The sequence below is a fragment of the Schistocerca americana genome, chromosome 5, assembly GCF_021461395.2.
Source record: "Schistocerca americana isolate TAMUIC-IGC-003095 chromosome 5, iqSchAmer2.1, whole genome shotgun sequence".
NCBI classification, from domain to species: domain Eukaryota; kingdom Metazoa; phylum Arthropoda; class Insecta; order Orthoptera; family Acrididae; genus Schistocerca; species Schistocerca americana.
In genome coordinates, this window is record NC_060123.1 from 507,807,323 (window position 1) to 507,879,411 (window position 72,089).

Below are 72,089 nucleotides of genomic sequence, written 5' to 3' on the forward strand. Positions count from 1 at the left end.
TTTGAGCACCTTGGTTTGAAGGTTGCTCAGAATCAGTTTTGATGCTACAGATGGACTTGCTGTCTTTGCTCTCAGGAGATTCATAGGACAGTTAGGCACTGTACTGTTGTGAACTTATACGATTCTCGACGTCGCCTCCGGGTAGCGATTCGTCGTTGAATACGCAGCGTACAGTGATTGAGAACACTTCTGCTGATACTCATGTTGAGACGTTACCTGAACTGCGTCCTTGTGGTGGGAGTTCGCGTTTCTCGTCTTTAGAAGACAGAGAGGAGAAGACAGTATTAGATTATACTAGTCAGAGGACCGTCTTCTGCTGTCCTAGTGTTTGAATAAGGGTTTTTTTTATATTTTGTGGCTGGAGTTCCTCCGTCGTCGCTGACGTGTACGAGAACCATCACTCTGATGTACCAGACGCAGTACATACGGTGATATTGCTAATTGCTTCGGCTTATTAGGGCTATAAAGCTAAACAGCTATGATCACGTAAATTTTATTTCCACTGAGGTTGCACACCACTGTAGATCATCTTTGAAAGTAGTGTTTCTGGTGTTTGGTACGTAGATGATGTCAGCAATTTCGCGTTATTTATATTAGCTCATGTAGCCTTAAAAAGGGGCAATTGATCTCCTATATTAGCTAGGAAATCCATTTGTATCTTATTATGTCCATTGGACATTTGTATATAGTCATTTGTAATATATATGGGGTTTCAATATACAATAAATGTATCAGGAGAAACAGCACTTATCATTTCTAGTTACTAATTCCCTTAATCATTCATTTATGTTTATGTTGTAATTTATATGTTAAAGAGCAAGAAGGAGGAGATAATATCACCACTAAGAGATCCTAAGATCTGCTTCAGGGAGTAGTCAGACAAGGGCAAATCTTCATTTTAGAATTCAGTATTTTCCGTTGCGCACATTCATTTTACACCTGCCTGGAGTAAGTAGTAGTTAGAGTATAGAGAAACTTGAGAGAGACTTTCCAAACACCAAGAGCACTTAGATAGAACTGCAGTGCGTCGCTAACCCTGTTTAAAAGATGTATGCAGTGTATATTTGGAAAGAAGGTATCAGTTAAATGGGGGAATAGGAATTCCTTTGCATAATGGTACTATCTGCCAGTGATGATGTGCTGATAGCTCAAAATAGACAGAATCTTATATTTATGGTAAAGAAGTTAATGGAAACTTTTGGACAAGGCGAGCTTACAACAAATACCAGCAAGCCAGAGTATCTAATAGTTGTAGGAGATAGAAGGGGTATAGTACTGCCATAAGGAACTATTAAAGCTATAAATCAGTTTAGATACTTAGGACCGATTTTCCATCCACCGGGAAACTGTGAAGCAGATGTGGAACGCTGGTCCAGCTGCCAAAAGGAACAATTAAAATGCTAAGTGGAGTTCTGTGGAGCCGGGCTACTTTAAAAGAAACACACATGAGAATTCTGCAAACAGTACTGGAAAGTATACTAACATACGGGGCAAAAGGATGGACCCTGGTGTAGCGGCAGAGAAGCAGTGTACAGGCAGTAAAGATGGCGGGCAGCCAGGATATGCAGAACAAAGTGGAAAAGAAATAAAGAATCAGGGAGATAATGGAAATGGAATATCCAGCCGTGGAAAGAAGTGAGAATATAACTCTTCAGTGTTGATGGTGTTGAGACAGCAACCAGCCAGAAATTTATTTTCAGTTCCTTTATTCAAAAGGTACCTATACCGGTTTCGAATTATTACGATTCATCTTCAGACGGTTTTCATGCTTTCATTAGAACGTGGTGCGTTTTTTACAGATTAATTGTCTTAAAATATAAATAATACATAATTATAAGCACGCCACACAGATGGTTGCGTTGCAGATTTGCATTGGATGTGACTTAAGTGAAATGTCGGTTTGGAGTGTTTGTTTTCGAAGTTTTCGTCCAACAGATGTAAATACATTCCCACTGAATTCTTATCGTTGCACACGTAAATTTGTCACACTGAAAACTTGGCATTTGTCACAGAATAGGTTTCTAACACGCACCATATGATTTGATACAAAAAAAGTGCTTACAAACATATGGGTGTCAAAGATGCTATGATACACTCCTGGAAATGGAAAAAAGAACACATTGACACCGGTGTGTCAGACCCACCATACTTGCTCCGGACACTGCGAGAGGGCTGTACAAGCAATGATCACACGCACGGCACAGCGGACACACCAGGAACCGCGGTGTTGGCCGTCGAATGGCGCTAGCTGCGCAGCATTTGTGCACCGCCGCCGTCAGTGTCAGCCAGTTTGCCGTGGCATACGGAGCTCCATCGCAGTCTTTAACACTGATAGCATGCCGCGACAGCGTGGACGTGAACCGTATGTGCAGTTAACGGACTTTGAGCGAGGGCGTATAGTGGGCATGCGGGAGGCCGGGTGGACGTACCGCCGAATTGCTCAACACGTGGGGCGTGAGGTCTCCACAGTACATCGATGTTGTCGCCAGTGGTCGGCGGAAGGTGCACGTGCCCGTCGACCTGGGACCGGACCGCAGCGACGCACGGATGCACGCCAAGACCGTAGGATCCTACGCAGTGCCGTAGGGGACCGCATCGCCACTTCCCAGCAAATTAGGGACACTGTTGCTCCTGGGGTATCGGCGAGGACCATTCGCAACCGTCTCCATGAAGCTGGGCTACGGTCCCGCACACCGTTAGGCCGTCTTCCGCTCACGCCCCAACATCGTGCAGCCCGCCTCCAGTGGTGTCGCGACAGGCGTGAATGGAGGGACGAATGGAGACGTGTCGTCTTCAGCGATGAAATCCGCTTCTGCCTTGGTGCCAATGATGGTCGTATGCGTGTTTGGCGCCGTGCAGGTGAGCGCCACAATCAGGACTGCATACGACCGAGGCACACAGGGCCAACACCCGGCATCATGGTGTGGGGAGCGATCTCCTACACTGGCCGTACACCACTGGTGATCGTCGAGGGGACACTGAATAGTGCACGGTACATCCAAACCGTCATCGAACCCATCGTTCTACCATTCCTAGACCGGCAAGGGAACTTGCTGTTCCAACAGGACAATGCACGTCCGCATGTATCCCGTGCCACCCAACGTGCTCTAGAAGGTGTAAGTCAACTACCCTGGCCAGCAAGATCTCCGGATCTGTCCCCCATTGAGCATGTTTGGGACTGGATGAAGCGTCGTCTCACGCGGTCTGCACGTCCAGCACGAACGCTGGTCCAACTGAGGCGCCAGGTGGAAATGGCATGGCAAGCCGTTCCACAGGACTACATCCAGCATCTCTACGATCGTCTCCATGGGAGAATAGCAGCCTGCATTGCTGCGAAAGATGGATATACACTGTACTAGTGCCGACATTGTGCATGCTCTGTTGCCTGTGTCTATGTGCCTGTGGTTCTGTCAGTGTAATCATGTGATGTATCTGACCCCAGGAATGTGTCAATAAAGTTTCCCCTTCCTGGGACAATGAATTCACGGTGTTCTTATTTCAGTTTCCAGGAGTGTATATTGTAACACCTTTTTAATGCTACGATATATCATAGCATGTTTGACACTCATATGTTTGTAAGCACTTTGTTTGTATTAAAACATGTGGTGCGTGTTAGAAATCTGTTCTGTGACAAATCTAGAGTGTTCGGGGAGAAAAATATACGTGTGCAACGATAAGAATGCAGTGGGAATGTATTTTCATCTCTTGGACCATGAAAACAAACACTACAAACCGACATTTCACGTAAGTCTCATCCAATGCAAATATGTAACGCAACCATCTCTGTGGTGTGCTTTTAATTATGTATTATTTATTTTTAGGACAATTAATCCGTAAAAAATCACACCACATGTTGTAATAAAAGCATGGAAACCGTTTGAAGATGAATCGTAATGATTCGAAACCGGTAACGGTACCTTTTGAATAAAGGAACTGAAAATAATTTGTGGCTGGTTGCTGTCTCAACACCATCAACATTTTTCTTCAAATAACAGCCACGGTCTCCATCATGTCATCATATGACAAAATTGCAATAACTCTTCAATGGTTTGCCTATGTACCCAGAAAGGAGGAAGGACAATGGCCAAAAAGCAATCCTTGAATGGTCGCCGCCAAGAGGAAGGAAGCGTGGACGTCCAAGATTCACATGGAGAACGGGAGTAATAGGAATTATGAGGACGACAGATCTAAAAGAGCAAGACCACCATAATCATGAAAGCTGGAGAATGGGAATACAGAGCAATTGCTGAGAAGTAGAGAAACCTTTAAATCTATGTATGTATGTCACTGTGAAGTAACATAGCTCGATGGAATTTGGGCCATACATGCAAAGAACTGCTACAGTACAGAACAGTACAGAAATTAACTGAAAGAAATGTGTAATGAGACGAATAGAAATGGCGCTTTTATTGTAAGACAGTAGCTTTAACTAAGCGTGACATATGAAGGTTCTTTGCACACTACACCAGGTGGGACAAGGTTCTTAATAAGGTATATGGTCACCGCAGACGGCAGTGCATGCTTTACAACTTGCTCCCATGCTGGCCACAAGGCTGGTAAGGAGTTTTCGTGGTAGGGTATTCCATCCCTCCACCAGCGGGGTTCACAACTCTTGTCGTTTCAAGAGCTGCTCCACCTTGCACAGTTATATTCGATCGCGAACTGTCATCTATGAAAATTAATCCAGGGCCCTATGCACCCTTGAAAAGACGCACGTAGGGAAGGAGTACAGAGTCACAATAACTTTGACCGGTGAGTGTAACGCATTGAAAGACCTTGAGACCGCTACTTCCATGCAACATTATGTCTCCCTACACCGTAACATCTCGACCATCACAACGATCACTTTCGACAGTGCTGGACACACCTTCATATGGCAAGATATGAGAACACGTAAATCTTTGAAGAAGGTACACCGGTCAACATGGTTAAGACACTGTACTCCTTCCCGGTGTGCGACTTTTCAGGGATGCACTTCAATTTTATGAACGACATAGCACGATCGCAATGAACTCTATAGCCGGAGGAGCTCTTAGAACGAGAGAATATTCGACAAATGCACAGGCCTGTCCGTTCCCCGACTTACGCCCCACACAGCACGTAAGGGATGCATTGAGGAAACGTATTACAGCACGCCCACATGCATCAAGGACCATCCAGCAGTTGTCAACCGCGCTGGTGGAGGAATGGAAACCCCGCCTCCATGAGAGAACTCCTTACCTTGTGGCCGGCACTGGAACACTCTTATACTAAAATATAGACTTTCACGGCCGGAAATGTCATGTCCATTATAATTACCCGGGCTGTTATGCCGTGGTCGGTTGATGAATTCTGTGTCAATTCCCAACGTTTCGTCCCCGTCTGCGGAGGACCCCCTTGAAGATGTCCTCCGCAGACGGGGACGAAACGTTGGGAATTGACACAGAATTCATCAACGTTGGGAATTGACACAGAATTCATCAACCGACCACGGCATAACAGCCCGGATAATTATAATGGACATGACTGGAGTACTCTGCAGATCATGCACACTATATTAAGAGCCACGACCCGCCTTTCGTAATGTACAGTGAATCATAAATCGTGAAAAGTTCAATGTAATTACAGTCTTTGAATAAAAATGTCATTTCTGTTCGTCTCATTGCGCATTTCTTTCAGTTACCTTCTACAATGTACTATAGGAATGACTTCTATGTATGGACCAAGTTTCATCGACCTGTGTTATTTCACAGTGACACATATCATGCGAAAATTACTTTCCTCCTTACGTTTTGCACACAGAGTATTTCGTTCCCTCCTCTTCTTGAATATAAGCCCATGCATTTTCGCAGATATGTAGGTGGCGAAAACGCATTTTGGGAGTTTATGTAACAGTTATAAGAACATAGCACGTATGGGACGTCACCAATGTACAGAGAAATAAACAAGGACCAAGGACTGGAGAGACGCGAGATCACAGTTCTCCACAATGATTCTCATTTCACAGAGGACCCATTTATCTGTTTCTCAGCTGTGTAAGTATAGCCTACTGTTTCAGAAATGCAGCTGTTTCATTTGTTACTGTCAATTTCTTTGTAACATCAACGTTCATGGAGATAATATGTAAGTATGTGAGTCTGTAGAAAGCGCGCTATACGTGCGGTATTCATCTACATTTAATAATTATCTTTCCACTGCATAGCTTCGTTTAAGACAATTATCTACTCCCATGAATCTTTATCAAGTAATAAACATACAAGTGACAAATTATCGAGATGTTTTCTGCAGAAAAAGGCGTTACATGGATAACTTTTTTCAAAAAAATTTTCAAATGTGTGTGAAATCTTATGGGACTTAACTGCTAAGGTCATCAGTCCCTAAGCTTACATACCACTTAACCTAAACAAACAAACACACCCATGCCCGAGGGAGGACTCGAACCTCCGTCGGGACCATCCTCACAGTTCACGACTTCAGCGCCCAAGACCGCTCGGCTAATCCCGCGCGGCAAACATTTTCCAGATAACCCACCACAATATTACTTTTGTTATAAATTCCGGCATGTTTATTCCAGATTTTTTAGAAGAAATTTATTGTTTTCCATAAAACACTTTGTAACACAATACTTAACAAGAAACTCTACAAACGCTTCAAGAAGTTAACATTACTACAGAAGGGTGTCTGACAAATGGGTTCAGTCACATATAGTTTAAAAACTCTTCCCCGTCCGAGCAGTCTTCGGAAGTCCCAACGGTACCGACCGACCACCGTGTCATTGTCAGATGTCAGGCGTGACTGTTTGCGTATATGGAGGGGCATGTGGTCAGCACACCGCTCTCCCGGCCTTGTCACTTTTCGTGACCGGAGCTGCTACTTTTCAGTCAAGTAGCTACTCAACTGGCCTCACAAAGACTGCGTGCACCCCGCTCGCCAACAACGCACGGTACACCCGGACGGTCACCCATTCAGATGCTAGCCAAGCCCGACAGCGCTTAACTTCGGGGATCCGACAGGAACCGGTATTACCACCGCGGCAGGGCCGTTGTCATTTACAATTTAACAGTGATTTATAATCTTGCTACTGGTCGCATGTGTTACTCTTCAATGAGTGTCATGACAGAAGTGTTAAAAAGTGTTTTGATAGATATGTAGCTCATATCAAGAAATGTACATTATCAATTTGTGTGTCTTTAAATCATTCCATTGTGTTATATCTGGATGAATTCCTTGGCTTAGTTTCACACTCCAGAAATCATTTTCTGTGAGGTCTGTGCTACACGCCGACCATAATGCAACGCATAAACACGGAAATCAAGTCTTATACTCTGATGTCTCATGATGTCTCCGCTCTGCTCGATGGCACAGCGATTTGAAAGATAGTGATTTCTGCCACATTCCTCTTCCTCGGTTTCTTCTACGACTGTCGTCATCGGTCCCTGGCGAGTGATATATTTGAGATCCTTTACGTCTTGTTAGTCACACAGTACTAACAAAAACAATTTTAATAAACCTGTACTTATGATGTAAAACATAACGCAGCATTTGAAGGTGGAGCACTGTTAGATCTACATACCCATGTTTACTCCCCAAGCCGCTGTGCAGTGAATGCCGGAAGAGGGGGAGGGACTTACATACTATCAATATTATCGTTTCTCATTCTTATGCCATTTGTCTAATCACCGGGGGAAGAATGGCTGCCACTATACCTCTTACGTGCCCTAATACCTCTTCTTTTATCTTCATGTTCCCTACGCGAGATTTACGATACTGTTAGTATAACGATCCTCTTGATTAGAAGCGCTCTAAATTTACCCTATAGAGTTTCGCAACAGCTACGTCGTCTTTCTTCCAAGGATTCCAATTTGAGTTCCTCGATCATATTTGTGCCTGTATCTGCCTTTTAACGATGAAGGCAGCGCGTCCCTGGAGTCGTTCTATGTATGTCGCCACGCCTACTCGGTAAGGACTCTAAACAGTGGAGCATTACTATAGAACAGGTTGCTCTCGACACTTGTATGCGATTTGATTTACACATCCGCTGCGCTTCCCAGAACATTTCCATTCGCCTTACGTAATACTGATTGTACGCATCGAAACATTTTATTTTACTTCTTAGTTTTACATCCAAACACTGAAAGGAAGTGACGTGTTCAAGAGTCCACCAATAATCTTGTAATTAAATACCTTCAAGCTCTTTTTCTTTGCTGTTGGCATTATTTTAGACTTATCCACATTTAGAGCAGCCATACAAGTGGAAATTTGGTCCAAGTCTTTCTGAAAATTCCCTACGATCGTCCAACGACGATACTATCCTGTAGACATCAGTATTACCAGTGAACAATCCTACTGGGCCAGTGATCCTATAATATGACAGACTGCCTGTTGGTTTCTGCCCCGTGTTTTTCGGCTACCACTCGTCTGATGGTTTTTATGAGGTTTCGCCAACACAAGTGGCTGGCATTTTTAAAACGTCACCCACCATCGCTGGTGTTGGACTGCAGTCGAGATCGTGTGCGCGGATCATACGTACCTGACACCCCAACGTCCAAGGACTTTTCCTTTTTCGTTACCGCTGCGGGTCTCCCATTGTTACCTGGAACGGTCGTTCACTGCCTGACGGGAATTCAGCATAGGTTCACCATGAGGTTTTCTTCTTTCTTGTACAACCTATAGTCACGTTTGTATATTTCTCTAGCTTCTCTGGAGAAGCGGGTGTGGTAGCTCTTCTCTACGGCAAGAACTTCCGAGTTTGCGAATTTTGCCATCTGGTCGGTCTCCACCTCGCCCAACTTGCAGTTATGCCTGTTTTCGACTACTGATCGTCCAATCATTCCAACATGTGCATGGTACGCAATACATTCCCGACATTACAAGTGGGTCGCTTTTTCATTGCAGATATGAAACACTTTCTGATCTTCTTTGTCGGCTTATAAATGTTTGTGCAATATACAGCCGAATCTCTCCGTCACTCCGGGAATGTATGGCGGATAGACCGTGCCCGACGTATCTTTTTCCGATGTGTCTCTGCGCCGATTGTTTGACTCTGTTACACTTAGCATATAATTGATGAAGTACCATTGCTCCTCAGAACACTTTCCAGTTGTTGTATCTCGCATCTGAGGTGCTGCGATTCACATATTCGTCTTGCTCGCGTTACGAGCGTGTTAATCTTGCCTCTTTTCTAGCTCGGCTGGCGATTTAACAATTTGTGCAGGTATTGGACAGTGTGTGTCGGTCTTCGATAAACGCTGTTTCCTAGGTTTTCAGCATCCCTCGTGTCCAGCACACCTATAAATGGTAGCTGTCGGCCCTTTTCTATCTCCATGGTAAATGTTCTGTTGGCATGGAGACTATTCATGATCCGGTCCCCCAACCAAGCTTTAAAAATCCCAGCCACTCGTGCTGGAGAAACGTCAGAAAAATCATCAAGCGAACGTCGGCCGAAGAAGCCAACAGAAAATTTGTCAACGAGTGGCCACGAAAGCCTTAACAATTATGTATCCCATAATATGATAAATACACTCCTGGAAATTGAAATAAGAACACCGTGAATTCATTGTCCCAGGAAGGGGAAACTTTATTGACACATTCCTGGGGTCAGATACATCACATGATCACACTGACAGAACCACAGGCACATAGACACAGGCAACAGAGCATGCACAATGTCGGCACTAGTACAGAGTATATCCACCTTTCGCAGCAATGCAGGCTGCTATTCTCCCATGGAGACGATCGTAGAGATGCTGGATGTAGTCCTGTGGAATTGCTTGCCATGCCATTTCCACCTGGCGCCTCAGTTGGACCAGCGTTCGTGCTGGACGTGCAGACCGCGTGAGACGACGCTTCATCCAGTCCCAAACATGCTCAATGGGGGACAGATCCGGAGATCTTGCTGGCCAGGGTAGTTGACTTACACCTTCTAGAGCACGTTGGGTGGCACGGGATACATGCGAACGTGCATTGTCCTGTTGGAACAGCAAGTTCCCTTGCCGGTCTAGGAATGGTAGAACGATGGGTTCGATGACGGTTTGGATGTACCGTGCACTATTCAGTGTCCCCTCGACGATCACCAGTGGTGTACGGCCAGTGTAGGAGATCGCTCCCCACACCATGATGCCGGGTGTTGGCCCTGTGTGCCTCGGTCGTATGCAGTCCTGATTGTGGCGCTCACCTGCACGGCGCCAAACAAGCATACGACCATCATTGGCACCAAGGCAGAAGCGACTCTCATCGCTGAAGACGACACGTCTCCATTCGTCCCTCCATTCACGCCTGTCGCGACACCACTCGAGGCGGGCTGCACGATGTTGGGGCGTGAGCGGAAGACGGCCTAACGGTGTGCGGGACCGTAGCCCAGCTTCATGGGGACGGTTGCGAATGGTCCTCGCCGATACCCCAGGAGCAACAGTGTCCCTAATTTACTGGGAAGCGGCGGTGCGGTCCCCTACGGCACTGCGTAGGATCCTACGGTCTTGGCGTGCATCCGTGCGTCGCTGCGGTCCGGTCCCAGGCCGACGGGCACGTGCACCTTTCGCCGACCACTGGCGACAACATCGATGTACTGTGGAGACCTCACGCCCCACGTGTTGAGCAATTCGGCGGTACGTCCACCCGGCCTCCCGCATGCCCACTATACGCCCTCGCTCAAAGTCCGTCAACTGCACATACGGTTCACGTCCACGCTGTCGCGGCATGCTACCAGACTGCGATGGAGCTCCGTATGCCACGGCAAACTGGCTGACACTGACGGCGGCGGTGCACAAATGCTGCGCAGCTAGCGCCATTCGACGGCCAACACCGCGGTTCCTGGTGTGTCCGCTGTGCCGTGCGTGTGATCATTGCTTGTACAGCCCTCTCGCAGTGTCCGGAGCAAGTATGGTGGGTCTGACACACCGGTGTCAATGTGTTCTTTTTTCCATTTCCAGGAGTGTACTTTATTTACATTCAGAATATTAGAAGTCATATCACGCATCCTGGTGGCACACTAAATGCTACTTTCGTTTCTGCAGAACAATGGCCGCACGCAATAACATATTGGGTTCTATTAGTCAAATAGTCCTAGAGCCTGTCACAAATTTGCGAAGATCCTCGCTTGTAACAGAGCTGTCTGTAAAATTCGTTCGTTCCTCCAATAATCGCCACTTTCATTTTCCCAATACCGGCTGCTGCGACACGTGCTCAAATTGTGAGCACGCCGTGCTCATTTGGCAGGCCGTATCGCACACGCGCGGGGGGTTTCCATAAATGCGTCCCTGTTACGCCCCCTCCGCTGCCCCCGCCCGCGCCGCCCCCAGGGAGGCAGATTCAGAAATTTCGGTTTAATGGAAATTGCTAGTCGCGCGGCACAAAGCGAGAGTCCAAATTACTTCCGCAGAGCGAGCGCGTTCGTTAAGTTGCCGTATTGGTAGAACCCCGCCGTCCGCGACCGAGCTGCAGTTATCGGAAAAAACGGCCCTCACACCGTTACATATTTATGTTGTCAGACAGACATTAATGCGTCTGTGACATTTGCTTTGAGAATAAATGCTGCCGTAATTAAATTTGTTTTGTCGTCGAAAGCGAATACATTATGTGCTGTAAATGCACCGTTCTTTTGACTACCTCTGCGAGCTGCTGCTAAAATATTGAATTTGCTATACAGTTTCAACAATGTGAAAAACTTTTAATTAAATTTTTTTCGCTGCACAGATTGCAAGCTTTATAAAACATTGATGAACCTTTTTTTTGGACAAGTTGCGAACAAAGAGCTCATTTCACGGATATATCGATGGAGCGTCAGAACGAGCGAAATTCGCATCTCGAATTTCTGCTTCACAACACATGTAAGCCCTAACGAGTAGCTGTCTTTCAAATACAACGAATATTCCATTCTTCGAAGTTTTTGCTCTATCTCTGTCTCATATACGATGTAACAGATAAAGGTAATTTAAGTGTTTATGTTCCTTTCTCATCTACTAGGACTCTTCCCTTTATATTCAGCAATGATTTTGAACCATACTCTTTCGTATTTTTTGTGTTCGTCTTCTTTCGTCACATTGGGTGCCCTAATAATATGTCTCTCCTGGGCAGATATGGACACGTATTGTTTTTCAATTACGAACGTGATTCATTCAGTGCAAGAGGTTCGTCCATTTCTTTCTACAGTTTTCTTTCACTTTATATTTACAATTCTGTCTTTAATTATTTATTTCCCTCCTGTTCTTTCTTTGTCATAATGGCTCTGAGCACTATGGGTCTTAACTTCTGAGGTCATCAGTCCCCTAGAAATACTTTAACCTAACTAACCTAAGGATATCACACACATCCATGCCCGAGGCAGAATTCGAACCTGTGACCGTAGCGGTCGCGCGGTTCCAGACTGTAGCGCCTAGAACCGCTCGGCCACGCCGGCCGGCCTATTTTTTTGTCAGTCTTTCTCAAAAATTTTGTATTAACTCTTATTTATTCCTTTCTTTTGCGTTAGAGGGCCAATCTCACTTTCATATAGGAACTTGGAGCAGCGATGTTTTTGTAAGAATAGTAAGTCTTATTTCTCATTATGATTTTCAAATTTCTGTCTATCAATTTAATTTAATATCTACATTCTACTTCTCAAATATGACAAAGCTGGATCAAATTTGCTCTAACTCTTACAGTTTGTGTATTTTCATATCTTCTCACACCTAAAAGGCTAAGGTCCTTCAAATTCTAGAGTTTTAATCTTCATGGTCTAAACACTGAAATACTCCTGTCATGCGTGGTTCATAAGTTCATCTCAACAAGTATTTTTTACTGACTACATAAATTAACGTCATTTACGTAGAAGTGTCAAGAGACCGAAAGAATCAGTAGCAAATTCACGACTCATTACAATCGTAATGGTATTCCACGAATCCATTTATGACCTCTGGTGTAGCGGAGTTGCCATGTAGCTGCGTTTCTGTTATTTTAATCGTAGTGTACGCATGTGTTCCTTGTATCTGGTAATAACATTTCTCATATTCCTCACATAGTAGCAGGAAAAGATATCACAAATAAGCTTGGAAACCCATATCCTACCGCATATTCTGCAGTTTTTACAGACTTTATGCATAAATTAATTCTGTAGCTCGTGAGAAACTTATTTTTACCTTAGAATTGCAACATAAACTTGCAATTTTATATGATAAATACACTACGAATGACATGACAATATAGTTGATTTTAGGTCTTGGGCCTTGCTGAAGAGGAGTGGTAATAACATTTGTTGTGTAATAATTGTCTCTTACAATAACTTTTTTAATGTAGACGTGTTAATTAACGCAGCTCGATAGTCATATTTTATGGCCATCGTTCTTACTGCGTGCGTCTCATGCTGTTCTTCCTCATCTCATTGTATGTCCTGTTACGCAATGCTCCGAAGAAAAATATTCTATATCGTCTAGGATTCGCGGATTTCTCCCTGTTAGCTGGTTTCATAAACATCTGAAATGTGTAAATAATTTTTCCTACTTATTTCTATGTCAGAATAACTTGTTACTTACTCATTTGTTGTCTGCAGTTTAGGGGTACTCGTGTTGCACAACTAGTTGCATGTCGTAAGATGATACAAGATAACGATTATTGAGTACTAACAGCAGGACTCTTATTTCCTGTATGTAGTAAATCTGTATGCATTTTTTATACATAAGTTTTGCCTCTATTCTCCACGTACGTAGTATTCTGAGCCATTTTGAGAAATAAATTTCAGCTTTCACCGTTTTGGTCAGCCAGCTGCCACTGCAAAATGCCTTTCACTTTACTGTTTTGTGCATTTATCCCTCCTCTGAACTGTAGTCTGTTTTTAATGCCGCGCGGGATTAGCCGAGCGGTCTCAGGCGCTGCAGTCATGGACTGTGCGGCTGGTCCCGGCGGAGGTTCGAGTCCTCCCTCGGGCATGGGTGTGTGTGTTTGCCCTTAGGATAATTTAGGTTAAGTAGTGCGTAAGCTTGGGGACTGATGACCTTAGCAGTTAAGTCCCATAAGATTTCACACACATTTGAACATTTTTTCTGTTTTTAATAATTCATTCCATTGAGCAATTCAAGATGTTGAGAGCGTCTAAAACACGCAATTATCCCAGAATTAGTGTACTGAAATTTTCACTCGTAGTATCTCTCTTATTATGTTTCATCGAAGGATGAAAATAAATGAGTAGAATATTCCGAGAAGAGAAGAATAATGTCTTCCTTTTTCAGAAGAGAAAATAATAACATTCAGATACAAGTTCAAAAACGAAATTGACCGTGCCCTTTCAAGGGAACCGTCCCAGCATTTGCCTGAGACGATTTAGGGAAATCACGGAAAACCTAAATCTGGAACGCTGGACGCAGATTTGAACCATCGTCCTCCCGAATGTGAGTCCATTGTGCTAACATTTCTACGGTCGCAGGTTCGAATCCTGCCTCGGGCATGGATGTTTGTGATGTCCTTAGGTTAGTTAGGTTTAACTAGTTCTAAGTTCTAGGGGACTAATGACCTCAGCAGTTGAGTCCCATAGTGCTCAGAGCCATTTGAACCATTTTTTTGCTAACATTTGTGCCACCTCGCTCGGTATGTGATTCCAAACATTAAAGTTTATCACACCCACATTAGCAGCGTCTTTAGAAATGCATCAGGATAGCACACCAATTGTCAGCACGTCTAGTGAGCTACTGGTTTTAACACATGGTCAGTCCATCCACAAAAATCTCACAATCTTTTACGTTTTGAAGGCAGAAACGAGTTTCCAGGTCGCTACCAACTACCATCTGGCAAGGCAGGTCATCACCACTCCACCTCCGTCGTTTCACCAAGTGTTCGTGAGACGTCAGAGCCACCAAGTCTCTGTTAGAGGTGTACTTTATCACGTCTCTTTTGGAAGTGAGGGGGAATCCCAGGCAGCGGTTCTTACGAAGCTTCAGTCAATCAGAGGGCGGCCAACCCCCACTCTTGTACTTCTGCCATAAATTAGCTTATATCGAAATCTGGTTATCTCACCTCATTTTTGTCTGTATCTGATGCTACTACCTCTCTCCTAAACGTTAGTTTTTATTATTACTTTATTATTCCACTATCTCTATTCTGAGATTTGCTGAGGCAGTGTTTGGCACACTGGTCATTTCTAGCCACGTCCTCGGAGTACCATTAGGTCTCTTTGGTGCTAACGGAAGCACAACGTTCGTCCTTCATCGTGGTCGTTTCCGAGAACCTGCAGTGTCTTTGATCAGCAGGTGTCACCACTGGTCCGCTAGCGGCTCCCGCGCTGACCAACACAGAAAACGCCACGCACAGAATACAAGCGTTTAGCTTCTTTGATGTACTGTAACAGGTGCGCGGGAGAATTGTATCATTACAACAAAACAATTACAGCCACTGTCCATCTTATGACCACAGTGAGGCAACTATAAAAAAGATCAGTGTACAGAACTCGGGCGCTGCAGGTATACTATTAAAATTTCGTGTTAAAGAAAATGACAACAAGAAAAAAAGACGAACCCTTGTGTTTTTTTTACGGTGATGACTGTAATGACGCTTCTGCAAACAGTGAACGTTAAGTAATTTTTGGAAACGTCGTCAGAGTAATAAATATCTCTCTTTATTGACTATTGGAGAAGGAACTCTTATAAACTATATATAACTGAATGAGATACTGGCTCAAGTTAGGATTATATACATGTACCTAATAAATAATATGCAGGGGGAAACAGGTGTAAGAGCAGATATGTCTGCTGATGAACGAAGACGATGTAATCAACAACATTGCCGGGCGGAGTGGCCGAGCGGTTCTAGGCCCTACAGTCTGGATCTGCGCGACCGCTACGGTCGCAGGTTCGAATCCTGCCTCGGACATAGATGTGTGTGATGTCCTTAGTTTAGTTAGGTTTAAGTAGTTCTAAGTTCTAGGTGACTGATGACCTCAGAAGTTAAGTCGCATAGTGCTCAGAGCCATTTTAATGAACAACATTACATCAATATTTACGTCATCTGCAGACCAGTAATTGTAGCTATTACAACTCTCTTAGGCTGGTTGGTACCTCCAAGTGCCTGTGCCAAATGCGAACAATTACTGCTTATTTTTCCCGGCGCAATAGACCAGGTTGACACATATGGACGTGTGGACACGAAACGTGTAGTCTCTACCGGCACGTGTAGTCCGCTCTATGCCAACGACCTTGCCGCAATGGTAACACTGCTTCCCATCAGATCACAGAAGTTAAGCGTTGTCGGGCCTGGCTAAAACTTGGATGGGTCACCACCTGGGTCTACCAAGTACCGTCGGTAAGTGGGGTGCACTCAGTCATTGTGTGCCCAACTGAAGAGCTACTTGACATAGAAATAGCGACACCGGTCACGGAAACTGAACGACCGGGAGAGTGGTGTGTGTTGACCTCATGCCCTCCGTATCCGCTTCAGGTGAGAGTAAGGGCTGAGAACGACACGGAGGCCCATCTTTACCCTTGGACCTTCAAGGCCTGTCGAGAGGGCGTTTTTTTGTTTTTTTTTTGTTTTTGTAGTCCACTTCACGGTGCATGAAATGCATTCGCAGTTGCGAATATGGACAACCATCATCAGTATAATGGGATGACGACACTGAAAATTTGTGCCCGACCACAACTCACAGACTCGGCTTTTCCGTTTATCGCGAGTAGCCACGTTACCACTGGGCTATCCGAGAACGACTCGCTGCCAGACGCATACTTCGGTATGTCGTCAACCATGTGTCTACAACCTGTACTCGTACAACTATTATTTATATTCCCGCACAGCCCAGAAAGTAGCTTGCCCGGTATCGACGAACAAATGCGATATATGTATGCATGTGCAAATGAATATTGCGCCGTATTTCAGAACAATACATGCACTGCTTCTGTATCGTTTCCATCCGCCGACAGCCACATGGCTGACGACATGTGGAAGTTTGGGTCTGCCTGCGAGTTGTGTTCGGGTAGCCTAATGGCAAGGGGACCGCTCGCGTTAAGCAGAGAACCTGGGTTCGAGTCACGGTCGGGGACAAATTTTCACTGTCGTCATTCCATTATACGGGTGATATATGTCCATATTCGGAACTGCAGTAACATTTCGCGTATTTCACAACGACTGAAGTCATCACAGTGTCTGTTCTTTCGGACATGCATTTCGTGTATTTCTTGTTCACGTGTATAGAGGTGGGAATATATTCAGAAAACAACTGAAAACGTAAATGCAAGTGCTACTTTGAGATGATGAGGAGAGCTACTCTTGGATGGCAGGATCAAGTCAGTCAGATAAATGATGAGTGAAGAAAAGCTATACAAAACTTCTGACAATATTGATTGGAATACACTCTTCGAAATTCTGACGGGATCAGGTACAAGAAACAAGAAGAAAAAGATTCATCACAACTTGTAAAGAAACCTGATGTCAGTCGTGAGTGCGACATGAAACTGAAGCAATAGCTGGGAAACGAGTGAGACCGGGCTGTAGCTTGTTTTCGATGTTATTTTATGTGCACACAGAGCAAGCTGGTAACAATGCGAGAAGAAATATGAAAAGTAAATTGAAGTTCAGGGAAAAGAAATTTAAAATATTAAGGTTCCTAATGATACTGTAATTCTGCTGGAGAAGGCAAAGAACTTTCGATGGCCAGTTGGGGGTAATGGATAGAGTCTTGAAAATATGTTAGAATATTAATGTCAACAAAAGTAACACGAGCGTAGTGGAATTTAGATCAGTCAAATCAGGCGATTAAATTAAGAAGGTAGAGGAAAATTAGTTACTGAAATGAAACTCGTGGAAACATAGCTGAAAGAAGATCTTCCCGACAACTCATGACTTCAGGTTTAGTCTTTGAAACACCACGCTTAAAATCAGAGAGAATGAAAAAAAAAAAAAAAAAAAAAAAGACAAGGAAATCAGCAATCAGTCGCAAATCCATTCTGTATTTTATTGCACATTTAGATTTCTGCTGTTGAATGGCTATCTTCCTTGCATTTAAATCGACTCATATAGACTCGTGAATTCATTTGAGCACACATACCATTATGTGATTATAGGACGCTCATTGCGAGATTCCAACTCAGTTTCTAACTCCGTTAGAATCTGGCGATGTACGTCCTAAAGTCATATAATATCCGTGTGTGGTCAAAAGGTTTATGAGTGTATATGACTCGATTTAAACCTCCTGAAGATAGTTATTCAGTAGCTGAAATCTCGAATTGCAATAAAAATACAGAGTATTTACGACTGGTTGCTGAATTCCTTTAACTCCTTTTTTAAATTTACTTCGAGTGCCTTTATAGTGGTCTCAATCGAATCATACTTGGTTAAATGAAACGTAATTGGAAGGATACGTATTATTCTAATACCCACATGGGCTTTTACGTGAAATAGGATCAACAAGCCCAGTAGCAAGAAGGGGACCGCCGTGGGAATCATGTGCGTACTTGGGGCTTCGCGAAGGATGTGGCTGATCCCGCAAGGCCGCACACACACACACACACACACACACACACACATACACTTGTTGCTGCTGCCGTCACTCATAACGGCGCGGCGGCAGTGCAGAAGGCGGCGGCGCGGCGCATTCCTCGTCGCTCTGACCTGCAGCCTGGCGGCGGCTGGCGGCAAGCAGTTGCCGCTCGTGGAGGCAGCAAGAAGCGTGTCATTTGCGCAAACTTCACGCTTGCAGAGCGAAATGACGTGACTAGCGTCAACCAGCAGCCGCGATTGTCCTGAAGTGTGAGGCCGCGAAAGAAATAAAATGACTGGAATGAGGAAGCGGTAAATGTGGCTTCAATTTCAGCGAGAGAACAAGTCTTTTTTCTTTCTAGAAAGGCATTCTGAAAGTGATGTAAACTGGGACAATTACTGTTGTGCTTCCAAGAATATTATTTAAACTCGCTGTGGTTTGAGAACACCGCGGCTGTTTCCGCTTGTACCATTGAAGGAAAATAGTGTAACCACGCACACTTTTTGAGTAACTGACTTTTTTGAGACCTGGCTCCGTCGTTATCGTATTAATTTCGTAGTTTTCTTTTACACTGAAGCGCCAAAGAAACTGGTTCAAAAATGGTTCAAATGGCTCTGAGCACTATGTGACTTAACATCTGAGGTCATCAGTCCCATAGAACTTAGAACTACTTAAACCTAACTAGCCTAAGGACATCACACACATCCATGCCCGAGGCAGGATTCGAGCCTGCGACCGAAGTAGCAGCGCGGTTCCGGACTGACGCACCTACAAACGCTCGATATGGGTTTTCGGAGCCATAGGCCAACTTGTGCACTCTTGATGACTGCACGACACAAAGCTTTACGCCTCGGCTAGGCCCCCCAACAGCGACGTTGGACTGTTGATGACTGGAAACATGATGCTTGGTCGGAATAGTCTCGTTTCAAATTGTATGGACGTATACGGTTATGTAGACAACCTCATGAATGCATGGACCCTGCATGTCAACAGAGGACTATTCAAGCTGGTGGAGGCTCTGTAATGGTGTGGGGCGCATGCAGATGCAGTTGGAGTGATATGGAAAGTATAATACGTCTAGATACGACTCTGACATGTGATACGTGCGTAAGCATTATGTCTGATCATCTTCATTCATTCATGTTCATTGTGCATTGCGACGGACTTGGGCAATTCCAGCAGGACAGTGGGACAGAATTGCTACTCAGTAGCTCCAGGAACACTCTTCTGAGTTTAAGCACTTCCGCTGGCTACGAAACTCCAAACACGTGAAAATTATTGAACACATCTGGGATGCTTTGCAACGCGCTGTACAGGAGAGACCTCCACCCCCTCGTACTCGTACGGATTTACGGACAGCCTTGCAGGATTCAAGGTGTCAGCTCCCTCCACCACTACTTCAGACGTTAGTCGAGTCCATGCCACGTCGTGTTGGGGCACTTCCGCGTGCCCGCGAGGGCCCTACACGATATTAGGTAGCTGTGGCAGTTTCTTCCAGTGTACAAAATAACAGAATATTCCCCATTTTTATGGCTAGCAAAATTTTTTATGTTATATTCAAGGTCTTCACATTTTACCTTCTTGACGGAAGATTTCGCTTGATATGTTACAGCGTAGACATCAGCGCCACTAATATGCGACATGTCGAACCATGAGCTATACTAAAAATAAAATGGCCGACACAAAACCTTCGAAATGACGTAGATGATATTCGGACAAGTAATTTAATATAAGACACATGGGGCCGTTTATGTTGCAAACTCCAAAAGTGGATGAGAAATGTTGATCATGTGAGGTCAGAGGATGTCCGTCGCCGTACATGCAGCGGTTGAGCCTGTCTGTCCAACCAGAGCCAAGTATTTTTTTTACTACAAAATGTCTTCTAAACAAAAAAGGAAGACAGAAAAGGAAAGATAAGCAAACTAAGAACAACTTTTGCTTGATTACAGCAAGGACTATATTTTTATAGCTTTTACATTTACAACAGATTACATTGTCAAAACTTATTCGTTATTTTTTAACGTTTGGTTAAATGGAAATATTGCATCACTCAGTCATCTCTTGACCCACGAGGTCAAAAATACGAGCCATTGCTGTAGAGCTAATCAGTAACTGTATCATCTCCTTCTTTGGTATAACCAACCAAATGATTAGCTAAGGTGGCGTCAGATGTAAATAATTGTGTCCGCCATCTTGTGTTTAGTCTAGCTTACAGTTCAGCATGTCACGTACCCATAATGCAGACCTTTGCGCTGCAATGTGTCTAGCAAAACGTTTCCCAGAGTAAGTAAAACGTAGAGACCTTGTATGTAATGTAAGAGCTTTTGTAAATGTGAAATTTGTACAAGAAATCCTCACTTCCGTCTGACGATGGGCCAGACCCGAAACTAGATACAGTGAAAAAAAAATCATTCAGAAAGTGTAGCTGTTTAGGTTTTATTCAGTGGTAACAACACATTCCTGGCCACATCAAAGAATTTTCCTCTTGTTTATTGTGTAAACCAAGATCGTTTTCGGGTATCTGGGGAAAGGGGCCTTCGCCCAGATGACACGTCTGTTCCTCTGTATTCGTCCTTAGCCAGTTGTAGTCGGGGCCTTTGCTGGCTTAAGTGTTAGTGACTTACCCACTGTGGCACGTGCTTATTGACTATAATCAGCACTCTGCAGAGTACCGTCATTAAAAAGAGCAGGGCATGGCCATTGAAAGCCTGTATCCTGACTCTGAGGTCGATTACCAGAATGGCAAAATGCTGAAACAATTATGTGTAGCAGGTCGGACCTCAGGAAACTGAGGAGGGGGGATGTAAGAAGCAAGTCAGGGGCCCTTAGGGGTACAGGTGATGTTTTGTTTGGCGTCTGACCAGCAGGGACTTTGTGATACTTCTTGATCCATAAAGTTATTTTTTCGAAATCGCCCGCCAGGAATGCGTGAATTCTCATATCGGCTGCACGACGCCACGGAAACTTGCACTACAGGGACCAAAGGAGGCCTTCAGCAGGGAGACGCCAAAGGTTAATAAAACAACTGACTGCTCTGCTGCTATAAGACTAAGTAGCACATCATCGCTAATGGATATATGAAATGATTTAAGACTTATCAGTGAAATGAGTACGTGGTCAGTTTCTCTATTTTAAAACGCACGACGGACAGTTTGCAACATTCGTGTCGCAGAGAAATTTTTATGTCTTCCGTGTGACCGATTTTGTAGAAAAAGACTGTCCTACTACCATTGCTCACTGTGTTCGTAAGTTGCCACTGTTGGTCGTCAAAAACCGCACGAAGATAAGTAATAGCAATGTGGTGAGCAGGTTGAAACCTTGTATTCCACCCGTAAAACTATATTACACTGTACAGCAGAAGCTTCCTTTTGTACTAGATCTTGTTGCTGAAAAAACGACAAAGAATCAGGCTCGAAAATGACCGGCAACGATTCCATGTGACGACGTCCTCTGTAAAGCAATTTGTAAGGGACCGTCAGATGAAAACGATACAGATTTTTAAAAAAAATAGTATGTGAACTGTTTATCGTTTCAAAAGCAATCGCCGTAACTGTTAATACATTTATCCCTCTGAAACACGACGGTCAATGCCTTCAATGAAAAATATTTGCGGTTACCTATGGAACCGTGATTCTACCCAGGCGTGCATCTCTTCGCCTGGAGAAAATCGACGGTCACGATTTTCTTTCTTCGGGGCTCCAAAAACAAGGAAATTACGTATAGAGAGACCACGATTCTATGGACGATATGTATGGGCTTTCTATTGAAACTCTGCAGCACACTCGAAACATCCTTGGCAACACGCGGACGGGAATTGTGTTGTTAGGCTGTTTGGACTACCATGCAGAAGTTTCTGCTGGATAGGTTTTACACGTCCTCCGCGCAATTTGCCATAAAATATCGATATTTTTGGAGCCCTAATGAAAGACATTCGTGGTCATCGAAGAGGTGCACACCAGTAATAATCTTGATTCCATAGGCAACGTATTTCCGTGAAGTCATTGACCATCTTGTCTCACAGTGGGATAAATGTATTAACTACTATGGCTGTACTTCTGGAATAATTAACAGCTTACTTACTTTCTTCCATCTGGTTTTCATGTGGTTATCCCTTACACGATGTTATTTGATCCTCTAATATGCTGCAGAAAACGGTCAAACATTTTTCGTCGCAATGTGGTAGAGTCTCCTACAGAAAGAATGTAATTAAAGTCCCGTCAACGACATAGTCATTAGAGATGGAGACCGCATACGACTGGTGGAAGAGAGTCAGCCACAGGAGCCATGTCAGCAAGCTCCTAAGTGATTTACGGATCTGTGTAGCTGAATGTGGGAATCGAGTCCAGTGCACCATTTTACTAGGTTAGCGTTTCGAGACATTCAGAATATTTTGAGTCATTACCCTGGCTAAAGATATTCTCGAATTCCCTATCCTTCAGCCAGAACATCACACAGAATACAATGATTCATTACAAAGGGGAAAAACAGTGGTTAAGAGCGTGAACATAACAACTGATTTGCCACTGTGACGAGTAGGTGATGGCTAGCACTTCGTTCATCATGAGTAACAACTATGTTCATAGCAGGAGTACTCATGATCCTAGCAGTTGATACTAACATAGCGTAAATTTATTTGGTGTAGATGACAATAACAGAATATCAACTATTCCGAATATTCACAATTTGATCGAAACATGAGGTAAACAGAATAACATTGTACTGGTAACGACAGGATGCTGTCTCAAAATGAGACATTTGCATCAACAGTCATATACACTCCTGGAAATTGAAATAAGAACACCGTGAATTCATTGTCCCAGGAAGGGGAAACTTTATTGACACATTCCTGGGGTCAGATACATCACATGATCACACTGACAGAACCACAGGCACATAGACACAGGCAACAGAGCATACACAATGTCGGCACTAGTACAGTGTATATCCACCTTTCGCAGCAATGCAGGTCGCTATTCTCCCATGGAGACGATCGTAGAGATGCTGGATGTAGTCCTGTGGAACGGCTTGCCAAGCCATTTCCACCTGGCGCGTCAGTTGGGCCAGCGTTCGTGCTGGACGTGCAGACCGCGTGAGACGACGCTTCATCCAGTCCCAAACATGCTCAATGGGGGACAGATCCGGAGATCTTGCTGGCCAGGGTAGTTGACTTACACCTTCTAGAGAACGTTGGGTGGCACGGGATACATGCGGACGTGCATTGTCCTGTTGGAACAGCAAGTTCCCTTGCCGGTCTAGGAATGGTAGAACGATGCACTATTCAGTGTCCCCTCAACGATCACCAGTGGTGTACGGCCAGTGTAGGAGATCGCTCCCCACACCATGATGCCGGGTGTTGGCCCTGTGTGCCTCGGTCGTATGCAGTCCTGATTGTGGCGCTCACCTGCGCGGCGCCAAACACGCATACGACCATCATTGGCACCAAGGCAGAAGCGACTCTCATCGCTGAAGACGACACGTCTCCATTCGTCCCTCCATTCACGTCTGTAGCGACACCACTGGAGGCGGGCTGCACGATGTTGGGGCGTGAGCGGAAGACGGCCTAACGGTGTGCGGGACCGTAGCCCAGCTTCATGGAGACGGTTGCGAATGGTCCTCGCCGATACCCCAGGAGCAACAGCGTCCCTAATTTGCTGGGAAGTGGCGGTGCGGTCCCCTACGGCACTGCGTAGGATCCTACGGTCTTGGCGTTCATCCGTGCGTCGCTGCGGTCCGGTCCCAGGTCGACGGGCACGTGCACCTTCCGCCGACCACTGGCGACAACATCGATGTACTGTGGAGACCTCACGCCCCACGTGTTGAGCAATTCGGCGGTACGTCCACCCGGCCTCCCGCATGCCCACTATACGCCCTCGCTCAAAGTCCGTCAACTGCACATACGGTTCACGTCCACGCTGTCGCGGCATGCTACCAGTGTTAAAGACTGCGATGGAGCTCCGTATTCCACGGCAAACTGGCTGACACTGACGGCGGCGGTGCACAAACGCTGCGCAGCTAGCGCCATTCGACGGCCAACACCGCGGTTCCTGGTGTGTCCGCTGTGCCGTGCGTGTGATCATTGCTTGTACAACCCTCTCGCAGTGTCCGGAGAAAGTATGGTGGGTCTGACACACAGATGTCAATGTGTTCTTTTTTCCATTTCCAGGAGTGTATTATGATATTAAGTCTGATTCGCTAGGAATTTGGCTAGACACAGTTATAGACGATTTTAGTGTAGTATTGGTTGAAAACAGTCTTTGTTGCAATTTTAGTTTTTTATTTTTCAACTACACATTTCACCTTATTTAGGCATCTTCAGGTTGGTCTTAATTTGGTATTTCTTAAAACGATCCTTTAGACAGTGTAGCCAAAGGGCGTCGTCGAATACATCAGGTCAACATCGCCTGATGTTTTCGACGATGCCCTTTGGCTACGCTTTCTAAAGGATCGTTCTAAGAAAAGCCAAATTAAGATCAACCTGTAGATGCTAAATAAGGTGAAACGCGTAGTTGTAAAATAGAAAACTAAAATTGCAACCAAGACTGTTTTCAACTAATGCTGTTAAGCACTGGTTTTCTGTATGCCACAGATGAATTGGAAGAATTTCGATTTTAGTGTGGTAAAAAGAAAATCAAAGTAGCCCTATACTCAGGCAATGAGCGCAGTGGAGCGCATGCAGGAATCCCGCACTACTGCTCATGGCAAGGTCCTAGTGGAGATGGCTTGCCATTGCTTTTCTGTGGCCTGTTAAGAAGTGTCAATTGTGTCATGTGGATGCCTGTGAAGAGTGTATGTGCAGTGTAGTATTCGATTTGTGTTATTGTGGATGAAGGGAACGGAGAGGGCGAAAACTTACTCGTCTCAAATAACACTAAGTTGCCCGCCGAGCTTAGCTTCCGCATCACACGGACCAATCATTGTCAACAACGTTACATGCCCTCCCTTCATAAGACGCTGCAGATGTTTGGAACTCAACCCGCTACATTGGCGAAAAAAGTGATGATAAGGAACTTTACGGCAACACCTCTCGTCCTCTTGCCGGCTAAATACTGGCAGTGAAAATTTGCCACCGCCAGGATTCGAACCTGCATACCTCCGAGTCGAACGTCACAGCACAGCAGTGCGTTATAGAGCCCACCTACGGGGGCTGCAGTTAGCATAGCGCTAGAACAGCTTCGCACACTTCAATACATTTAATAAATAACTGGTAACAACAAGCATTATCAAATACGCTTGAGCACAAACATCTAAAAACTGTAGCAGAAATGTTAATGGCCTGTGGGCGGAAACGAGTTGAAACGCCCGCTAAACCCGCTGAGCAGAACAGGTGATTAGGATTGTGGAAAGGGCCAAAAAAGGTTGGGGTCAGTTTCACCTTAAAATTGTAGTTTATTGTAATTTAATAACACATTTGCAACCAAAGAGGCACATAGCCGAACTTTTACAACTACGAGTTCCAAACTCCAAATCTTTCACGGCTGAAGGCCTCCAAGCAAGAAATCTTAAAAATCAACAAGGTAAATTTCAAGTGACTGAAAACACGCAGTTACTATTCTCAAAATGTACAGGGTGGTCCATTGATCGTGACCAGGCCAAATATCTCACGAAATAAGCGTCAAATGGAAAAACTACAAAGAACGAAACTTGTCTAGCTTGAAGGGAAAACCAGATGGCGCCATGATTGGCCCGCTAGATGGCGCTGCCATAGGCCAAACGGATATCAACCATAGGTCAAACGGATATCAACTGCGCTTTTTAAAAGGATATCAACTGCGCTTTTTTAAATAGGAACCCTAATTTTTATTGCATATTCGTGTAGTATGTAAAGAAGTATGAATGTTTTAGTTGGACCACTTTTTTCACTTTGTGATAGATGGCGCTATAATAGTCTCAAACATATGGCTCACAATTTTAGACGAACAGTTGGTAACAGGTAGGTTTTTTAAAGTAAAATACAGAACGTAGGTACGTTTGAACATTTTATTTCGATCGTTCCAATGCGATGCACGTACCTTCGCGAACTTATCATTTCTGAGAACGCAGCGTGATTACCTGTAAATACCACATTAATGCAATAAATGGTCAAAATTATGTCCGTCAACCTCAGGGCATTTGGCAGTACGTGTAACGACATTCCTCTGAACAGCGAGTAGTTCGCCTTCCGTAGTGTTCGCACATGCATAGACAATGCGCTGACGCATGTTGTCAGGCGTTGTCGGTGGATCACGATAGCAAATATCCTTCAACTTTCCCCACAGAAAGAAATCCGGGAACGTCAGATCCGGTGAACGTGCAGGCCATGGTATGGTGCTCCGACGACCAATCCACCTGTCATGAAATATGCTATTGAATACCACTTCAACCACACGCGAGCTATCCATCATGTTGAAAGTACATCGCCATTCTGTCAGGCAGTGAAACATCTTGTAGTAACATCGGTGGAACATTACATAGGAAATCAGCATACACTGCACCATTTAGATTGCCATCGATAAAATGGGGGCCAATTATCCTTCCTCCCATAATGCCACACCATGCATTAGCCCTCCAAGGTCGCAGCCATCGTGGATTTTCCGTTGCCCAATAGTGCATATTATGCCGGTTTACGTTACCGCTGTTGATGTTACGTGATACCACGTACTTATACGTTTGTGACTATTACAGCGCCATATATCACAAAGCGAAAGAAGTGGTCCAACTAAAACTTTCATATTTCTTTACGTACTACACGAGTAAGTAATAGAAAACGGGGGTTCCTATTTTTAAAAATGCACTTGATATCCGTTTGACCTATGGCAGTGCCATCTAGCGGTCCAACAATAACGCCATCTGGTTTCCCCCTTTATGCTAGACGAGTTTCGTTCTTTGTAGTTTTTTCGTTTGACGCTTATTTCGTGAGATATTTGGCCCGGCCACTATCAATGGACCACCCTGTATATGTCACAGCTAGGCTGAAAGCCTCAAGGCAAGGGTGGATAGACAAACATGAACAAGATACAATACAAACGACTGAAGGCCCACAATAAAATTTTCAAAATTTTAAAATAAATTACCTAAGCTTTCAAAGGCTGAAGGCCACAATGATTAAGCTTGAAAGGTAATTCTAAGATTGAGGTTCCAATGTTGAAGGCCCACAATTAATTTTCCAAAATTAAAAAAAAATATAACCGTAAGTCTGAAGTTATAAGTAGCTGAAACCAGACTAAAAGAAAAGACAACACAACGGCAATAACCTTTCAGCGAATATCCACTTGCCGAAATTCAAACCTAACCTAACCTAACCTTTCAGCGAATATCCACTTGCCGAAATTCAAACTTACTTACATAAATCACAGTAAAGCCAAGATTTTTTTTTATCGTTGGCTATGGTAGATTATAAACAGACAATTACCCACCGGTGAGAAAGACAGTAAAGACAACAGCACTCAGAAGCCTCCAGGGGGTCGGTCTGCCCTCGTTCACTTAGATGAGACAGGTGGTGAGCACAGCTACACTTGCAACCAAGGGACAGTTACGGACCGACTTACAAACGACTTGCTTGCCACCAATCTTTACATGAGAATTCAAACACAAAATGTTACGGGCGTGATTATCCACAATCAAATACATATGTGTATTAAGCTGTCAAAACTATACACCATGTTGGACAGCGACAACAGGTGAGGAAAGGACACTGCCTGAAATTACGTTAGTGGACAGGGCAGGTAGCCGGAACACTAACGGCCACAGGGCAGAAAATTCCGCTGGTGCACTTGAATTGTAGTCAACCAATGTAGTTAATTCCACTGTATGACTGCTACATTTCAGCAACACAAACACTCTGTGTTGCTCACAGGAAAACCTCCTCAACAGCGAACCACCGAAACGAACCACACAACATGAATGGAAGTGGTTTGGATACTTGAAACAATCACTCAACTTTGACGTCCTGAGTTGGTGAACCACGAAGCTCTTAGCGATCGGACAGCTCCACACACTCTCAGACACTGCGCAGGGACTGCCAGTGGACCCAGCCGACTGCACCACGCGGGGATAACTTACCTGGTCCGCAGTAACCGACCGACTAGCCGCAGAATGCTGACAACATCTAAAATAGTCGTCAGTGGAAATAATGCTAACTGCACACACAACCTGACAAACTCTTGCACGAAGTTCTAAACGATACCCAACACAGTAACTACACTCCCCGACTGGCAGGTCCGGACTGCGCTCCAGACGCGTTCCAAGTGACTGGCAGACCCGAACTCGCTACCCGAACTCCCTTACGACAGACAACGACCGGGAAGTAATAGCAATCGTGCAAAGATACTACAAGAGGGGATATATCGATACGCGCTGCTAACGCCGCTCACGGTCAGGCAAAGCAGCAACTTTGTGACAGTAGTAATTTAAATTAACATAGTGAGGTAGAAGTACGTTAAAAACAGGGTGTAAAATACAAGATGGCGGGAACACGAGCCACGAGCTCACGAGTTTCACCACAGCTGCCAGTTACCAGTAAAGAAAACCACAGAGTGTGTTCAGTTTATATGCTCTGTATCTCCAACAGAAGCGAATGCCACCAAGCCTACATACTAAGATAGCTTTACCATGTCTCTCCCACAAATTTGTGCTACTTTCTGGTAAATGGCATATACTGGTAGGTAGGTAATTCTTGAGAAGTGCCAGCTCATCACAAGCAGGGCCTCCTCCCTCACCCTCCCACTGTCTACTTTCGATATTACATTTTCAGTATTGTATCTATCTTACGACTCTATGTATTACTAAAATTAGTTGTGAATGTTGGTGTCTGACTAATAATTTGTGTTTTTTAATGCTGGGATCGCTGTTCATTCTAGATGTCGTTGCTACACGCCTCTCCCCATCAGTGCCAGTGTTCTGGCCTCGTGGGGTCTACTTCCGAGAACATATGTGATGGCTTCGACTTGCAGGAGGTACCTCTCCCTCGTGACGTCCGCCCTATCCAGGGCACAGAGAACCAAAACCACAGAATACGTGTTCCTTGCCTGATTAATTTATTTTAATAGCTTGTGTGGTTACGGTGTTTAGGATTGTAACGCTTTTTCATTTCAGACCAATGTTTGACTGGAACCAAACCTAGACTCCATAGGAATAACACAATAGGTTGTTATACGAACTTTCATAGTCAAACGAAGAACCGTAAATGAATATATGGTATATCAAATTGACCAGATCTAGTTTTGCAAAAAAAAAAAAAAAAAAAAAAAAAAAAAAAAAAAAAAAAAAAAAAAAAACTGGCCTCTGATGGCCGAACGGTTCTAGGCGCTTCAGTTTGGAACCGCGCGACCGCTACGGTCGCAGGTTCGAGTCCTGTCTCGGGCATGGATGTGTGTGATGTCCTTAGGTTAGTTAGGTTTAAGTAGTTCTAAGTTCTAGGGGACTGATGACCTGAGATGTTAAGTCCCATAGTGCTCAGAGCCATTTGAACCATTTTTTTTTTTTTTTGCAAAAAAAAATTTAATTACTTGAAAGTAATCAGGTATTTAATAAAAACTTAAATAGTGTTTTGAGAGAAAATTTTTGTCCGAGTTTTCATACCCAAACCAATAAAAACCAGATTAGCGATTAAAGGGAAAATTACACAATAACTTTTTTCGAATTTTCAAAGCCAAACAAAGACTCATAGATGGACATATAGGGTCTATTTCCGTAAAAGTAAGATTTAATTGCTTGAAAGTAATCAGCGTAATGTAAACAAAATTAATGTGATTTGAGAGAAAATTTTGTTGAACTTTAATAGCCAAACTAAGAGTGGATGTTCGTTAAGGGAAATTTTAAATATATTACGAACAGTTGCTGTCAGCTGTGCAAATTAAGCGTTAAAAAGTTATATCTTCTAGGCCTAGATATTTTAAGGATAAAAAGTTACGTTAGTATAGCAGTTGTCAAATTCTTTCTTTCATGTTGAAAAAATAAAATAAATATCAAATTACATCGTAAATTGAAACTTCTCTGCTTCTCTTAATAATAAATGGACACCGATCGGTATTTAAATATATTATATTTCACGCTGTCTGAACAAAAGTTGAAAATAAAAAATAAGAAAAGTATCGAATTCTTTCTTAATAATTTGTCTAAAGCAAGAAATGAAATACATCGGAGAAACATTTGACGTGCCTCATTTGCTGCACATGATTCCGAAAATCATTCAAGGGCGTTTCAGTTTTAGACTCATTTGTTACTTTTAGACAAATTATTCAGCAAATAGTTTGACCGATATTTTTTCCAAATTTTTATTCATTTTTACTGATTATACAAGTCATACTGTCAGCAGGTATAAAAAGATTACCTCAGACTATTTAGCAAATATGTGACTTAGAGTACTGAAAGGGCTCTAACATATCTTATCCATACATGTAGTTCGATCCTAATTTTAATCTAGCGATTAATTTTATGTGCATAAACTATGGTGCCCCATATTGCCACGATCAATGAGATAGGCAGAAAGCTGGGCGGGATTTGCGGAAGACGCTTGAAATTTTACACAGACTAGGATGTTTTATGGACAACCTGACAGGGGATGGAATTTCCCCAGATCCGAGCGTACATCATCTACATCCATAATCCGCAAGCCACCTGACGGTGTGTGGCGGAGGACACTCTGGAATATTTACTATGCACGGAGTAATCACAGACATTCGTATTACGTCACGGCAATTTTTTGATCGTTGGCTTGGCAATTATGGCTACGGCGAATGACCGTATTAAATGTCAGAGGTGAGTGAACCAATGGGGAAGGACGTGGGCAAGAAAGCGAGTAATATTTAGGCAGCTTCAACTCTGATTGATTAAGAAGCATAGATATTTAGCGAATATCGGGTGTTGCTCCCGCGAAATTGAATTCGTAAAGTCTCCAGAGGGGAAGAAGTAATGTCCAGTAGAACAAGGACGCAGAGCGTTAGCCCCAGTTGATCTGTGACGGCAGCCCTTAGTGTTTTTTTGGAAGAAATCGAGAGCCGAAACCAGAAGCGCAAATTGACACTTACTAAAAAAAAAAAAAAAGACAAATGCGCTTTTGTGGGGCGTACCGGGTACCCTGGAACCGCCCAGCTGGCTAACCAGGCAGGGTTTACCGGCTTTGGACGACAATTTAAGTGCTAAGTAAACATATTAACTTCCACTTCCTTTACGAGATGACGTACTTGACTTGCTCGGCCGACTTTCCCTGCTGGTTAGCCTGCTGCTGCAAACTCTCTTTCACTCTCTTCTCCGAAGTATGATGCTAGGTACAGGAATTTCTTAAGACTCTCTCTATTTATAAAAATAAGTAGACATACCAATTTCATTTCCTTCGACTAACGACGAATATTTGAAGTTCAGACAAATTACAAATCTCAGTCATCATATAAATATATACTCCTTCGTAAGCCTCTCGTGTCTCCAAACGTTAGAAACAAACTAATTTACATATAAGAGAAAGTTGGCTTATACACCATGTCAAGTCTCAACATGAACCATAATAGAGGTCTTCCCTTCAACAAGGCTAAGACAAAAGTTTTTCTCGAGAGTTCAAAATGGTTCAAATGGCTCTGAGCACTATGCGACTTAACTTCTGACGTCATCAGTCGCCTAGAACTTAGAACTAATTAAACCTAACTAACCTAAGGACATCACACACATCCATGCCCGAGGCAGGATTCGAACCTGCGACCGGAGCGGTCCCCCGGCTCCAGACTGTAGCGCGTAGAACCGCACGGCTCTCGAGAATACTTTCTCAGCTGTTCTCGTTATTATAAAAATGGTCAACGACACAATTAGCACAGAATAACATAGAAGCTCCATAGTTCTTCCGAACACTTTCACTAAAACTTCCATGGATCGCCCGACAAGTACTTGTCGTTGCTGTTCGACCGCTGCGTCTACATTCTTGTCGCGAATGGATTTCAAACCTCCACACATAAACCTGTGACGCACAGTAGGCAGGATTCTGTCATACCACACAAACTTCTAAAAATCGTGTGTTCGAGACGGTAGTACGCAGAAATTCTCGAGACACATTCGAAGACAGCTGGTGCCTTAACCGGTAGCCATCTGTTCGGCGGGCCAATGTTTCCAGTGATACAGTTGTATCGGGCCCGCTGTAAGAAGTTGGTTGTTAAGTGCCACTCAGCCGATCTCATAATTCAACAGCTTTCTAGCCTTGCGAACGTTGAGAAAAAGCGTGCAAGCAGTCGACGCTTGACAGAGGAGAAGTAACAACAATCCCGCCCCAATCGTTTGGCCTATAGGTTAGTATTACTTATACGAAGAAAGGCAGAGCGTCCCTCTTGGAGGCATAGGAAGGGAGACGACCGCATTTCGGATAGTTCCGTGGTGCTGAGCCCAGTAGAGGTGTACCGCCCATGTCGCACATAGCTACCTCATTTTTCAGCGTTAAGCTTACAACAGGTAAATGTTGACTGCTCGCAACACCTAAAGGTGACACAGAGACTTGCCCGTCACAACACTGGAACTAAATAGAAAGTCATAAGAACAGTACTCCTTCTCACATGTGTAGTGTGACAGAAGAAAAGTGAAAGATCTGAAGTTGCCAATTGCTGGAATATCTACCTTATCATCGCCTTTGTGGCCTCTAACTTCAATATATATCTAAATGTATCTATGACTAGAAAATGTTTTGAGTCGAGCGACGAGGCTATGGTAAGTGTAGAACAGCGTTTCGGGAATACAGTTGACTCACTGACCTAAAACGATGATATGTCATAAAATGACTTTTTTACTTTAAATGTGTGGCTTTTCACTGCTACGTAGGGGGTTTTCCACCTCGCCCTCGTACAACTGTCATAGGACTTCACCAGTTCTCTGAACATCCGCCCATTCATGCAGAGACCCCCAACCGCTCGAGAGGCCGCCAAGTCACCACAAGAGCAGCGCGTCAGAGGCGGAACCGGCGGACCGCACTGTATGGTGCTCGACGGCGCCTCCTGCTGGCACGTTCCAATAACTCTGGGCCCATCATAGGTGCTCGTGGCACACCACATCCGGCCGAGGCACTCGACGACCAGTGAGGCGCGAACCTCTCCAGCAGCCGGGCGACCGAGGGGCCGCCCCACGCAGCGCCAGTAATTTCACGGTCAGTTTGGAGCCGACTGCAGCGCACCGCCAGGTCGGCACGCGCTCCACGTCACTGAAGAGCGCCACACTCCAAAATAAGACCCTCTCCGGTGACAGGTCCTCGTTAGCCTTCTTGGCGAAGAGTCACCCCGTGAAATTCGAGGGAACACAATGGGACCTCGCTACACCACTAATGCTCACATGCGTATGCAATGCTACGGCTTAACGCACCGCTAAAGTCATGTATTGCAGGAGACTAATAGTACGCTAATGCTGCAGCTTCGCTCCTGGAAAATCAGTCTCGCTGCTGACAAATCGCTGCTGGCTGGTATCCTACAGCTGTGCACATCGCTCGAAGACTTCATTGCTTGCATAACTGTTAAATGAAAACGATGTATTCTGCACATTCTGCCAACAGTAAATATGGATCTTTCGTGAAAGAAGTGTGGTACTTTTACTTTCCTTCCGTCTCTGGGCAAGAACATCTAAACTTTTCTTTTCCAAAACCCGACAGTTTTAAGAGCTCTCTCGTAGCACAGCGTCGGACTAAACCATAGGAGACCTGGGGTGGCCAAACTACACTACTGGCCATTAAAATTGCTACACCACGAAGATCACGTACTACAGACGCGAAATTTAACCGACAGGAAGAAGATGCTATGATATGCAAATTATTAGCTTTTCAGAGCATTCACAGAAGGTTGGCGCCGGTGGCGACACCTACAACGTGCTGACATGAGGAAAGTTTCCAACCGATTTCTCATACACAAACAGCAGTTGACCAGCGTTGCATGGTGAAAGGTTGTTGTGATGCCGCGTGTAAGGAGGAGAAATGTGTACGATCACGTTTCCGACTTTGATAAAGGTCGGATTGTATCCTATCGCGATTGCGGTTTATCGTATCGCGACATTACTGCTCACGTTGGTCGAGATCCAATGACTGTTAGAAGGATATGCAATCTGTGGGTTCAAGAGGGTAATACGAAACGCCGTGCTGGATCCCAACGGCCTCGTATCACTAGCAGTCGAGATGACAGGCATCTTATCCGCATGGCTGTAACGGGTCGTGCAGCCACGTCTCGATCCCTGAGTCAACAGATGGGGCCGTTTGCAAGACAACAACCATCTGCACGAACAGTTCGACGATGTTTGCAGTAGCATGGACTATCAGCTCGGAGACCACGGCTACTATTACCCTTGCCGATGCATCACAGACTGGAGCGCCTGCGATGGCGTACTCAACGACGAACCTGGGTGTACGAATAGCAAAACGTCATTTTTTCGGATGAATCCAGGTTCTGTTTACAGTATCATGATGGTCGCATGCCACGCGGGATCAGCCAAGCGGTGTGGGTGCTGCAGTCATGGACTGTGCGGACGGTGCCGGCGGAGGTTCGAGTCCTCCCTCGGGCATGGGTGTGCGTGTTTGTCCTTAGGATAATTTAGCTTAAGTAGTCAGTAAGCTTAGGGACTGATGACCTTAGTTAAGTCCCATAAGATTTCACACACATTTGAATATTTTTGATAGTCGCATCCGTGTTTGGGGACATCGCGGTGAACGTACATTGGAAGCGTGTATTCGTCATCGCCATATTGGCGTATATAAAGGCACATTTGCATGCCGTGCGTGAGTTTCCTTGGAAACGCGAAATCTTAATTAAATAATTAATCTCTGACAAATAAATAAAGCCTATGGCACAGAACTGCAGCGCTATGTCGCTGATAAAACAAAAAACACAATTACGATACTCTTATGTTTCATTAAGAAGAGAGAGGTCTTGGATAAGTGGTGCGGGAAGCACGTATATTTCATTGACTGGCACACCGCCATATTTGATGTTATATAAGAATACTGCGAGTTGCAATCTTACTAGGCACTCGATTCTGTAAAGAATTTATATTTATGAAAGTAAGTAGAATTATTTAACTGTAGGCTTATTGGTTGAATATATATCTGATTTAACTAACTGTGTAAACTTTTTATGTTTAGTAGACAGTCACCTCTGTACGACGTATTGACATGGCTGGCAAAATTACTCTAATATTGAGAATTTGGATTTGAGTCCGCACCTACCGCAGCAGTCTTTGGAAACGATTTAAATACGAAGTCCGATTATTTGAGTCTTATTTCACGGTCAACTACGAATAACATTGCATTTACGAAAAAGCCATTGTCAAGCGTCTGATACCAAATAATTAAACGTCCACGTTCCAGATAAGCAAATATTAATTACAACCAATCACTATCATACAGATAAAATAATTAATATTTTATTTTATTTTATTTTATTTATTTTATATTGGCGACTGCGTGTCGGACTTGTTATTTTGTCATTTGTTACATTGTTCTCTTTGTTTCATGTGAGAAATCAACTTTCTGGACCTGGACTTGACTATATGAGAAATAACAAAAATCTGAAGATATTTGCCAATTATAAAATTTTGCGGGAAGACGCAATGAAGCTTCCAGCAAAATAAGGTAAGACGCAGCATCTTTGCATTGGCAGGCTTGACCAGACGCATAATTCAGTGTATTAGCTCTTCAGTAGATTCTGTAGTATTTCTTTCGCGCGTAGCAGTTTTCAGTGATAAATTTCATTCTCAGTACCTTTCCTTAAACAATAACTTCTGCAACAATACCAATACACGAGTGTACAATATTGTACAATATGGCCGACTTCTGTACGATACGTTGTAACACGGACAGCAGCCATTAACAATAATCCCATATTCAGTTTACATTTCTAAATTAACAAACAGCCATTGTTGCTACGAGCGATTCATGCTCAACTGCATTTTATTTTAAAACCAGTGTCAAACATTATTTTCTTGAAACATATATCACGTGTGGCATGGTCACAACTAGAAAACAATACGCAAAGATGGAACAGCAAAGACATACTATTCAGACGCAATCCGACTCGGACGAGAGACAAGTGTTAGAAAATGACTTTACGACAGCAACCGGTAGTGACGATTCATCAAATATTGACGCAAGTGTTAACGGAAATTTTGACAATAGGCCGTCCACCACAAAAATTTCAAAGTCTCAGTCAGAGCCCATGTTAATACATGACGTCACGTCTAATGACGCGGCGGGGGCAGAGACCTTGCAAACAGCAAACATTGCCAACATGTTACAAATGCTAATGAAACAGAACGCGGAAAACATGGCAACCTTAAAGACACAGTTAAAGACACAAAATGACGAAATTAAATCTGATCTCATAGCAATCAAGACAGGTAATGACACTTTATGTAAACGTGTAGAACTTATAGACGCCACACTGACCAAACAGATGACTGAGCTCAGTACGAAATTTTCCAAGCTTAATACGATACAAGAAAAGACTACAAATGACGTAGCACTTTTACAGACACAATTAAAAAACCTTAATGTCACGTGTGAAGCTCTTACTGAACAAATTCAAACATATCCTCCAGTACACGACAACCTTGAAAAACGAATTACTGACGTGCAGAATAAATTTGACGATGTTGAACAACACCTGACTGACATCTTACAATCTGATGCCACAGCTCATTTTCAAAATATTAATAAAGAATTTCATGATTGGGTAGAGAACAAAGACAAACATTTTGATAGATGCATACGTGAAAATTTACCAACAATTGTGCACGACTCCGTAGCGGAATACATCACTAATAACAAACAGCTGATTAGTGACGCAGTACAATCCGTCACTGCACCCATGAGACAATTCACCGATCAACCACAGTCTGAATGTAACGAAAATATCAGTCAAAATGTACAGTTCATAAACCAATATACATTCGAGTATGACGCACACATACCGCACACGACAAACACACAAGAACAAAACACACCACGACTACAACACATACCACGACGTGCAACCAGAACCACAAGCTATTATCATGGTAAACCACAGCAACATTATCGTAATTACTCGCCAGCTGAACATTACAGTAATTACAGTGGAAGAAATCCATATCATAATGCAAAGGAAGAAGAAAGCTTAATAAAACACAGGCAATTTCAGGCTTTTATCCCAGAAAAACGAACCATTCATCCGGTGATTTTTCTTAAATCTTTTAGTAACGCATTTCCACGCACTTGGAGTGACCGGAAAAAGATTTCATATATTATCGGTTACATCCAAGGCGATGCAGCTGTCTGGGCATACAGTCAAGCTGACGTATGTACCACGTACAGTGAGTTTGAGCGTGCCTTTCTGAACAAATTCTGGTCGCAATCCGTCCAGGAGCGACTCAGGAGACATATTTTAAAACCTGAAACTTTTAACAGTAAAAATGGTAACTTACGCACATGTTTTGAAAAATACTTGAACATGGGACATTTTTTAGACGAACCAGTCGCAACACGTGATATACTCCGTGCGTTGAAGGCCAAATTGCCTTTCAACATTAAAGAAAAACTCGTACATATTCCGGATGACGATCCAGATTATTTTTTAACAGCTTTAGATTCGGTCGACATGTTACTAGAAGATCAGCGCTTCGCGCAGCAAAACAGCAGCCACAATGTTTATACTAGTGGTATGCAAAACATGCAGGCTTGCCAACTCAATTCTGGCGCGCCCACAGTTGGATACGCGGTACAGCAAAAACAGCAAACTCACATGCCGTCTCAATACGGAAATCAAAATCAACACGCGTATTCCAATACGAACAACAGTTACAACAGTAATAACAAAAAAAAAAAAAAAAAAAAACAAAAAAAACATCGATAAAATCCTAGCAAAACCGTTAAAGAGGACGTAAACATCTGCAATTCATGTAATCAAATGTGACACAATGTAATAATTTATAGTTATGTAATGATGATGTAAACATGTTTATGTGTAACTGTATTATGTTTATGCTAAGAAAATATGTGACGTGTATATGTATGATTACTTATGTTTTTTTTTTTTAACTGATGTATAATGTAACTGTTACTATGTGAAAATTTGAACAATAACGAGTGCCAAAATGTGAAAAACTTTAAAAAAAAATTGCGTAGTGAACCACTGTTCACGGACATTATCGTACATTACTAAGTCTGCAACTACGCAGAAACCTATGTGAAAGAAACTGTTAATGACATTCATGATGCATCGTACCTTTGTAAACGCGATGAACGATTTCTTCGATAAGTAACTACGAACATTTAGGTGAGCTATATTAAAAAAAAAAGAAACTGAAAATGTGAAGTGCGTAATTGGTGCATCGTCTAGTGACATTACTACAGTATCTAACTTCAAGATGTTAACTGGATTAAATGGTCACAACGTGCCTGTCCAGAAAACAACACGACGAGTGGAAGAATTTTGGTTGGAACTTCAGGGAATGGAATGTTCTCGAAATGTGACGGACACACTTACCTGGACTGTCCAAGGATCGACGCCAGCTATGTGCCGTCCGAGGTTCTGCAACCAAGCTTCCACGGAATATCGAAAACGAACTGCATATGGACCAATTACTCTACGGGTCACGTCTGACCTGTAATAAACAATGCCTTTTGTCACAACGAACTGCATCACGACTATAATGGAAATAGGAAATGGACATGCTTATGTATCAATCACGTTGTTATACAGCGATGTTACTGTGATCAAAAAACTTTACCACGACGACACTAACCTGTGAAAAATTATTGTGCAGAAGATGAATATAAACTGTAATAACGACACGATGTGTATAGGTCAACGCACCTGAAACAAAAAGACATTTTTCTTTGAAGTGCACTACTATGTTACTAAGAACATTCAACAATCTAAAGTTGTATTGTATTATAACAAATATTGTAATTTTAAAACTAAGTTACCTGTCATAGAATGTAGTCTTCATATGTAATCTTGGTGGAATATTTTCTTTGTGCAACGACTAAGAAATGCGCGCGCACACGAACAATATGAACTGCAATACTGTGCCGCGTGATCTAAATTTACGATATAACGGCAGTGCCGGAGGCATACTGACGCTTCTGCGCATGCGCGCCCTCCATTTTGCCAACATAAGAACTTTTACGGCGCACGCGCGTCATTCAAATTTTGTATATAATATACAGTATAATGTAAGTCATGTAAATAGTTGTAGATAACTTAGATTTTCTTGTGCCTTTAGGTGAATTACTCGCCTGCAGGTGTGTCCTTTCGCCTCGCAATTCAGGGGGCAATATAAAGGCACATTTGCATGCCGTGCGTGAGTTTCCTTGGAAACGCGAAATCTTAATTAAATAATTAATCTCTGACAAATAAATAAAGCCTATGGCACAGAACTGCAGCGCTATGTCGCTGATAAAACAAAAAACACAATTACGATACTCTTATGTTTCATTAAGAAGAGAGAGGTCTTGGATAAGTGGTGCGGGAAGCACGTATATTTCATTGACTGGCACACCGCCATATTTGATGTTATATAAGAATACTGCGAGTTGCAATCTTACTAGGCACTCGATTCTGTAAAGAATTTATATTTATGAAAGTAAGTAGAATTATTTAACTGTAGGCTTATTGGTTGAATATATCTGATTTAACTAACTGTGTTTGGTAGACAGTCACCTCTGTACGACGTATTGACATGGCTGGCAAAATTACTCTAATATTGAGAATTTAGATTTGAGTCCGCACCTACCGCAGCAGTCTTTGGAAACGATTTAAATACGAAGTCCGATTATTTGAGTCTTATTTCACGGTCAACTACGAATAACATTGCATTTACGACAAAGCCATTGTCAAGCGTCTGATACCAAATAATTAAACGTCCACGTTCCAGATAAGCAAATATTAATTACAACCAATCACTATCATACAGATAAAATAATTAATATTTTATTTTATTTTATTTATTTTATATCGTGTATTCGTCAGAGCCATATTGGCGTATCACCCGGCGTGATAGTATGGGGTGCCATTGGTTACACGTCTCGGTCACCTCTTGTTCGCACTGACGGCACTTTGAACAGTGGACGTTACATTTAAGATGTGTTACGACCCGTGGCTCTACCGTCCATTCGATCCCTGCGAAACCCTACATTTCAGCAGGATAATACACGACCGCATGTTGCAGGCCTTTCAGGATACAGAAAATGTTCGACTGCTGCCCTGGCCAGTACATTCTCCACATCTCTCACCAACTGAGAACGTCTGGTCAATGGTGGCCGAGCAACTGGCTCGTCACAATACGCCAGTCACTACTCTTGATGAACTCTGGTATCGTGTTGAAGCTGCATGGGCATCTGTACCTGTACAAACTATCGAAACTCTGTTTGACTCAATGCCCAGGCGTATCAAGGCCGTTATTACGGCCAGAGGTGGTTGTTCTGGGTACTGATTTCTCAGGATCTATGCACCCAAATTGCGTGAAACTGTAATCACATATCAGTTCTAGTATAACATATTTGTCCAATGAATATCCGTTTATCATATGCATTTCTTCTTGGTGTAGCAATTTTAATGGCCAGTAGTTTACATGATGTCCTCAGCCTCCTTAGAAATTGATGTATGTGTAGTGAACGTTTTCTAAAAAAACGAATAATGTAATGGCTGACAAAAAACCATGTACACTCCTGGAAATGGAAAAAAGAACACATTGACACCGGTGTGTCAGACCCACCATACTTGCTCCGGACACTGCGAGAGGGCTGTACAAGCAATGATCACACGCACGGCACAGCGGACACACCAGGAACCGCGGTGTTGGCCGTCGAATGGCGCTAGCTGCGCAGCATTTGTGCACCGCCGCCGTCAGTGTCAGCCAGTTTGCCGTGGCATGCGGAGCTCCATCGCAGTCTTTAACACTGGTAGCATGCCGCGACAGCGTGGACGTGAACCGTATGTGCAGTTGACGGACTTTGAGCGAGGGCGTATAGTGGGCATGCGGGAGGCCGGGTGGACGTACCGCCGAATTGCTCAACACGTGGGGCGTGAGGTCTCCACAGTACATCGATGTTGTCGCCAGTGGTCGGCGGAAGGTGCACGTGCCCGTCGACCTGGGACCGGACCGCAGCGACGCACGGATGCACGCCAAGACCGTAGGATCCTACGCAGTGCCGTAGGGGACCGCACCGCCACTTCCCAGCAAATTAGGGACACTGTTGCTCCTGGGGTATCGGCGAGGACCATTCGCAACCGTCTCCATGAAGCTGGGCTACGATCCCGCACACCGTTAGGCCGTCTTCCGCTCACGCCCCAACATCGTGCAGCTCGCCTCCAGTGGTGTCGCGACAGGTGTGAATGGAGGGACGAATGGAGACGTGTCGTCTTCAGCGATGAGAGTCGCTTCTGCCTTGATGCCAATGATGGTCGTATGCGTGTTTGGCGCCGTGCAGGTGAGCGCCACAATCAGGACTGCATACGACCGAGGCACACAGGGCCAACACCCGGCATCATGGTGTGGGGAGCGATCTCCTACACTGGCCGTACACCACTGTTGATCGTCAAGGGGACACTGAATAGTGCACGGTACATCCAAACCGTCATCGAACCCATCGTTCTACCATTCCTAGACCGGCAAGGGAACTTGCTGTTCCAACAGGACAATGCACGTCCGCATGTATCCCGTGCCAACCAACGTGCTCTAGAAGGTGTAAGTCAACTACCCTGGCCAGCAAGATCTCCGGATCTGTCCCCCATTGAGCATGTTTGGGACTGGATGAAGCGTCGTCTCACGTGGTCTGCACGTCCAGCACGAACGCTGGTCCAACTGAGGCGCCAGGTGGAAATGGCATGGCAAGCCGTTTCACAGGACTACATCCAGCATCTCACGGTGTTCTTATTTCAATTTCCAGGAGTGTATATATAATGTGTGTACTCCACTTCTAGTACATGTAATACGCACACTTGAAGTTATAGGTGAGAAATTTAGAATACTAATCAGCATTTAGCTCAGCGACAGTCAGGTACAGTGGAAAGAAATAATAAAAAATAGAATAAGAAAAACTAAACTACCTTCTGTTTTAAACGTCTGAAACAAAGCTCGTACAATTTGTAAGTAGGCTGTTTATGTTTTCTTATTGGCAAAGTTACGTAGCGCTCTGTATGAAAATCACTGGCTGTGCTGTGTGCAGTCTGTGGCTAGTTTGCATTGTTGTCTGCCATTGTAGTGTTGGGCAGCGGCAGCTGGATGTGAACAGCGCGTAGCGTTGCGCAGTTGGAGGTGAACCGCCAGCAGTGGTGGATGTGGGGAGAGAGATGGCGGAGTTTTGAAATTTGTCATGAACTGCTATATATATTATGACTATTAAGGTAAATACATTGTTTGTTCTCTATTAAAATCTTTCATTTGCTAACTATGCCAATCAGTAGTTAGTGCCTTCAGTAGTTTGAATCTTCTATTTAGCTGGCAGTAGTGGCGCTCGCTGTATTGCAGTAGCTTGAGTAACGAAGATTTTTGTAAGGTAAGTGATTTGTGAATCGTATAGGTTAATGTTAGTCAGGGCCATTCTTTTGTATGGATTTTTGAAAGTCAGATTGCGTTGCGCTAAAAATATTGTGTGTCAGATTAAGCACAGTCCTGTACAATTGTTCAAAGGGGACGTTTCATATGTCGACCCTTAGCCGAGGATACCTCACTGCCATCTTCTGATTTTTTCTTGTAGTTTGTGTAATTAGTGTAGCTTTTGTTTATTGCTAGCGCATAACTGTAGAGAGAATCTCCTTTGTAGTTGCAGTCTTTCATTGTTGTTGTGGCATGCATGTTAATTTCCACCAAGTATTTCGCTGCTGCGCTTGCAATTAACGAGATATTATTTTCAGTATTATGTTAATGTGTTCTCTTATTTTTGCTCTTCAAATTGTGCTTTTCTGTGTTATCGTGTGAAATATTGTGACAATAATGGCGTGTGAAAAGCGTAATACTAGGCTCCAAAGTAAACTGAGAAATGACAGTGAAGACGAAAGCAGTGTGTTAGCGCCACCGAGTAATGAATTAACTAATGTTCAAAGTAGTATTTTGGTAATTGTGCATAGGGAAATGGAGCGGGCGGCAAATAATGGCGTAGGCAGTGAAACAATTAGTGAACAGGGAAGCATTATCGATCGATCGCTCGGCAACAGCTCGCCTCAGGAATCCGAAATGACAGGACACAATTTTGCAAATACTGTAGATTCAGGTTTTGCGTCCTCACCGTTTTCTCAAATAAGTCAAGACTCATTTTCTGCTTGTCAAAATGTGAATGTTGCCGGTGCAAATGCACTGCTGAAAAGCATAGAGGAACAGATTCCAGACACTAATGCATTGTTATTACAGCTAATGCAACAAATGGAACAACCCCAGAGACAAACACAGCAAAAGCTTCAAAAGTTAGACACAGTGGAACAAAATCTTAAAAAGTTAGACACAATGGAACAAAATCTTCAAAAGTTAGACACCACTCTTGAACAAACACGTGAAGATTGAACTACTGAGTTACATAACATTGAATCGAAATGTCAAAAAGTCTGTAATGACGTAAAAACACAAATTTGTGAGCATTTTCAACCTATTTTTTCGCGGCATGAAAATGCATTACAGAATCACGAAGCAGCCATAAAAGAACTGTAAAGCATTGTTCATGAAAATCATGAGACCTTGTGGGCTAAAATTGACTCACTTGCATCTACCGATTCGGTTACGCAGCTTGCAAAAACTCAGGAAAACTTGAAGGACACAGTAGATTCGATTTCAACACAAATATACACTCTGAAACTTGGTTCAGAAAAACACACTGAGGAAATTAGTACATTATCAGAGAAAGTAGTTGAACTTTCGGATCAGCTAAATAATTTATCTACGAAGGTAGATGATAATCTGAATGACACAAAACCGGTAGTCTTTAATGACACAGAAGAGTGCGAACAAATTAGGAAATTCAAACAAAATCAGAATCAAATTAATACGCAACACCAAAGAGAAATCCGCGAAGTACAAGATCAGCTGACACAGGTAATACAAGAATTACGTATTTCAGAGGACACTCGCGCCCCAATACGGGAAGAGGGACATAGAAATAAGGAACAGCCACAAAATAATAACACAGCGCATTTCGGAAATTATGAAAGAAATTGGCAAGGTGCACCGAATTTTGAAATGGAACCGCCGAAACGACGTAACAATGACCGATATGCGACTCGCCGACATGATGACTTTGACTATAAGCTGTTCATTACTACACGTAAATTCAAAACATTTAAGAATTCCGGCAACGACATTCATCCACAAGCATGGCTCCATCAATTCTCTCATTGTTTTCCTCCCAACTGGTCGTTAGAACACAGATTAGAATTTATGTGTGGCTATTTAGAGAATGAACCAGCTGTAAGAATGCGATCGGTCATTCACGGTTGTCACAGTGAAGGAGAATTTTACCATGCCTTCCTCTCAGCATATTGGTCTCAAGCTACACAAGACCGAGTAAAATATAGCATCATGATGATGAAACACTTTGAGCAATCTGAATTTTCCAGTCTTGTCAAATATTTTGAAGACATGTTGCACAAGAATCAGTACCTGTCAAACCCATACAGCCCCTCAGAACTCATCCGCATTTGCTTAATGAAATTGCCTGAACATTTAAGAAATATTATTTTGGCAGGACGTTGCAATGACAACATTGAAGCTTTTCAGGGACTGTTACAAGAATTGGAAATTGACACTGACAATCGCGGGACGCGAAAACAGGAACATAACAATTACAGGTCACATCCATCACGATTCCGCGATGAAAGAAATAATTACTGGACACGACAAGGCCATTCTTACAACGTAAATCGTGACCAAAACAGACACCACCCGTATGACAACCACTGGCAGAGTAATAGTTACAGAGAAAGATCACATTTCCGTAGTAATGAATATGACAGAGACAATCATAGAAACAGACAATTTGGCAACCAGAACTATTATTATCACGGGAGACAGAATAACTTCAGATGCAACGGTCCACCGTGCAGTGATAATTCAGGGAGAAATTCTCCACCACTTAACCGAGAAGAAAGACACTACAGGAACTACCGACATGACGACAGACGATATAATCATAACGACAGACGTCAATTTCATCAGAACTGGCGGGATTCTAACACGGCTGGGCCCTCCCGGCAAGGCGAATTTGTAGAAGTTAGGTCTCCTAATCCCAATAACGACGCGCGCCAACAAAGAAACAGACAATGACTCGCACCGCAGGCAGCCACGTGCGCCGGCTGGCTCAGAGAAAATTAGCATAGACGCTAACCTTGAGAAAAATTCCAGTATTCTTTACCGACGTATACCACATGATAATTGCGTTCAAGTTGAAACTCTGAGTAGTATTGTAAGTAGGCTGTTTATGTTTTCTCTATGTAAGTAGGCTGTTTAGGTTTTTTATTGGTAACGCCACCTCTGTATGACAATCACTGGCTGTGCTGTGTGCAGTCTGTGGCTGCTTTGCATTGTTGTAATACTCGCCATTGTAGTGTTAGGCAGCTGGCTGTGAACAGCGCGTAGCGTTGCGCAGTTGGAGGTGAGCCGCCAGCAGTGGTGGATGTGGGGAGAGAGATGGCGGAGTTTTGCAATTTGTCATGAACTGATATATATATTATGACTTGTGATGATATTAAGGTAAATACATTGTTTGCTCTCTATTAATATCTTTCATTTGCTAACTACCCCTATCAGTAGTTAGTGCCTTCAGTAGTTTGAATCTTTTATTTAGCTGGCAGTAGTGGCGCTCGCTGTATTGCAGTAGCTTGAGCAGCGAAGATTTTTGTGAGGTAAGTGATTTGTGAAGGGTATAGTTTAATGTTTGTCAGGGCCATTCTTTAGTAGGGAGTTTTGAAAGTCAGATTGCGTTGCGCTAAAAATATTGTATGTCAGTATAAGCACAGTCCTATAAAATTGTTCAAAGGGGACGTTTCATATGTCGACCCTTAGCCTAGGATACCTCACTGGAATCTTCTGATATTTTCTTGTAGTTTGTGTATTTAGTGTAGCTTTTGTTTATTGCTAGCGCGTAATTGTAGAGAGAATTTCCTTTGTAGTTGCAGTCTTTCATTGTTGTATAGTAAAACAGTTGTGGCATGCATGTAGATTTGCACCAAGTATTTCGCAGCTGCGCTTGCAATTAACTAGATATTATTTTCAGTGCTATGTTAATGTGTTCTCTTATTTTTGATCTTGAAATTGTGTTTTTCTGTGTTGTCGTGTGAAATACTGTGACAATAATGGCGTGTGAAAAACGTAACACTAGGCTCCAAACTAAACTGAGAAATAATAGTGATGACGAGCGTAGCTTATCAGCGCCGCCGAGTAATGAATTTACTAATGTTCAAAGTAGTAATTTGGTAACTGTGCACAGGGAAATGGAGCGGGCGTCAAACAATGGCGTGGACAGTGAAACAATTAGTGAAGAGGGAAGCATTATCGATCGATCGGTCGGCAACAGCTCGTCTCAGGAATCCGAAATGACAGGACACAATTTCGCAAATACTGTAGATTCAGGTTTTGGGTCATCACCGTTTTCTCAAATAAGTCAAGACGCATTTTCTGCTTGTCAAAATGTGAATGTTGCCGGTGCAAATGCACTGCCGAAAAGCGTAGAGAAACAGATTCCAGACACTAATACATTATTATTGCAATTAATGCAACAAATGGAACAAAATCAGAGACAAATGGGACAAAATCTTAAAAAGTTAGACACAGTGGAACAAAATCTCAAAAAGTTAGACACAATGGAACAAAATCAGAGACAAACACAGCAAAAGCTTCAAAAGTTAGACACAATGGAACAAAATCTTAAAAAGTTAGACTCATTGGAGCAAACTCTTGAACGAACACGTGAGGATTTAACTGCTGAGTTACATCACATTGAATCGAAATGTCAAAAAGTCTGTAATGACGTAAAAACACAAATTTGTGAGCATTTCCAACCTATTTTTTCGCGTCATGAAAATGCACTACAGAATCACGAAGCAGCTATAAAAGAACTGCAAACTATTGTTCATGAAAATCATGAGACCTTGCAAGCAAAATTTGACTCAGTTGCATCTACCGATACGGTTATGCAACTTGCAAAAACTCAGGAAAACTTAAAGGTCACAGTAGACACGATTGCAACACAAATGGACACTCTGAAACTTGGTTCAGAAAAACATAGAGAGGAAATGATTTCACTATCGGATAAAGTAGCCGAACTTTCAGATCAGTTCACTAACTTATCTACAAAGGTAGATGATGATCTGAATGACACAACACCTGTAGCTTTCATGGACACTGAAGAGTATGAACAAATTAGAAAATTCAAACAAAATCAAAATCAAATCAATACACAGTACAAAAGAGAAATCCGGGAAGTGCAAGATCAGTTGGCACAAGTAGTACAAGAATTACGTATTTCTGAGGACACTCGCGCCCCAATACGGGAAGAGGGACATAGAAATACGGAACAACCACAAAATAATAACACAGGACATTTCGAAAATTGTGAAAGAAGTTGGCAAGGTACGCCGAATTTTGTGATGGAACCGCCGAAACGACGTAACAATGACCGACATGCGACTTGCCGACATGATGATTTTGACTATAAGCTGTTCATTACTACACGTAAATTCAAAACATTTATGAATTCTGGCAACGACATTCATCCACAAGCATGGCTCCATCAATTCTCTCATTGTTTTCCTCCCAACTGGTCATTAGAGCACAGATTAGAATTTATGTGTGGCTACTTAGAGAATGAACCAGCTGAAAGAATGCGATCGGTCATTCACGATTGTCACAGTGAAGGAGATTTTTATCATGCCTTCCTCTCAGCGTATTGGTCTCAAGCTACACAAGACCGTGTAAAACATAACATCATAATGATGAAACACTTCGAACAATCTGAATTTTCCAGTCTTATGAAATATTTTGAAGACATGTTGCACAAGAATCAGTACCTGTCAAACCCATACAGCCCCTCAGAACTCATCCGCATTTGCTTAATCAAATTACCTGAACATTTACGACATATTATTTTGGCAGGACGTTGCAAAGAAGACATTGAGGCTTTTCAGGGATTGTTACAAGAACTTGAAATTGACACAGACAATCGCGGAAAGCAGGAGCACAACAATTACAGGTCACATACGTCACAATTCCGTGATGACAGAAACAATAACTGGACACGAAAAGGCTATTCTTACAACGCAAATCGTGACCAAAACAGACACCATCCATATGACAACCGCTGGCAGAGCAATAATAGTTACAGAGAAAGATCGCATTTCCGTAGTAATGACTATTACAGAGACAATCAGAGAAACAGACAATATGGGAACCAAAACAATTATTATCAAGGGAGGCAGAATAACTTCAGACGCAACAGTTCGGCGCACAGTTACGATTCAGGGAGAAATTCTCCACCACGTGACGGACAAGGAAGAAACTACGGAAACTACCGACAAAACGACAGACCTGAATTCCATCAGAACTGGCGAGCTTTAAACAGAGCTGGGCCCTCTCGGCAAGGCGAATTTGTGGAAGTTAGGCCTCCTAATCCCAGTAACGACGCGCGGCAACAAAGAGACAGACAATGACTCGCACGGCAGGCATACACGTGCGCCGGCTGGCTCCGAGAAAAATAACATTATATCTGGTACTGCTAATGAGATTTTAATGCAACATTTTGGTTTACTTGAAAATATATTATGGGTTTAATGTACTTTCTGTGAGATACCAGACGACACACTGGTTAGTTTAAGTGACAGCTACACGATTTTTATCACGACGCTACTAATGAGTGACAATTTACAATGTTGCTTTTGCGGTGTATCTGTTTTATATCTGCACAGTTTTCTGAATTCTTCTGGAAATCAAAACATGTTTTAGTAGTAACTTTTATGGTATAGCTACAAGGAGACAGCCTTTTATGTAGCACAACAATGCGTTACAGCACAGTACTTTCTTCATCACGGCAATAAGCGTAATAACTAAGATATCTCTACGCAAAGCATTTCACTTTTGTTTATCATGAGGTAAGTACATTGGCTTCTGCAGAACTTAGCTTTTGGAGGAAAATAACTACGACACTTTCACAGAGATTATCTTACAACAATATGCACATTTAGCGCTACAGGACACGCATTTCAGTGATTAATTTTGTACTTAAAACATTTATTTTAAAGATTTTTGAATTACAAAGAAAGTTTTCAGTGATACATTTCATTTCATTGCTGTAATCTGTAACACCTGAGGGTATAATTACATTAATCCTCAGGGGGGTACATGCTTACGTTATGTACCATATGTTTGGCAACCACAAGGAACCCTAGCTAATATGGTATTTGCTTATACAACTTTACACATCGGTACCGTATTTCTCTAATACACAAATTACACAGCTATCTGATCATTTAACTGAGAGATAAACATTTTTTTTACTACGTCAGTGACAGATGTTTACGTAATTACACAGCTGGATAACTTCACACTTATGAAACTGTATTTTGTCTGTGCATTGTAAACTGTTCATATTTTTTCGGAACCATTGTGATACTATGAGAGCTTTGAATGATGTATTTGGTAAAGGGATTATGATTTTTAAAGTACGTTTGAGGCAGATGACACTTTTGACATGAGCAGAGAATTTTTTTTAATTATTGGAGGAAGCTACGACGATTTTGAGATTTGACTGAGGTGTTATGATGTTATTTTTACGACGACGATGTGTATTATGCTGCTGAGGTATGTTTACGATTAATAGGCTGAGGCTACTATATGAGTTTTTTATTGGTAACGCCACCTCTGTATGACAATCACTGGCTGTGCTGTGTGCAGTCTGTGGCTGCTTTGCATTGTTGTAATACTCGCCATTGTAGTGTTAGGCAGCTGGCTGTGAACAGCGCGTAGCGTTGCGCAGTTGGAGGTGAGCCGCCAGCAGTGGTGGATGTGGGGAGAGAGATGGCGGAGTTTTGCAATTTGTCATGAACTGATATATATATTATGACTTGTGATGATATTAAGGTAAATACATTGTTTGCTCTCTATTAATATCTTTCATTTGCTAACTACCCCTATCAGTAGTTAGTGCCTTCAGTAGTTTGAATCTTTTATTTAGCTGGCAGTAGTGGCGCTCGCTGTATTGCAGTAGCTTGAGCAGCGAAGATTTTTGTGAGGTAAGTGATTTGTGAAGGGTATAGTTTAATGTTTGTCAGGGCCATTCTTTAGTAGGGAGTTTTGAAAGTCAGATTGCGTTGCGCTAAAAATATTGTATGTCAGTATAAGCACAGTCCTATAAAATTGTTCAAAGGGGACGTTTCAGTATGAAGAGTAAAGGATTGCACCACTTCACATGTAAAACCGTTTAATGAGAGAGAATCTCCTTTTTTACTTTGTCATTGCCATAAAACTTTTCACTTTACATTGCTATTATGCTTTGTCAGACTTAGAATCTGTTAATATGCAACAATGTTTGAAGTTAAATATCCAGTCAAGAACCAAGAGAACTTATTTAAACAGAAATTACGAATGCATTGTTATTGTGAACAGACGACACAGTGTTATTGTGTGTGTACATTCTTGCTTGTTAGTTGCACGATTACGTAACGACTATAAGGCTCACATACTTAGAACATTTACCAGTATTGCTAATGAGATTTTAATGCAACATTTTGGTTTACTTGAAAATGCATTCTGGATTTAGTGTACTTTCTGTGAAATACCAGATGACACAGTGGTTAGTTTATGTGACAGCTACACGATTTTATCACGACACTACTAATGAGTGACAATTTACAATGTTGTTTTTGCGGTGTATCTGTTTTATATCTGCACAGTTTTTCTGTATTATTCTGGAAAGTAGTAACTTTTGTGGTATAGCTACAAGGCGACAGCCTTTTTCGTAGCACAACAATACTTTACAGTATAGTATTTTCTTGATCACGGTGACGTACATAATAACTACGATATCTATACGCAAAGCATTTCACTTTCGTTTATGATGAGGTAAGTACATTGACTTCTGCAGAACTTAGCTTTCGGAGGACGATAACTACGACACTTCCACAGAGATTATCTTACAGCAAGACGCACATCTAGCGCTACAGGACACGCATTTGTGTGATTAATTTTGTACTTAAAATATTTATTTTTAAAGATATTTGAAGTACAATGATACGAAGTTTTTCCGTGATACATTTCATTCCATTGCTGTAATCTGTAACACCTGAGGGTATAATTACATTAAACCTTAGGGGGGTACACGCTTACTTTGTGTACCATGTGTGTGGCAAGCACAAGGAGCCCTAGCTAATATGGTATTTGCTTATACAACTTTACACATCGGTACCATATTTCTCTAACACATAAATTACACAGCTATCTGATCATTTAACTCAGAGAGACAAACATTTATTTTACTACATCAGTGACAGATGTTTTCATAATTACACAGTTGGATAACTTCACACTTATGAAATTGTATTTTGTCTGTACTTTGTGAACTGTTCATATTTTTTCGGACCCATTGTGATATTATGAGAGCTTTGAATGATATATTTGGTATGGGATCACGATTTTTAGAGTACGTTTGAGGCAGATGACACTTTTGACATGAGCAGAGAATTTTTTTTAGGTTTTGACATTATTGCAGAAAGCTACGACGTTTTTGAGATTTGACTGAGGTGTTATGATGTTATTATTACGATGACTATGTGTATTATGCTGCTGCGGTATGTTTATGATCAGTAAGCTGATGCTATATGAGTTATTTGATTATGCTACATATCTGTTATGATGAAATATTGAAGAAGTGTTGACGAATAAGGTAAGGAATAATGAATAGTGGTTAGGGACTCTGGTTTGTGAAAAAGGATGTTGGCAACCGAGTTTATGAGTTATGAAATGTGTGTATATGCGTGAATGTATCACAGTGCCGACAAAAACTTTTGGAACACTGTTATATTCATAGGATTTTGTTTCAACACATTTGTAACGCAAATTCTCAACCTGTGAAAATATTTTTATATGAGACTGTCACTGTAGCGGAAACTGCCGTCGTAAATATTTCAGTAAGAAAGGTAAGTGACTGTGGCGTAATGCGTTTTGGGCGCCCAGCTGAGAGGTAGAAGTCTGACAAAAGAAAGCCATTAGGTGCAAAAAAAAAAAAAAAAAGAGGCCATTATCCTCGCTATTGTCATTCCTTTGTCGAAAGCATCGCAAATACGACATGCTCAAACTTGAAAACATATGATTATACTGTGGAGCTCTTAATTTATGATATTTACTAAAATGCCTAGTGAAACGATGAGAAACATTTCACGGATATTGTCTTGCTAGTTGAGAGAAATGCCATATGGCTTGCTTTATGTATTTATTAACTCATTTTGTTTAATATCTAGTTTCTAGTAGCACTGCAGCATTGGTTAAAATAAAATTTTATACATTTACTAATATAGATATTATCTGTCTACAGATCCACTATATAATAATTTTGTGATATACTTCCAAAAACATGAGGGAGCACAAAAAGATATTTCCCTTCACAGGAACTGCATACACAATTTTCTTTTCAAGTACTTGGTAATTTATTTCATAGAATAAGTTTTTGTGGTGCACCACTTTAATGACATAGATATTAAGTTGTGAATAGACATTTCCCTTATCTGCATTGTTATCTTTAGTGTAATATTTTTTCTGCTTGAGCTATGACATGTTTAGATATAAGTTATTCCATTTGCTGCTGCTGTTTGCCAGGCATAGTGCTACTAAATTTCACTTTGTATTACTCTGTTAAGCTAGTTTTACTACTGATTTATTTTTTTTGTTGCTGCACATTGGCTCATATTAGTTGTAATGTTGCATTGCTTCGTAATTTAGATCTACTGTAGCTTGCTTTGCCATTTGAATTTTTTGTCACTGCTGTTTGTGTTAATTGTTTTGTGCCGCGGCATTGTGTCGTCCCTTAGTTTAGCATCTGAGCTCAGTAGATTTAAGTTAGCTTAAGAGGGGGTAGACTATATAAGAAACTAACTATGATGAATTGGAAGAAATGCATTGAGAAGCTATAAGAAAATGGTTTGGCCAAAAAAGTAGTGCACATTGGAGAAAAACTATTTTTGAAAGAGGATGTGAACAGAATACAGAAAGCATGCTTGGATGGGATTTTTTTTTGGCTGGAGCAAATGTTGAAATAAGAGGGACGATCTATGGAATGAAGTTCTGGGCTGGACTGCAGCACCAAATGTTACACTGAAAACAAACCCTGTTCTTTCCTTTTGTGTTATCCCACTATGTGTTTGTGTACCCTTGTGTATTTGTTTTCTTTCTGTCTCTGTGTACTGTTTCATAGAATTTTTTTCTCTTCTAATACTAAGCTACATTCACTATGATGAGGAATACTGCTATCCTCAAATATAATTTGCGTTAATAATATGTTACTTACTTTGTAAAGATGTTTAGACATTATTTATCTGTTCTGTTTTGTAGCTCATGTGTGAAGTTGATGTTTCAAAAGTTATTCTGATCTTTTATGTAGGTACTTATAATTCCTGTAACACTGATGTATATGTTATTTCGATTCTTTTGTAAAGTATGTATTACTACAAATGTTATCTGTATTGCTATGTTTTTAATGATGTTTTCTGTATCTTTGTAATTGTACTCTCATGTTATAAAATTGTAATTGTCACCAGTTCATCATATTATTAACTTGTAAGTTACATTTCACTGCACACATTTCTGTTGGTCATAGTATATGGACAATATGTGAGAAGTAGGGACTGTTAGTGTTTGCACATGTGTTAATAATTCAGCAAGAGACTGGATAACAGCATTGCTGGTTCTCAGGACAATTCAAAAACTTTGTGAGTGCACAAGTGGTGGTTTATGGACTTGCTATATTCTCCGCAAAACTCTTCGATTGTGCTTGTGCACCTGCACAGTCGCAACAGATGGCTGCTGGCCGTCTCTACAAGGACTACAGTGGGTCTACACCTTTGATGACTCACCAATACCATTATTTCTACAAGGACTGCAGTGGGTCTGCACCTCTGGTGGCCCACCAATACCATAATCTCTACCAGGACTACAGTGGGTCTGCTCTGTGGTGACCTACCTACCAGTATTCTTCAAAACTTCGACTGACTCAGCTGTGGGTTTGCTCTGTTGTGGCCCATTACCTGTCTGCATGTAAATAGTCAGCACATTCTTTCCGTTGAAGGACAACACTACTTCTTCAAGACTGCATGGAAATCCATTACTTCCGTGTGCATTGTCTTTTACTGCTCAGACTTTGAGAAAAGAAACGGCAGTTTTACTGTGAAGAATGATCGGGATTGTCTTTATGGACTGTGAGAAAATTTTAGCTTTTGACCATCATTGTATCAATAAGTGTGTGCATTTGATATCTTTGTTATTGTAATTATGAAAAATTTTTATCAAATCATTATTGGCCACGGCCCAAAACAATTTGTAAAATTTTTTGTGGGGAGCATGGGGACTATGTAAGTAGGCTGTTTATGTTTTCTTATTGGCAACGTTACGTAGCGCTCTGTATGAAAATCACTGGCTGTGCTGTGTGCAGTCTGTGGCTAGTTTGCATTGTTGTCTGCCATTGTAGTGTTGGGCAGCGGCAGCTGGATGTGAACAGCGCGTGGCGTTGCGCAGTTGGAGGTGAGCCGCCAGCAGTGGTGGATGTGGGGAGAGAGATGGCGGAGTTTTGAAATTTGTCATGAACTGCTATATACAGGGTTATTACAAATGATTGAAGCGATTTCACAGCTCTACAATAACTTTATTATTTGAGATATTTTCACAATGCCTTGCACATACATACAAAAACTCAAAAAGTTTTTCTAGGCATTCACAAATGTTCGATATATGCCCCCTTAGTGACTCGGCAGACATCAAGCCGATAATCAAGTTCCTCCCACACTTGGCGCAGCATGTCCCCATCAATGAGTTCGAAAGCATCGTTGATGCGAGCTCGCAGTTCTGGCACGTTTCTTGATAGAGGAGGTTTAAACTCTGAATCTTTCGCATAACCCCACAGAAAGAAATCGCATGGGGTTAAGTCGGGAGTGTGTGGAGGCCATGACATGAATTGCTGATCATGATCTCCACCAATACCGATCCATCGGTTTTCCAATCTCCTGTTTAAGAAATGCCGAACATCATGATGGATGTGCGGTGGAGCACCATCCTGTTGAAATATGAAGTCGGCGCTGTCGGTCTCCAGTTGTGGCATGAGCCAATTTTCCAGCATGTCCAGATACACTTGTCCTGTAACGTTTTTTTCGCAGAAGAAAAAGGGGCCGTAAACTTTAAACCGTGAGATTGCACAAAACACGTTAACTTTTGGTGAATTGCGAATTTGCTGCATGAATGCGTGAGGATTCTTTACCGCCCAGATTCGCACATTGTGTCTGTTCACTTCACCATTAAGAAAAAATGTTGCTTCATCACTGAAAACAAGTTTCGCACTGAACACATCCTCTTCCATGAGCTGTTGCAACTGCGCCGAAAATTCAAAGCGTTTGACTTTGTCATCGGGTGTCAGGGCTTGTAGAAACTGTAAACGGTAAGGCTTCTGCTTCAGCCTTTTTCGTACGATTTTCCAAACCGTCGGCTGTGGTACGTTTAGCTCCCTGCTTGCTTTATTCGTCGACTTCCGCGGGCTACGCGTGGAACTTGCCCGCACGCGCTCAACCGTTTCTTCGCTCACTGCAGGCCGACCCGTTGATTTCCCCTTACAGAGGCATCCAGAAGCTTTAAACTGCGCATACCATCGCCGAATGGAGTTATCAGTTGGTGGATCTTTGTTGAATTTCGTCCTGAAGTGTCGTTGCACTGTTATGACTGAATGATGTGAGTGCATTTCAAGCACGACATACGCTTTCTCGGCTCCTGTCGCCATTTTGTCTCACTGCGCTCTCGAGCGGTCTGGCGGCAGAAACCTGAAGTGCGGCTTCAGCCAAACAAAACTTTATGAGTTTTTTTACGTATCTGTAGTGTGTCGTGACCATATGTCAATGAATGGAGCTACAGTAAATTCATGAAATCGCTTCAGTCATTTGTAATAGCCCTGTATATTATGACTGTTAAGGTAAATACATTGTTTGTTCTCTATTAAAATCTTTCATTTGCTAACTATGCCTATCAGTAGTTAGTGCCTTCAGTAGTTTGAATCTTCTATTTAGCTGGCAGTAGTGGCGCTCGCTGTATAGCAGTAGCTTGACTAACGAAGATTTTTGTGAGGTAAGTGATTTGTGAAACGTATAGGTTAATGTTAGTCAGGGCCATTCTTTTGTATGGATTTTTGAAAGTCAGATTGCGTTGCGCTAAAAATATTGTGTGTCAGTTTAAGCACAGTCTTGGATAATTTTTCAAAGGGGACGTTTCAAATTAAAGTATCACTCAGTTTTGCAACCTTAGTATGAGATTGTAGTCACTGCCGATATTATTATAAAAAAGTGTTCGTGCATTTATTTTACAGAAATTCTCAATAGCGTCGCTGAAATATATTGCATTGGAAACTTTTCTTTCAGTTAATGAAATGGATGGACGGTCTAGCCGTTCTCGATTCACTGTAGGGCGAAGATATTTTTAATTACTTTCAGTTTAGAAAAATTATTCTCGCATGATGTGATTGAGATACAAATGGTCAATAAGTGTTGGATTATAAGTGATGTTCATGGTAATCCAATTTAATTATAAACTAAAGGATTGTTTTTGGACTGTCCCTCTAACAGCAACGTCCACACTCGTATCGGTTATAGTAGGTGCCTCAAATACGTATTTATGTCTTGCAACGCGTGCTCCTTATTGAACTCATTGCAAATTTCCATATGACTCTCTATTGCTGCAACCAGAACGTCATTGGAACCTTCAAGTACTAATTTTGTTTCAACAGTTCGGAAAATTTTGGTAATTCCTTCATGACCTTGTATTATTGTGACAATTCTTATATAAATGCTTTCAAACAATGATCGACAAATTTCTTTTCGAATCGATAAACCAGTACGATGAATTAGTTCACTCAACACTGTTTTATTTACCCTCCTTCTTGGTCAGCGAGGTTTCATTTTTTTAGTGCCAAGCGAACGGAATTGTCTGCACTGTAGTTTGTTCCGTCAGTAAAACATCATTCACGTTTCTTTTAACTTTGACAAGTCCTTGATGCGAAGTCATGTTCGACGAATTCAGATACTGATGAATTAGATTTATTTGCTTGAATATCACGTGCAAAAGCTGATGTAGTTCAAGTAGGCAAAATCACATATAGTTGGAAGGAAATGGCTTGCTGCAGATTAATATAAAGGTTTCCCTTTGATGGTCCTTACATATCTTCCAGAGTGCTCACAACTGTTTCCACGTCTTCTTTTATGATTTCAAATGAATTGTAATGAGGAGTCCAGACAGTATCAGATAGTAGTTTCAAACTTTCTCCATGTTTATTCTACAAGTAATTCAATGTTCATGTAGAAAACGAGAAGAATGAATAAGGGTTCTCCACAATTCCATACAGATGACGTTATAGGAAATATATGATAATGCATGATCTCCTCAAAGATATACTATGTAACTAACAACGTTTATTACAAGGAAAGAACTAAATGAAAGACTATCTGATGATACGAATCATGAAACTCTAAATAAAGAATTCAAAATATATTCATTACGAAGATTAATACCCAGACAAGATAAAGTGATCAGAGATAACATTTATCCAATAAGAGAGTTGTAGCTGCATCGAGCTGAAAGTTCGCTGCGACTAAAATGTAACACTTCAATGGAGATGTTAATTCGCTCTCTTGTAGACGTTGCGATGACAGTACGCCTATTGACCGCTACTAGATTGTTTGAGACCGATCTGGAGTTTTAAAGCTTTTCCAATATCGTCTTGATGTACTCGTCAGAATTCTGAGCAGATGTAAGATAACAGTTAGCGTTTAGTCAGACAACGGAACAGTTATTGTACATTAAGGAAAAGTAAGTTGTGTGATACTTAATCAATTCTGGGAACTAATCGTCGTGATCTGTGATAGTCACGAACATTGAAGTATATAGCAACATACCAACCACCTACATAAACTCTACAAATAGCCTTGAGTCGGAAACATCTTCACGCGATCATGAAGAATTTACAGGTACGCCGCGTTGTCGAAAGCTGTAGTAAGTGTCACAATTGCTGATGCAAATAGCTTTAATTCCCTGAATGACAGATCGGTGTGCTTTCAAGCGCAGTGGTTAAATAATTTAGAAGTTCAACAAACTCGATATAACTTTAATGCTTCGTGTCGCTGGCTACATCATTTATGGAACTTTACTGTACAACTGTGAAATAATTATTTCTTGAGAGAACGCCGAAGTTAAAGGTGAAAAAATGGTTCAAATGGCTCTGAGCACTATGCGACTTAACTTCTGAGGTCATCAGTCGCCTAGAACTTAGAACTACTTAAACCTAACTAACCTAAGGACATCACACACATCCATGCCCGAGGCAGGATTCGAACCTGCGACAGTAGCGGTCGCTCGGTTCCAGACTATAGCGCTTAGAACCGCACGGTCACTTCGGCCGGCGTTAAAGGTGATTTAGTGACATTATTAACAGGGAACAGTAAGTTTACATCTAAATACGACGCCTTCTGGTTGTGTTTTTAGAGAATACTTTATCTCTGGATTTACGACGTAGGAGTTGCTGAATTAGCACCGTAGCGATGCCTTAACGACGCTATAATACTTCACAAATCAACATCCTCGCAAGACTGTATTGTGGCATCGGCTTGAGTGGTGGAACTTATAATTCGAGATATCATATTATCTACGATTGAACATTCATTTGCAAACCAGGCATAAAGAACTACTGTTATCAAGTTTCGCGTAAGCTTATAAGCCCTCGCGAAAACGCGAAGAATATTTGGTTTATTGTTTCAGATAAAGGGAGTTGTTGCGGTACCGAGTGGTGTAGTCGCTGTGTGTGGCAGTCAAGAAGACAGGCATCCTTCGAACACCATTTCTTCAATTATAAGCGAGGGCCGCTTATACATTTCGGCGTCCTGCTTCATCATACGCGGATATCTGTTAAAGGGAGATAGTATCCGAAACTAACCAAACAAAGCGAGGAGTTTGTTTCAACAGTTACAGATCGGAGTTGTCGCGATCGACGAACGCCGACCTGTGTCCACCAGACATGAGCCACCATCCCCATTGAGTCGACACACACAAGCGCCACATTAGCAGATACGACTCCTAAACTGATGCTACCCATACTCCGGTTGCAAAACGGAGACACATTGCTGATGATCGGAGAACTTCAGGCTGCGTTCCTCATGTAGATCCAGTCACTATACGTCCAAATGGCTCTGAGCCTTAACATCTGAGGTCAACAGTCCCCTAGGACTTAAAACTACTTAAACCTAACTAACCTAAGGACATTACACACATTCATTCCCGAAGCAGGATTCGAACCAGCGACCGTAGCGGTCTCGCGGTTCCAGACTGAAGCGCCTAGAACCGCTCGGCCACACCGGCCAGCCTTTACGTACAATATTGTTTCATGTACATATGTTTCCTTTATGCTCTATGAAACAGCAGTGCAAGACAGCAAACATGTGTTAGTCGGCAAGGAAAAGAAGACGAATTGCAGCTGCACCCTTTGACTATAGAACGTCCACACCGCAAATATTTTCACCAGTTCCAGCAACAGCTCAAAATTTACCCAGTTCGTCTTTCCAGACATTTACGAACGTCGCAACATATTTCTCACTTTGTTTTAAATAATATTAAGCAATAAATAGTTGAACATATAGAGATTCAGCATACAACATTATTAATGCAATATCTGTTGAGGAGCTTTTGGTAGGACTACCTATTCTGACGTAATACTTCGCCAGTTTTTCTTTTTTTTCTTTTACTTCCACCTCATATACTACATCTACCATAATAACTTTTCGTCCTGATATTTTACCGAATGAAAACAATAAGTTTGATGAAACAGATGAACTAATTTCCAAAAATTATTGCACCTAACTTTGTGCAGGAATAAGCTGTTGTGATGATCTGTGCACTTCTGGTCCTAGATAGCGCAAAATCGGCTAAAATAAGTGCCTGCTTCGAAATACCAATTGAAATTTTTCCTCTTTAAAGTATCTCCTAGGTTAGCAACAAACACGGTTGTCTGCGTATGGTGGTTTCATTGGCAGGATACGGCAAAAATGCAGTCAGTCCACAACGGAGTTGCTAAACATATGTGCAATCCATTCTAGAGTATTGCTCAAGTGTGTGCGGAGGTCTATACCAAGCAAGACTATCACCGGATGGTGAGCGTATACAGAGAAGGCTAAGATGAATGGTAATAGGTTTATTTAAACCACTGGTGAGACCTGAATTGTGAAACGTTTGAAGATAGATGTCAATTATTCTGTGAAGCTTCAGGAACTATCTAAGAATCTAGGAATATTCAACGGCCTCGTACGTATACATCCCGTAGGCATCGCGAACACAAAATCAAACTAACTATAACACGCTCTATACGCGGACAGAGTGGGGAATGATGATAATATGTGGTAAAATCGATAGAACGCTCTGGCATGTACTTCACAGTTGTCTGTAGAGTATAACTGAGAGCCTGGATGTCGGTGACTGTTAATCCGCATAAACGAGGAACAGCCCGCTAAACAACAGCTTCAATAGAGTGACCTCAGGGCAGCAAGTCCCAGCTCAAGTAACAGGGCGGCGGACGATGGTCTCAGTAGGCAACACAAACCAGCTTGAGAGAGGATTGTTGAGATCAGATAACACTCTGTTAATGGGCATGTTTCATCACTGCCGGGCCCTGACGGCGATGTGCGAGCAACGAGGCTGCAGCATAAACGTAAGTAACAATCTCTCATTCTATGCGAGTGGTTTTCAGTATAGACTGGCACGAGCTCTGAATCACATGTAGTGAGAGAAATAACACGATATACTCTTCAGGTATCGCCATTATCGTCCTCCCCGCTCTCTCAGTTTCGTTGCAGCAGTAAATGGAAGTGGCTGTGAATTTTTGGCGCCTCCCAAACTTTAACATGTCTGAGGTTGTGAGCAGCGATACGCCATAAATTTCTGCTCTCCTCAGTAATAATGCTTCTGTGACCTGTGACGAATTGAAAAAAGCGTTTGGTGAGTCTGCTACGTCCCGTCGAGTCTCTTCTCGTGGCACAAGGCATTTCAAGAGGTCCGAGAAAATTATGAATTGTGAGAAGGAGATGGTGCCACTGTTGGGGGCTTGCTACAGGCAACAATCAATATTGGGGCCACCATTGTTAACATTGATTCACACGTCTCACTTTCAAACAACTTCGAGCATTTTGGGGATATCAGCTGCAAGTAATGACGCTTTTGTAGAGGAAACTTTGCACATGCCAAAAGTGTGTGCAAGCATCAATCTCCCAGTTCGTTGTCAGAAATTTGCCGACTGAGTAACCAAGATCCACATATATTCATGGGCCAGAGTAATGTGAAATGCATTCCACCGAATTCAGATCAGGCGAATTTGGTAGCCAAGTCGTCAACTTAAGTTGACTGTCATGCTCCTGAAAACGGTGTAGCATGATTCTGACCTTGTGACAGGGCAGGCTCCCTACTGTAGGGCAACCTCACCGTCGGGAAACATGAATCATGAATTTTCAGGAGGTCGAAAAACTGTTCACACAGACCACGGCTGTCATGATGCCTTCGGTTACGGCCACAAGCCCCGTGGATGCCCTGGTGAATGTGTCCCACAGCATAACACAGCCCCCAGTGGCCTGCGCCCGTGGCGCGTGTCTGGAGCACCCATCCTCTCGGATGTGACAAGAAATGATTCGTCCGACTAGCCGACGCCTTACCGTTGAACCACGGTCCTATTTCCATGCCCCCGTGCCCATTGCAATTCTGACTGAAGACTTCGTTGTTCGACTGAAGACTTCGTTGGAAACGGGGAACACGAAAAGGTCACCTGTTGCGGAGCCTGATGTTCAGCAATGTGCGCTGAACGGTGTGCTCTGAAACAGTTGTCACCGCACCAGTGTTCTACTCTGTTCAAATGGTTGAAATGGCTCTGAGCACTATGGGACTTCTATGGTCATCAGTCCCCTATAACTTAGAACTACTTAAACCTAACTAACCGAAGGAGATCACACAACACCCAGTCATCACGAGGCAGAGAAAATCCCTGACCCCGCCGGGAATCGAACCCGGGAACCCGGGCGCGGGAAGCGCGAACGCTACCGCACGACCACGAGTTGCGGACACTACTCTGTCGTCAGAACAGCAACAGATCGCTGCCTATCCAGCTTTGCCGGCCGGGTAAGCCTCCGACCAAATTCTGTGATGGGGCGTGGACGCTCACTTTCCAATTTCTACAGCTGCTGACGACAACCGTTACTTGCCGACCAGCTTTGCTGCATCCATACTGCTCATCCCCAGACGCCGAGCGTTAACAATCACCCCTTTGTCAAAGTCGTTTACGTTAGTTGATTTTCCCACTTGCGGCCCCTATCATCTCTTGATTGGTTCCCTATTCGTCTCTGCTCCACTTACACACATTCCTTACTGAGTCACATGTTCGCAACGCCACTATGCGGCATTCAATATCGCGTTGGGCAAGTGGCAATAATGTTTTAATTCTTCAGCTTATATGCTTTGCAAATCTTCCTTCTTATTTTGGATGTGGTACTGCATGATAGCGATTCTCTTTTTGCTTGGCTAGGTTGTTATATTTAGTCAATGATCAAATATTTTCAGGTCATTCAGTCTCTCTCTCTCCTGCTTCCAGACGATGCCGTCTACCGTAAGTGTTGAAATGTCCTGGAACATCCGCTAGGTCTGGATACTTCTTTATCTTTCGTCTTTGAAGACCTCTTCTGTTATGTCAAATTCTATTTGTTATGCCATATATAAATATTTACTTCCATACGATTTGGGGATGAGACGTGCTTCGGTTCAAGGCGTTATTAACTTAGATTTATATTTACAGCAAACATGAAACCAGGTCAAAGACAGTGGCAAATATCCGCATGCTCCGTCCTTAATCAACATCTTTTTGGTTTCTGTAGATACGTTTCCACAAGACTTTCTTCTAAGCAGTACATGGTGTGTAAACTCTATTGATTTCGTGATTCGTTTCTATCGCCCACTAATGTTATATCCCTCGTCAGCGAACAATATAAAAGTTCTGCTGACCTTATTTGGTTCATCATTGTCCCATATTGGGAGCATTAGAGCAAGCTTAGTTTCCTGAAGTTATTAGTGGAGAAAAGTTGCTTTACGTAAAGATGTACAGGGGGTGTACAAAAATATGGAAACACTAGAAACGCAACATATTACCATGCATAATATGATGTGAGGAAATCGCTAGCATTCAAAACACCTTCCATTAATCTCGTAATGGATTAATACAGATCGTATGTAGTTTTCAAGGAAATCTTATACCACTCTTCCTGAAAAATAGTGGCAAGGCTCAGTAACACTGAAATCTCGAGAGACTGTGATGGCCAGTGAAAATGCGGCACTTCGTGCTCGTGCTCACAAAACCAGCCCTGGACAAGGTGAGTTGTGTGAACAGGGTCTCGATTTCATGATTCGTTTCTATCGCCCACTAATGTTATATCCCATGTCAGCGAACAATATAAAAGTTCTGCTGGAAATTTGTTGTAGGTTAAAGAGTTCACATCGAGGAGCTCCTAACGGGAATGGGCCAACTTGAAGCTCAGCATCATCATTGAGGGACAAACATTGTACCACGGAATGGACCTAATCAGCCAAAATGGTCACTCAATCCTTGGCAGTAATTCGACCTCACAGATTAGCCGTTGGGTCCATGGAATACCACCAAATGCCTGCCTAACGCCAACACTGAATGCCCACTATGTTTCACTCTTGAGACGTAAACTCGGACAGAAGTTACAAACAATGTGAAAGAAGACTCATCGGAACAAAAAAAAAAATTCCTTCCAATGGTCCATGGTCCAGGTATTATGGCCTTGACTCCACGTTCTCCTATTACACTCATTTGCATAACTGACGAGTGGCTGTGGAATTCCAGGTCACTCAGAGTTCCTTGCTTATGGAGCTCCCTTCGTGTTGTTTCGGTGCTGACAGGGTTCACGAGTATGACATTCACTTCTGCAGTGACTGCCGGCCGGGGTGGCCGAGCGGTTCTAGGCGCTTCAGTCTGGAACCGCGCGACCGCTACGGTCGCAGGTTCGAATCCTGCTTCGGGCATGGATGTGTGTGCTGTCCTTAGGTTAGTTAGGTTTATGTAGTTCTAAGTTCTAGGGGAGTGATGACCTCAGAAGTTAAGTCCCATAGTGCTCAGAGCCATTTTTTTTCTGCAGTGACTTTTGGAGCTGCCGTCCTCTTATTTTTCGTCAACGACTGTGCGTCGCGATCACTCAACATAACCTTTCGTACGCGTTGTGACTTAGCGAATGATGCTTTTCCTCTTTCCCTGTATGCGGTATGAGTCTTCGATCCAGTGCAATTTGCCGACGTTCGAATCCACTTAGCTCCGACATAATAGACTCACAACTACTCGGAACATTGTTATGACCACGACTGACACTTCCAACATACTGAGGACATTGCAAAAGTGGCGTTCGTGGTCGAATACAACAACGTGACCTGCAGACTTGAGTGGCATCTGCATTTATGTTCAAGCATGCGTTTCTCGCTATGTCTCCGTATTTTTGTCGAGCCTCTGTGCGGCCATTTTCGGTATGCTGCTAGATCCCGTTGCGAAACGATATTGGAGGTGTTAGTCTCTATGTCTGCTCATCCCTTCGTATACATTTCATACATAATGCGGCTATAGATCCACTTGGAAATGAGCGATGTCGAAGGGCCGTGAAGGTCAGCCAGGAAAAGAATGATAGAAAGGAAGTTTATGGAAATTTGTTGTAAGTTAAAGAGTTCACATCGAGGAGCTCCTAACGGGAATAGAGGGAAGTGTCAGTGAAGAAAAAAAGTATATACAGAAAGACAACAAATGAAGTGGAAGGCGTTGTGTGTACAAGGTACGCAGAAACGAAGCGAAATGCAGGAATGTGGTAAGGATTGGAGCTGAACTGCTACATTCAATCTTAAGTAACACTCTGCTACCAACGAATCCTCGGATTAAACATTAATATTTTAAAGCTGATACTGCATCTAATTCTGTATCGTAAATCATCATCTAATTCTGTATCGTAAATCACCTAACGTCATATCGGGAAATTTGTTGTATCCGATAGAATTTCCATTCTATTAGAGTTTCTGAACACTGTTTAGGGGCACTTCTTCCTGTGCTTGGATCGAAATTCAACTTTATTTCGTGGCGAACGCAATTGTAGATGATATTTGCTTGTATTTTAATGTTATCGATCGCATTACGTTAAATTTGTTTCATTTTCATTAAATATCAACAACTTTGGAGCTTTCTTTGCTTATCATTAGACGTTATATCCATACCAATCACAATTTATTAAAAATACAAAATGTAGCTAACTAATGAACTGTGAAATATTAAAGTAAGTCGAATTTATTACTGAGTGTGCTAGCGTTGGAATGGGAGGGCAAGAAATTTACGTCTAAGCTTGTAATTTGTAAGTGTTTGCTGTCATCAATTGTTTGTTAATTTCTATAATAAGTCTTGTATCAGACCCATGAAGATACATCTTTATCAGTTATTGAAGTTTATGGTTAGTGTAATATATGGATCTACTAGTGGAACACATCACTTACTTCTTTGATGATCCAAGGTTTCATTTGTGCTGTATTACCTGCACCCGGCGATCCGTCTACCTGACGGGAGGCCCTAGTCACACGACATTTACTTTTTTTCATCATCATCATCATTTAAGACTGATTACTTTCAGCGTACAGTCTGGAGCATAGTCCCCCTTATAAAATTCCTCCATGATCCCCTATTCAGTGCTAACATCGGTGCCTCTTCTGATGTTAAGCCTATTACTTCAAAATCATTCTTAACCGAGTCCAAGTATGTTGACTTTTTCATTCTTTTTTTTTACTGTTCCTAACACCACATTAAGTGTAACTTCCATGTTTGCATAGTTTGTAATTTGACTACTCTTATTTGCTGACAATGGAAGAAACAAACTCTGAATGCGTCATTATTCAACAATTTTTTAATGTTAGTGTAGAGTTATAGGTGGCATAAAAATGGAAGTAACTGTTTCCTACTTCAGAACAGACACAGTATATTCGGCTTAAGTGGTATTCTTCTTCCGCAACTTTTCCCATTTCTCTATGGGGTCGGAATTTGTTGTACGGATACTAGCAAATGTGAGTGGCTGTTGGTGGCTTGATGACATTCCTGACGCCGCAGTTCACGCTGGCACAGAGTTTGTGAACCCTTTCTGTCTGCGTCTAGAGTAGGTCTCATGTTACAAACGTGAAAATATTTTCTAAATATTTGCGTAACATGTGGCTGTGGGAAACTGCTTTAAAATCTTATCCAGGTTGACAGGATCAACCAGTCCTCGTTGTCAAACCGAGAGGTGGATTCTATGCCGAATTAGGTTCGTTTCCCGAAACCCGAAAACACCCTGCTATCGCTCATGGATATCCTGATAGGTATATTTATAGTTACAATGACCTCAGTCAACTATGGTACTGTAGTTTATACCTATATGAGCCGTCTCGCAAACCTAATAGGTCTACTGCCCTCACTCCCTCCTAATGTGTCATTACATCCCAGAGAGCCTCATTTAAAACGTTTGTATTATTTATGTTCCATCTAGTTTTTAGTTTCTAGACACGCTCCGAAAGCTGCGTAGCTGGCAGCAGAAAATTCTGAAAGACACTGATACGAACACATTTACTAGACCATGAGACGCGATGAAAACTGCACACAGCGATAACGCTGTATGGTCCGTATTAGTGGCAGCAATGGTGATAGCGATTATGATGATGATGATGTAGGGTGCACCTGGCGGTTCGCACGTAACTGGTTATGACGAGAAGCTCTCAGGAAGATGGCCTGAGTATCGGCTTTCTCATTAGGGCCCTCGGCGTCTCACAGGCAATGCTACGACTTACATTCATTTCCAGAACAGTCGGCGCTTATGCCCACAGCGGTACTTTTGTCTTTCGCTTTTCCTTGGTAGGCTTAAGAGTGATAGACATATTTCTGGTCTCAGTATTGCTGTCTTTAATTCTGCAGTGTCTACGGCACAGTTTTCTAATACAACCCACACGCTAACTATTTACTGTGTGCGTTTATACGTACATTTTCTACCTTTCAACAGTGAATTGGGAGGTATGTAGCTAAAGGAATCTACAAGTGCGTTGACTGCGCAATAAAAATAATTTAAAACGGGATCGTGAATGGTGGCCTCGACACTGATAAAAACACCAGACGACTTATAATAGAGCACAATTACATTAAAACATTAACTGTTCTGCAAGATCGGAACCCTGCTGATATCGATTAGCTGCTTTCTCCAACAGTATATGATAATTTCAATATACATAAAAAAATCAAATAATGAATGGGGGATGAAATCCTCAGTTTTGACAATACAGTTAATTTAAATCGAACCATTCAATCAAAGTGAACAAATAGCAACAGACAAAAGTCTGGCGAACGCATAATAAATAGGGACTGACTGAAGTGAAGTAATATTGGCTGTCTTGTGCCTAATTTTGCCCAGTCGTGGGTAAAGCGATCTGAAAATCTCTACACGGAATAAGTGACTTCGCTTCCGTATTGAAATCTAAAGTAATCTGCCCCTATCGAGAGATGTAAACAACAGTGTAGAAACATTTACAAGTGATTCCGGCAATTTACGTTATTTGCCCTCAATGCTGGAGCAGGTGGCCATTTCACAGTCATAAACAGCGTGCTGATGGCGTGCAGTGGCGACTTCCGCAGTATCCTGCACTGTGACTAAGGCTGTGGCCTCGTAATGTCCAGCGCGCTGAAATCTACTTAGACTACTGTGCCATAACTATTAAGTATAAACTCTGTCTATCGTTTCACCGCAAACAACTAACGTCAGTCATCCACTCCCAGCTGAAGGCGGAAATTATGAAGTTACATATGCCTTACTATCAAAATGTTCGTAGACGTATAGAAAACAAATATCTTATGTTGAACTAACTATCCTAGTGTTGTCAATGTTTATATAATTTTGAAAGGTCTCTGTTGGATTCCTTTCATGATAATTTCTTAAATCTGTTGTCATTTACGGCATAAATTCCTCTTCTAAATTTACTGAGGCGTTTCTGACTATCTGGGAGGAGACTGAGTAGTGGAACGTGTTACTTTTACACATAAACAAGAACGGTCTGTCACACTACTACACTTTAAAACACAGTTTATATGTAATTCATGTCACACAGTCTCATACGGAATCTACATCCGCTTTCTTTATATACTGTATATGATAAGATACTGTCATCCCCCTTCCCTTCTGTGTGAGAGGATGAATGAGCAAATGTGTTTCTAGTTGCATGCTTGAGGGTAGCAGACAAGCCTGTCTGCTAGAGAACAGTAGGACCAACGTCGGAACAGGTAGCTACGCTTTCTAAAAGCAGAGAGGTTTCTATTCTTAGTATGGTCCTATCCGTCGCTTGTCATGTTGGTATAGGAAGCTACCTCTCTGGCCACTTCCGTTTGTATTTGTGAGCCACCCTCAGGAAGGGACCACGTCAGTCTGTCCGTGGCGAACGTCTGAAGTGGTAAGATCTCCGGCTAAGCGCGTGTCTGCTAAGTCCGTAGGACAATGGATTTCTTAAGTTCAGCCTAACTGAAAATTTAATCACATTTCAGGTTTAGCTCTAAAATATCTAATGTTATCTTAAATTGCAACGCAGTGTAATTCGAGTGTGAAGTTCCGAATATATTCCGGTAGTTGCTTTGTCACTACTTTGTGAGTAAGCTGGAACCACGTGTTGATCAGTAACTCTAACTAAGATCATCAATCTTAAATGAGAATGCTTGTGTGATTATAACGTCTCGTCTTGACAATATTTTACAATATAGCAACTTTTCTTTATGCTTTTCTTTATGTTCAACCCACGTGGAGTGTACTTTGCGAGACCAGTACCACGTGCTTATACAATTGTTTGACCCATCAGGTTAATAGTAAGACGATAGTAACCAGTTCGAGGTTTTTCTTTTGTAAATTGCTTTTCGATCCAATTTATTTTAATTAGCAAAATTATTGTGGAGTTACACTCTTCGTGTAAACCAAGTTGACCACGTGAAGCATGTGGTGTAATCATCAAAGTAGCCCTCAGCTATTCTTTTCGGGAAGATTTCACAGAGAGTTAGTATGAATTTAGTATACCAGTGTGTGGTAATTACATGACGGACAGGATTGCGCTACGAACGTAACTTCTTTGGGTGAAAATTGAATCGGTTGGTTGTGGTTAATTTCCTCATGGATATGTTTCAACGTTCTTCGTGTGTTATTTTATGAATGCAGTGTTGTATGCAGTCTCCCAATCTTGGCTCCATATTTGATCTGTTCCGTAAGATTACAGTCTCACATTTTCACAATCCTAAATAAGGTACCAGTTTAGTTATGAATCAAGTTTAATACGCTGAAATTTCAATGATCAATGAAATAAATGTCCAAATATAAACTGATTTATTTCTTTTATTTAAATTCTCGTATATATATATATATATATATATATATATATATATATATATATATATGACCGGTTGTCGTATGACTGTCAAAAGATTATAATTAATGTTAGTTTGGTTGGGAATTTGGTAAGATAGACTGGATACCTGGTGAAACAGTTGCTCAGTAATGCAAGGTTAACTTCCCCAGACAGCTCACAGCTTTTAACCCGCTTTTATTGTCTATCAGCACCGCTTTCGTAGCAAATTAAACCCACAACGTTACAATTTCATAAGCTCAGAAACATTATTTTAGCAGATAATGTTACTTATGTTGTTATGGCTTTCTCGTTGTCTAGGGTGTCGGTGCCTATTTGTGCTTTCCACTTAGTAGGTCCAATATTCTTTGTTTCAGCAAAAGTCGCTGGAATACTATTGGCTTTTGACATCAGCAGTACTTATTCGTAAATTCTTGACGCTTTCTACAACACCACATTTCAACACAACACAAAGAACTTTACAGCTACATTGATCAACCGCAACAACTGAAATTATTGTAGCACATTTGGCACCCAAAATTTCTATAGGTATTGAGCACATGCCGACCTCGGGGGAGATCAGTTTGGATTCCGTAGAAATGTTGGAACACGTGATTCAATACTGACCTTACGACTTATCTTAGAAGATTAAAGAGAGCCAAACCTACGTTTCTAGCATTTGTAGACTTAGAGAAAGCTTTTGACAATGTTGACTGGAATACTCTCTTTCCAGTTCTGCAGGTGGCAGGAGTCAAATACAGGGATCAAAAGGCTATTTACAGTTTGTACAGAAACCATATGGCAGTTATAAGAGTCGAAGGGCATGAAAAGGATGCAGTGGTTGTGAAGGGAGTGAGACAGGGTTGTAGCCTATCCCCTATGTTATTCAATCTGTATATTGAGCAAGCAGTAAAGGAAACAAAAGAAAAATTCGGAGTAGGAATTAAATTCCACGGAGAAGAAATAAAAACGTTGAGGTTCGCCGATGAAATTGTAATTCTATCAGAGACAGTAAAGGACCTGGAAGAGCAGTTGAGCGGACTGGACAGTGTCTTGAAAGGAGGATATAAGATGAACAACAACAAAAGCAAAACGAGGATAATGCAATGTAGTCGAATTAAGTCGGGTGATGCTGAGGGAATTAGATCAGCAAATCAGACACTTAAAGTAATAGATGAGTGTTGCTATTTGTGGAGCAAAATAACTGATGAAGGTTGAAGTAGAGAGGATATAAAATGTATACTGGCAATGGCAAGGAAAGCGTTTCTGAAGAAGAGAAATTTGTTAACATCGAGTATATATTTAAGTGTCACGAAAGCGTTTCTGAAAGTATTTGTATGGAGTGTAACCATGTATGGAAGTTAAACATGGACGATAAATAGTTTGGACAAGAAGTGAATAGAAGCTTTCGAAATGTGGTGCTACAGAAGAATGCTGAAGATTGGATCGGTAGATCACATAACTAATGAAGAGGTATTGAATAGAACTGAGGAGAAGACGAGTTTGTAGCACAGCTTGACAAGAAGAAGGGACTAGTTGGTAGGACATGTTCTGCGGCATCAAGGGATCACGAATTTAGTATTGGAGGGCAGCGTGGAGGGTAAAAATCGTAGAGGGAGAGCAAGAGATGAATACACTAAGCAGATTCAGAAGGATGTAGGTTGCAGTAGGTACTGGGAGATAAGAAGCTTGCACAGGATTGAGTAGCATGGAGAGCTGCATCAAACCAGTCTCTGGACTGAAGACCACAACATGAACAACAGTAACAACATTAAGCACATGTTTCCAGGTCCTCCATGAACGGGATGTAGTCCAAATGAATTTTATTGTGACTGTCTTAACTGAAATATCTTTTCAGGTATAATTTTCATAATGTTTTCTGGAATTAATCATTTATGTAAAGCTTTATGGGCCTAATTAATGATTGTGAAGGTAGCAAATTTTGACAACATAAAAATTATCAGCTTCTGGTCTTTGTATAATTGTCGATTAAATTATTAACAGTGAAACTGGAAAAACTTAAACAGAGATTTTGTTATCGTGAAAACAAAAG